Genomic DNA, 72089 nt, shown 5'->3' with positions numbered 1-72089 from the left:
TTAAAAAAACATAAGTTAAATTAAAAACAATACTGAGTCTACGGCACATAAGAGCCTATAAAATGCAAGCAGATTTTGTGTGAGTGTGAGGGTGCGCACAGTCCATGTCCAAGGTGTGTGTGAGTATGTGTGTGTGTAAAGTGGTGTCACCTGCTCCTACATTACTGCTTATTCTGTAGTGATATGGCGTGAGGAACGTCATATCTTACAGTTTGGCACAAGTCTGCACATGAACACACTGTAACGACTAAAGCCAACGGCCAGCAGCACGTACATTTTGCACCTGCATGAAGGGAAATAACTCCATAGCAGCAGACGGCAATCGTATGTACGTGTCATTAAAAAAGGAAAACTGAACAACTATCATCAGCAAGTTAGCACATTAACAACACAATCCAATGTTGAAAGAACAAAGTACATTTACCGTGCGCCACTGAACAACAACACAAACCAACAGGAAACGTTTCTGCTGAAGAGCGCAGTGGCTTAAGAAAACCGGTCTTTCATTACATAACAAATTTGTTTCCATCTCACTTGGTCTGGACTTGAGTTTTGTTTGCTCTCCTTCGTTATATTTTTTCTTTCATGCTAAACAGCCAATCAGAGTGATTTCATTCACCGACGGGCTCTGTAGTCTCCAACACCATTTCAACATGCAAAAGCGGCTGAAAGAAGGGCCACTCCACAGCACCTAGGGCTACAGACACTCGCCAACAGCCCGACATTGACAGCTGACCGTCGGCTTGACATGGTAGGGCCTATACATGGTGATGCTTCACAGACAGCCTATCACTCAAAGTGACCATGCCCTTCATTACGCCTAAATTTAAGCCTTAATATAATTCAAACAGATAAATTATGTTAAAAGACCAAATTATTTTCTGTAACAGGCTGTAAAACTGTTTATTTCTGCTGTGAAGTTGGGCATTTTAACAAGGGTGTCTATGAGGACTGGCTGGCTTCCGGACCCACCCCCAAGTTGCCATTAGAAAAACTGCAGTTTTTTTACACTACACGTTGCCTGGCAACCTCACAGTGACGACAAGCCTCCTGCCACATTTATGGGCACAGCACGCAGACCTAAACAATGTTCATTAATTATTCATTGATTAAATTTCTTCTTTATTGCTGGTTGGATGCAGCTACCCAAACAGGGAGTGTAGCCTTTATGGTTTTGGAATAAAAATCTTTAGCTTTTTACCCCACTGTTAGGTTGTTGTACACCAATAACAGTTGAGTTCACATAGATTACAAATAAATATTGGACATAGCCACCTGTTTGTAGACGCTCATTGTGAAGCCTCAAATTTGCCATTTAGGCCATTAACATCTTGGAGTTTTGGAGCCGGAAGGGACCCAAGGTGACCATGTTTGGACAAGAGGTTGGAGCTGTGGACCTAAAATATAGACTGTAGTGATGCCTCGCAGACTTGTGGCAACGGCCACGCCCTTAATTATGCATAACTTTAAGTCTTAGTTAAAAGTAAACAGGTGAGTTATTTAAACATTCACCCCCCGTACACTTGTCACAAATTTTAAAATGAGCTATAGAGACAATTTTTTGAACCAGGCTGCAAACACGTTTCTTTTTGCTGTTAAGTTGTGTTGTTTTGTGCCTATGGGTATTGACTGCCTTCTGGAGCCAGCTTCAAGTGGCTCATTTAAGGAACTGCAGGTTTTGGCACGTCTGCATTGGCACTGGCTTTCTCAGCCCCAGAGGTTGCTGCTTGGTTCACATTCAACATTGTTTCCTTAAAACCTCAAATATGCTCAATTATATGGAATGCATTTCTTATCACAATAAAGATTAACTGCAATATTCCTTAATCTGTTTAAATCTGTCTGCAGTGTTTTTCTTCTCCTCATTTTTTTGTTCATTATATGGCATATTACCACAGATATATTAATATGCATGAGTGCCATCTCCAGTCAGTAGAGATGTGTAGTGCATGTGCATGCTGATGCATTAGTTTAGTACCCAATATAACACAGGGACTTCATAAAACACATTAATTTACAATGACATAATGTGGTCAAAAATGTAATGCAAGACAACAGTGCATTAATGTGTTTAACAATTAATATCATACTTCATGCCCACAGTAATGTAATTTGTTAGATAGACTGTGTCTGAATAAAAGATTAAGAGCCAATTCTGAATTGTAGATAGAGTATTTTGTAGCATCGTGGTTAAAGGAAAGCAAATATACTGCCCCAGGAACAAGTCCTACAACGAGTTTCAGCATTTCAGCACCTCCGAGTCAATGTCAAAGGATTTTCTGAATGATTTTTGGTTGGATACCTTAAAAAGTTTTTGCAGTTAACACAAGTGAATTCTACGGCGTAAAATATGTCAGCAAATATTCCACCCACAAACTTTAAAGCTTTTATGTGTCTTAAAAAAAGGAGGTTGCTAACAAGGGGCTAAATGAGACTACAGAATATCATCACACCAAACACGACATTACAGCCTCATTTGGTGGTTAGGTTAAATCATGCAACCATACAATAGTTTGCTTATAGCCAAACATTAGCTTTTTACTTCTGACAATTGCATTTAGGCTTCAAAGATTATAAAAGTACTGTTCATTTGAGGGGATAATCTTGCTGAACAAAAGGTGAAAGCATCATAAATGTCTGTTTGCCACAGAGCTTATTTTCTGCAGTAATCCAAAATCCAATAGTAAAATCCCATTTTTTTTTAGAGATTTTTAAACAAAGTAACCAGGTCAATGCTAACTTCCACATCTGTCACAGAAAAACATCCCTTGGGCACTTCATAATAATGTTCATGTGATCATGTTATGCAGTCTATATTCAGATTCGGAAATATATGTTGCTAAAACTGTTGAAACTGAGTAAACAATCATATAACTACAGCTATTGGGATTCAATTTCCTTCTTTAATAAAAAAGATTAGGTTTTGTACACAATTCGATATGTGGTAAAGTAATCTAAATCCTGTCTATAAAATCGACTGTATATATTTGTAAAGGATTGTGTCACATACTTATGCTGCTCCAGAAAATCCTTGCACATTCAGGACAGAACCAGCTCCCACCATCTAGACATGAGGAGAAATCAACCTTTCTCAGCCAAATCAGATTTTTTTTTTTTTTACCAATGAAAGAATTTCACAGTAAAAAAAAAAAGAGAAAAAAGAAAAAAGTTTTTCATTGGGCTTACAGAAATCAGTTCTGCTGCTCAGTCAAAACCTCTCTGACTCTAACAAGCTGCAGTAATTGCAAACTAATGCCTCTTGGTGAAATTAAGCACATTTTACAGCAACACACAGATTAGTGTTTAAAGACGATTTTAGCATGACCAATTTCATTTATTTTGAACTGTGACATTACAGAAATCACACTTCACAAGCAACTGCTGAATGTTTTCCTCAAGCTCTTTTCGAAGCAGCCAGTACGTACTTCCACTGTGGAAAAATGAATCATGCTCTGCCATTACTGCTGCTCCACTGTACACCTTTATCAGCTGTGGCATTTGAATGAATGGAGAAATGGCAGTTACTATACTGAAGGCTGCTTAAGGAGACAATAATTGAGGCCAAATGACATGTTTTTCAAAGAACTATCTTTCTGAAGGAAATTACATAGCAGCTTAATGGTAGGATTTTTTTTTTATTACATGCACATAGACTCGCATCAGCAGTGATTTTTGACTTTTTTCCACTTCTGCCAGATACACACTGGGCTTGGCAGCATGTAATACTTCATACCTCTATACCTTCCTGAAATTTCACTGGTATTAATGGTATTTGACGGTGCAAGTGTGCAGTGAGTGTGCTACTTACTTTCAGCTTTTCAGACGAATGAATACTTATTGGAAACCCACAAAACGATAAGAAAAGTTATATTCTCGCACCTATTTTCATTATTAAATAGAGAAATAGATCCGTACACCATTCGATATTCAACTTTCTGTCAGTCACAGAGGACTGACGAGGCTTAACTAGAATATAAACTCATTGTAAATCACACTTCAATTCAACTCGACAGAAACAAAATAAAACTCATCCTAACCGTCTTGGTTACTCTTGTTGGTAATCTAGTTAGTAAGTCTACTGTTCCAACAATCAACATCTCCGGTTTGGTCAAAATTAACGATTAATTCACCAAATTAGATGTAAAAACATGCTATTACTCCCCATGGTCTCTCTCTGCTCTTGCTGTCTGCCGGCTGTTAACAGTCTTGTAACTTATCCTTCCACCACTAGGTGTTGCTGTGTCTTTCAGTAGACCTCCCTGTTCCACCAGTAGAGACCAGAGGCTGAGCTCTGGTGGTGCGTGCTGTGCACTTTATACAGTGTGTTTAATAGAAAGAGGAGCACTCGTATTTATGACAGTATTGAAAAATATTCCTTCGGGATTTCTAAATACTGTGGTTTAGGGGTAGACCGATATTGCTCTTTCAGGGTTGCTACAGATACTAACTGTTATTAGTTAATGAGACTGATAACCAATATTTGGAACTGACAATGCACTGATAATAAAACTGAAAAAAAGTCTGTCAATAATCAGAATTTGCCTGTAGCAAATATTTGATCAATAAAACACAGATACAGATAATCTGCAACATGCCGAATATCATCCCCGATAATTGGCCAGGTTGATAATCTGTCAACCCCTATTCTGGTAATGCGTAATATTGTGATACTGAAAAAGTCTAGGACACACATTGAAATATAAAATCCCATACCATGATCTTGTTAAGCAGATTACCAAAGATGACCAACGCTTTTTTATAATACAGGATATCATATGGGTTTATCATAGGATTACTGTCAACACTACACACCTTGTGGGATATCTTGATGCCACCCTAATGAAAGAACACGAACACAGAGTGGAGGAGATGAAAGCTTCTTCAGAAAACTCCAATTAAAATATGTATGTCTTTGAAACTATGTGCTTGCCTTTCATCACATCTGATTCATTAAAACGACGTATGTGCTCGCTTCTGGACTCGCTTCCTTTCAACCTCAGCCCAATTATACAGCGTTCCTCTCCCTTACACCCTGTTCCCTCCTAATTTTTTTAACCGATGTATATTAAAGGGATGGCACTTTTCCCAGTGGAATCATGCTATAGGTTAAATCTCAGTTTTTAGAAATGGATATCAATGTTACGAAATGTATTTCAAAGTTCTCGTCTTGGTGAGGCTCTGTGATCCTCTTTGATGCTTTGATTTCGGTTCAAGGCAGTTTTTCTCTGATTGCCATGGAAATGCTTCGGTGACCTGATAAAACCAGATTCATTTCAGGCCCAGAGATTTGAAACATTTCAAGCACACCAACCCCCCTCCAATTTCCAGCGCAGCTTCCATCAGCTGTATCAAATTTCAAAACCCCGCAGTCCAGGTCTTTGGAAAGATTCAATAATGTTTAATATCTGCTGCTCAGTCACTCAGACACACTGGAATCTGAGCCGAAGAGCTCCACTGCTGCTTATATTGAAGCAGTTCAGGATTTGTTCATTGACTCTGCCCATTGTCGCCTGTTGATAAGAAATAAGGGAAATACTCCTTGTATTTTTTCCCCCTCAGTCGGCTTCATTTCCCTCCTGATGTGTTTTTCCGTGGGGATAAGAGGCCATGAATATACGCTAAGTATCCTTGAGGAAATGTGGGCAGAAAGCATGCAGTCGATCCAGTTAAGCATGAGTGGTTACTGTCGCGACTCTGCTGTGTGTGAGTGGTGTTGAAAATGAGGCACGAAACAATGAGAATAAAAAGAAAATAAAACTTTATACCTACTCGAGGTCAGTCATCACAAGCTCTTAGGATGAGGGACGCTTACTGACAGACATTTCTAGGAGGGAAAATCATGACAACATTGCACAATAGTGTTTTGTCTGTGCCATTTAGACTTGACAAAGTCAGTCACCCTACACTATAGAGATGGAAAATAAATGAATCCATTATTCTGACATGAATAGATAATGCTCTATGAAAGCATTCAAATTTTTGCAGTAATATTCATCCATTAACAGAGCTTGACTGATGTTGCACATTTATTATTTTTTACCTCATGATCTGTGAGCATTCACAGCAGACGAGCTAAAGCTAAGGACTCAAAAGTACGTGCAAAACCACCATGAGAGCTCTTCAGATTTTAGTCCATAATGTTTTGTTTTTTTTTCTTTGACATAGCCTATGTTTGGTCAGACTGCAACCACACTTTTCTTTGCAAGTCGTCAGGTTGAATTTGTGCCTAGGCTTCACTAACCTATCTGCGTGGACTGCAGTAGTGACAATGTAGACATCTATAACTACGTAGCAATACTGATAAAATGACTTTCCAATGCAGAAGCAAAAGAAATGAAGGTCCCTCTTTTTACTCACCAAACAAGACAACCACTGTCAACTCATGGGACAGAGCCAGCCTATTGTCATTCCGAACTTGTAAAGTACCGCTGCTTTTACAATGCTTTTGGTGTAAGATCGTGACAACAAAAGCTACCTGTCACGTCCAACATGACGCTGACAGCCTCAGGAGAAACATGGCTGGACAGAACCAATCATGGTGTTGTTATAATCCGGCGGACAGCACCTGCCGTGTCCGCATCGCAAACAATCGCACTGTCACAGTACAGAACTCCACCATGGGACCAGAAAAAAACTGAGCGCCAGAGCAGGCTGGTATACATTCTGCTCGGCACTTTGTTACTTTGGGCCAAAGACTGTATGTAAAGATGGACAACATGAAAGCTCTCCCCCTGCAAAGTTTGGTTTTAACTAGTTATTTGATGCAATAAGAGAGGCTTTGATGCCATCATGTGTAAGTGATAAATGGTGCTGCTTGCACTTGGTTGGACAAGTGATCACCGTGGCTGAGATCGGGTACTGCGCAGATTCCGTCTTCAAATGACATCACCAGCCCCAGATGGCAACACCCATATCCACGATATTTTGGGACATCTTCATAAAGTGGGGGCAAATGGAGAGGCGTCTACCATCTTTATATGCAGTCTATGCTCTGGATTTAATGGCAGTGTTGTTTCTTGCGTTAGGGTTGACGCAAAAGACGCTGATTTGAGCGGCCAGAGTGCCTGCACTGAGACTGCATAAATTCCATTGGAATTGCATTTCAAGCCACCTTTATATGTGTTTGAATCCAATTTGTAAAAAATAGCACTTGAAGTGTTTTTGTGCCCTGTGTATTGTTATGAGACTATGACGGGTGTAAGAATGGGGAAAGGAAGTGGCTGCGTACAAGCTTTGTTGACGGAAATATGAACCCGGACATTTTTGTGAAACCAACAGATACACATAATAGTTTTATGTTACAGATATTTGGTAGAATCCAGAATTTGTGTAACTGGAGGTGAAGCATTATTTTCAAAGCTGTATGTTATTCCAGAGCAGAATGACAAAAGACAGCTAAGATCCATTCACACAACTTCCCTTAATTCATCAGCTAAGCTATGGCGTCACACAAAACAATCATGTTTTCAAATCTGCACTCGTCTAAGATGTGTAGGTGGCTCTGCCTGACCTCACCAAGCCTCTCCTGGCCTTGATATAAAGACTAGCTATTGGCAGAAAATATGTTAGCAAACATTATTCTTTGGGGAATTTCCATGCAGCTTTTTCTACTATTAAACTGTTCCAAAATATTCAAGCCTTGTAGGAGGATGTAGAAATGAAAAAAAAAAAAAAAAAGATGACAAACACATGGCTAAAAATGCATTTCCTTTAACACGAGCATTTACTATGTTGAACTAGATTTTAATCCTTCATGGGGAGTTCACAAAACAAGCTCTCCATTTGCCAGCTGAACACTTAGCGAGATTAAAAAACCTCCCCTAACAGCCTTGTTGTGAGTCAGCCCTGCCTGTATTAATGTCTTTGTAGATTAGGCACAGTGAGGGGGCACGCTAGGGGTCAGTGCTAGAGGCAGGTAGTACAAGCAGATTTTTGCCCCCGCCCGCTACTGGCCAACAGCTGGCTTTCCAGCACGCCGCTGGCCCTGCTGATTAGATGAAGTACCTCAGTTTATCCCATCTACTCCCTCAACCCTGACCAAGAAGCTCAGCGAGCATGTTTATGCTCCTGCCAAAACACATACTGCAGTGAATAAAGACACGACTGCAGACGCACCTCGCCCACCCCCTCCAGGTGACAACTCACACTTTCCAGTTCATCTAAGGATATATGAGCGAGAGAAAGAGAAAAGGATAGAAAACAGGAACAAAAGAGCGCAACAAAGACCAAGACAGAGACTAAACGACAAAGAGGTACAATGTATGGGGTCGTTGCTGCCATTCTCCATGTGTTGCCCCCAGGCTTGATGTTTCAGAAATGTTGCATTCAAACCAAACAGGGATAACTAATTGTACATTTCAGATGCAAAGCCTGCCTACAGGGTAGTTTGGCAGGATTGCGTGTAAAAGGATTTATACGTGTCTGCTGCACAGAGAGAGGCCAGCGCATGTGCATGCCAAACTGCATGCCTCTTCCGAGTTCGACAGAGAGAGCAAAAACAAAACAAACAGGGAAGCATTACACTCTCCTCTCAAAAGGCATCGCACGGCTTGACGGGGGCTAAGTGGTGCCGCTGTGAGCATCAAGCTCACATTAAGGAATCTCCATAATTCTAAAGATGTCACGGCCGAGAACGTCAAATCTGAGCGTCATGATGGGACATCAATCCTCCAAAGACTGCTCCTCAGATGCACGACCAAAATAGAACAGAGGAAATGATGCATGATGTAATCTATCCTGTGATGTGTGTTGGGGTGTTTTTACCATGTGCTGTGTTCATGACACTATTTGTCTTTTTTTTTTTTTTTTTAACTTGGAGCGTAATTACCCTTTCTCGTCAGATCCACACCAAGCAAAGTCCTGAACAATAACACTGTGATTTTGTTTCATTTTAAAGTTGTGAATTAAGCTTTTCAGACTTTTTGACTGATAAATAAATAAATAAATAAATAAATAAAAGAAAAAAAAAATACCTTAAAATTAGCAAAACAAAAATGAAGCAACAACAACAGGGAAGTAAAAAAATAACGAGAAAATAATAACAATAATTATTTCTTGGAAAAAAATCTTAATAGCAATAATTCTATATATAACTATGATAATTATAAATATAGGTTTTTATGGACTCTTTTCCACAGCTAATTCTTTTTTAAATAATTTTTGACAGTTTGCAGAACATGCCTTGCCAAGTTGCCCGTGCCTTTTTTCCCCATGTTTTCCAAGGAGTTTTAAACCAGTTTGCCCCAGATTTAAAAAAAGAAAGAAGAAACAAAAATATGTTTATTTCTGGTGTAAAGCTGAGCATTTTAACATGGGGGTGTATGGGGAAAATATGGATATATTTATATGTACAGTTATATGTACTGTAAATACAGTATATATAACTTCAGCATAAGGTTGCAGCTGCAACACTTCTGATTTGCAAGAGGATTGTGTCATTTTCTTCTTTCAAAAGCTACACGTTCTCTTTAAACCTGCGTTCATTATTTATTTTATTTTATTTTATTTTATCTTTTTTGCCAAGGAGAGTGCAGAGGCATAAAAAAAACAACTTAAAAGATGCTAAAACACTTTGTAGACTTGAGAGAAGCTGCAGCAACAGGTGATAATTCTCTATGGGTTCTTCCCTTCGAACAACACACTTTACATCACACATTATCATAAGATCCATTATTAATGCAAAAACATTGATTAGAGCAGCTTAAAAGACTGGGAAATATCTTTTTTTCCTTTTTCTTTTTTGTATTAAATTCACCTCAGCCCCTGATATACTTTCGTCATTGTGAGCAATTTGAATGAATAATTCCATGTAATGAGCAGATTTTGCTCAAATATTCAGAACATAACTGATGCTATGTTCTGTACAGGACAGAGCTGAGTAAAAACGCTGACTGTTTTCCAACTGCACCAGAATCTAAGACAGAAAAAGAGACTGAGAATGAGAGAAAAAGAACAAAGAGAGAGGGATTAGAGTATATGTTCTCTTTGAGGACGAAAGAAATTCATTCTATGAGCTCCCGCAGATTTCAAACAGAGAACGGCATTTCAAAGCCAGTGGAAATTGATTAATGTATTCTCTTTGAAGGGTGGTAACCTGGCCAATTTGTGCCATGGTTTATTTTCAGATTCAAACCCCGTACTATAATCGCATCATCATGCTAACTGAGTGAGCAAGGACCTGCTTAGCACATGTATGCAATGATATCAAATTGCCTCGAGGGCAAGCAAGAAGCATATGTGCATGTGCCTTATATGAGCTAAAAATACCCTCATAAAAAGCACAGAAGTGTAAAGTTAAGGAATGCGTATCATAATGTATGAAAAAAGCAGATGGTGAATGTTTCTGGTTTTAATTAGGACCCCTTAAGGCTATTATCAGTGATTAGATGTCAGATACATATGTGGAGGCAGTACTCAAATATGGTATACTACGTAGGAACTGTTGGCCACTGTAGTAGTTTCGAAAGGTACCATTATCAACTGACCCCACCCATTAATGTATCACACAGCTGCAAAAGGTGGCTATTGGCGTCGGTGTCTGGCACAACAATCACTAATCAAGCGGCAGTATTTCATGACTTGGGAAGTAAAACAGGCTGTATGTGTAGACACAGAGGCACTCCCTTCTATAATCCATGATACATTTTTGCTACAATGAGCCTCATTATTGCACCCTAGGATCGCTATGTAGGCCTGCATATTTTGAACCACATAAATAAAATCAAGAGAATGTGGTAAAATGTTATGCAAAAGTTATGGAAAAGTTTTGAAAATACATTGGTAAAATGTGTAGGAACCCTGTATAGGGTTCTTGTGGGTAAAACATGGCTCTCAGTTAAGGTATTTAGGTTTATTGCTAAAACGTGTCAAACTGAGCAAGAGGAAAGGTTCTCATGGTGACATGGGGAGCTTTGGTTATGCTGAGAAATCTTGAATAGTTTCTGTCTAAGTTAGACCAGCAGAAGAAATTAAAAACCTGAATTTCCACAGTAAATAAGTAATTTATTACAATATTACAAGCTAAGGGCTGACGTGTCCTCGCACCACTTCCTCTTCACTTCCCTCTGTGATTTCAAATTTAAAATTCTGTCTTCAGCTCTGTGTCAATTACACAACAGGTTCGGCAGAGAAGCCCCTCAGTGTGTCTCCATCTTCAAGTGCACACAGCAGTCCACAGTGATGCGGTACACAGATGATGATCACCACTCTTCACTGCATGTTATGCACATCTCTCCCACTGCTAGGAAACAGAAGCAAATATTGCCAATCATATGGCCTTGTAGACCGCCCTCTCTCTTTTTCTTTTGTTTCCCTGCCAGTCCAATGCACCTCTTGCCATTTATGCACGAGAACTGCCAATTTCATGTGTCTCCTGCGCAGTACACTAGAGTTCTTGTAAAGCATGTGAGAAAATGACCCCCTAATTCTGATGTTTTGTAAGGGAAATTGGTGCTAACACGACCCAATTCATGCACGAGGGAATCTGATAAATAACAGCATGGCCTGAACCTGGCACGTGGGTTTGGGCAGAGAATCAAAAGTTCTACTGGCAAGTTAAAAATGAGCTCTTTTAGTGTGGTGTTTCTTTTGAATGTGTCCTCAATCTATTAATAACTCTGCAAACACAGCATCTTTCTGCCAAACAATAGTCATTAACTTCACAACTTCACTTACATCACAGGTAAACAGCCACATCATCAACATACAATATTGTTCTTGTCCCCACCCAGTGCTGAATGTATTATAGTGAAAGCATGTAAACTGTGTGCAGCAATACCAGACAGGGCAGTTAACTATACATACTATATGCCCTCAGGGTGATGACACACTGTCTGTAGTAACCTCATTTCCTCACACTGTAGCAATCTAATTAAATGGCTTTTTTCTGACTCTGTATAACCTGTTATATAAACATGAGACATTTTTACCACACATCTTGTCTAAGTGCCATTGTCTTATCTGATTATATTGAGCTCTAGCGACCTCAGAAGTACCACCAAATGAATGGGCATTCTTAGTTTAGCCAAAAAAGACACCTGAAATGTTTTTCGCTATATTTTCTACATCAAAATTGTGCCATGGATGTATTAAGAGACATAGATACAGTGTACACTCCTATGAAAGTTTCCTCAGTGGAGCATGAAGCCAAAAAGTTAAATTTCCATGTCATTCATTTAACCATTGTTTACTCAGGGAAGACTGACTGTGCATTAAGCTCTTGCACAGCAATGGTTTGGATTCACATTCAGTGGGCTAAAATATAGATATAGCTATAGATATAGAACATATGGCAGCTAAAATTTTAATAAAAACAGATAACAAGCAGCAATGGCTGTTAAAAGTTATAAATAAATCAGTAAGATTATGAAATTACCAAGATAATCGCTGCCACTTTTCCATCACTACTTCCAGTTTAGCACTCTGCTAACTTGACAAAAGTTAGAAGATGGAATTATATGATCGTGCAGTTCCTCTAGACTTTCAAATGTTATCTGACTGAATGGAATAAATCCTGGTACAATTGAGTCATTTTCAGTCGTTACGACCCTAAAAAAAATACATCCACTAATTTTAAGACGTATCTTTCCCAATGAAAGTCCATGAAAAAATGTGGGCAACAATTTGTGCACTGTAAAAACTAGATGCAAAAATATAAAAACATTGGTGAATGCCAAAAATAAATGGGTGGTAACTAAATAAGAACAAATATTGGAATCAAGCAAAAATAAGAGAAATTTTGTTTGTATATAATTTCTTGCATGAGGACCATTGCCTTTGTTGCTTGGATTGGTTAGATTTAAGCAAGAGAAGAAGGACTGGTAAGGGTTAAGGTAAAATGTCAGGGTAAGCCAATCAGACACAGAGTAAGGCAGAATAAGGCAGAATAAGGCAGAGTAAGGAAGGCCATTCCTTTGTTATCCTAGGACTCACAAACTGGCTTCTTGGGGGCCTGCATTAGACCACATAAACCTTCTGGCATGTATGAACTATGCTATAAATATCATGCTTTTCTCAGAAAATGCATAACTGTTATAATATAAGACAACTAGATGGGTTGTTTGGATCGCCAAAATGACTTGACAGCAAAAAAGTAAATTATTCAAACTTAGTATCTGAGTGCCCTGGTGACTGTGGTGTGCCAGCAGTGTAATATCAAAGTGATTAAAGTCTAATCATCTTCACAGTGAATTATTATGTAACACTGGTGAATGGAGCTGTTTTTCAAAATGAACAACACTGAATTTTTTGCACAGTTCTTTTCTTAAAAATGATTACATCCTTTGCAAATATCACGTCTAGACTCTCAATAACGGAGGAAAACTGATTGAAAAGGTGTCGCCTACATTGAGTCAGCAACATAATAAATGGGCTCATGACTGATACTGCCAGACACATTTACTCGAACTGTCAATGAAAGAAAAATGTCATTTTCTTTGCACTACACACTAAATAGCAGCTATTGGGAGCTTTGAACACCTATTACGTTTCATCAGCTCTTTTTTTTCCCTGCCAATTGAAAGCATCGACCAATCCTCATCTATCCTTGGCAGGCGCTCAGCAGCAAATTTTTAAAAAACACCTTTTCTTCTGTTCTCAGGCTGGAAATCCCCCCCCCCCCCCCCTTTCTCTAAAGCTCGTAAGGAATACAGTCAGTGATTTGGCACCAGTCATGAGATAAGATCATAAGGTGATCACAAATATGCAACTTTCTATTTTGTGCCCTATTACCTTCCAATTAAAAAAAAAAGACCTTCAATCCTATTTGTCCGTGGCCAGGGTTATTTCATAGTGGCTGAGTGTACGATGAGGCAGCCAGGGCTGCTCATGTGTGAATACACCCCTGACAGTAGTCACAATTCAGGCACTTTTGAAAACCGCCCATAAACAACGACGGAAGGCAAAAGATGCTTACAGAGGCAGTAAGCGTAGTCGAAGTAAAGCGCAAGTGTTGGTGGAGGAGGCAGCGGTCCATTCAGGAGAGTCCCAGGCTTTATGTTGATTCATTACTCTATTAGGCCTCATGACAGAGATAAGGACCAGCATGTTTCAAAGTGATAGCTGACCTCTGCGTTTTACCCATCCCACCGCCAACACATCCACAGCGGCCGCCGTTTTTCAAACACACACAGGAGGGCAAACACGGATAGAGTAACTCTCATACTGAACTACGCGTGTGCACAAAAAAAGGAAAAAACCTGAAAAGAATCCGCTGACGGAGACACCCACACGAGAATCAACACGGTACGTTTGAGCACGCTTCTGCACATTAACACACACACAAAACGGACATGGGCTATCACACACATCTGTGCTTGTGTGTGTGAAGACAGAAGCAGCCCACATACGTTAAAGACACATTTTCCACCACATCAGTTAAACTCAAATCTAATTTTTTATGGCTGTTTATCAGCAGGCAAATATTTAGAAGGATATGGCAAAAAGAAATAATATTAGACATGACATAGATCACAGGGAGTGCCATCTTTGTCCCCAGATAACTCACAATCAAAAGGATATTTTTCACCATCTCTATATTTAGGGTACGTCAGAGGAGGGTGAAGTTTACTGGCGATAAAATGTGATAAAATGCCATGAAGTTATTCTAACTCCCAAATAATTCAAATTCAAAATGCTATCTCACGCTTCCAACTGGGCTCACCAAAGTGCAGAGTTTCCTCATGCTGCTTTGACAGTTATAATGAAGGACTAACTTAATCAAAGCTGTATCATCTTTCCACTGAAGAAGGGAAGGGGAGATAAAGTTCCCGGCAAAATATCACAAACAAGTTCTGGGGTTGTGATATGAATTAATAATAAATGCTTTGGTGGCTGCATGCGAAGAATATGAGAAATCATGCATCCTGGGTAAGACAACAGCAGTCTGAATGTCCTTTGAGCAACTTTATTTATGGAGTAAACCACCTCAAAACCTCAAGGAACAGGAAAACCAAAACAGTTGTCTATGAAGCAATCAAACAGGATATTTTTCCATTAAAATTGGAACAAGATCCTCACTTTGCTTTTGTACAAATTCACATTCAACCACACAATGGCATCAAGTGAGATGATTTGGCGGTTCTGTATTAAATTTGGTCTATCCAGCTTTCATTTCATTCTCCTGCAAACAATATGAGGCCCATCAGGGTGGTACACACCATTTCTTGAAGCTGTCATTATCACGTTTAGAAGTGAATCATGTTGTACACCTCAAAATCAAGTTAGAAAAAGCTTCCCCCAGCTATGGGGCTGAAAAAAGACAGGATCTTGGTCTCCTTCAGCGATAGCATCAATCTTTAGCTCTGAAAAAGCTCCCCTGAAACCAGCAGGACTGACACAAATGCAACTACTTATGTATCATTTTGAAGTTTTTGACAGTACCTGGCACCGCACACTCAATTTTCTGTAACAGTCTTTATTCTGGGAGGTTGTAAACTTAGCAAGGATGAAAAGAGTACTGGAATATTGTACCCAGGTACTGCCACTAAAATACAGTCAGTTGTAAAATAAATGTTACTGTGTTACATTTAGGGGTAAAGGGAGACGGGCTATGGTGATGAAATCAAGAAATCAAGCCCATTTGCTGAGGTTTTAAAGGGTTAAGAGTAGTACTCTTAACCCTTTAAAACCTCAGCAAATGGGCTTGATTTCTTTCAAAAACATGGGAGGAGGGTAAAGAGCAATGTATGACACAAGCATTTGCAAGAAATTAGTAAAAAGTGAAATAAAATTACTTTAAAAGGAGTAAAATTAATAAAATCTTTTTTTAAAATAAAGGAAACAATTTTGTAACATTATTTTCAATATGTAATTATGATATTTAGAAAAAATGTTTTTCCTAACATTTTTTTCTTTTTTCCCCTATAAATGTTTCTTTTGCATTTTGGAAAATAATTTTACTAATTACTAATCTAATCTACTAATTTCTTGCAACTTCTGAACCATTTTGAACTTCTCCATGTTTTGGAAAGGAAACACACCAATCTGCTCAACCTCCAAATGTTTACATGGCAGTGAAAGGCATCTGAGAGCAGCACAAGAAAGCTCAAGGTTTCAAAGGGTTAAATAAAACGCCTTAGGGCTACAAAATAAATTACATTCCATGTCAACATGCACATTAGTGGGACAACATCAACAATAAATCCCATTTCTAAAGCTGGCGCTTTGCAGCCTGACCAGACAACTGATTATCACTTCAGCGTAGCTTTACTTGAACCATCCAGAAAATGGCCAATACTCTAGAAAACTTTAAAGAGGACCAAAAAAAATAAAGTCTATATGATCACAGCTGTGGATGCAACATGCATTATTCAGCCACATACATTAAATAACCCAACACTCCTTTTAGAGTCAAGAGCAGAATAAAACATCACCAAAGCAGAACACATGCATATGTAACGCTATAAGCAACATACACTTCACAGCAGCTGCAGCCACAAACACACATATCATAAAAAAGAAAGCTGCACAGTTTTTACACACAGCGGAGGGCACACACAAAAACAGCAGTGCTGATGAGTGTGTTGGTCTTCCTACCTGTGTGAATGGCCTTCTGCGAGTCTCCTACAGCAAAAACTCCTCTACAGTCTGCTCCAGGTTCAACATCTAAGAAAAAGAAGAGAAGAAGAAGACGAAGAATGTTTTATTATCACTTGTACAGTACAGCAAAATTTGTCCTCTGCATTTAACCTATCCTCATTGGAGCATGACCAACTTCAGATCCTCGGCCAGTGTCTTGGTCTGGAGCACCGACAGGAGTATTAACCTAACATATGATACATATTTTTGATGGTGGATGCAAACTCCACAGAAAGGACCTGGGACGGCCGAGACTCGAACCCAGGACCTTCGCGCTGTATTGAAACGCTGAAGCCCATAAAAAATTGGTTCAATTTTTTTAAACAATTTGGGGAAAAAGGCAATGAGCAACTTGTTAAAAAAATGTTCCACAAATTGCAAGAAAGAAGTAGATTTTGAAAATTATTTTCAAAAAGCTCTCGGGGGGAAAGAAGAAATCAAGCTAGGGAGCATTATTATAATCGTTTGAAATTATGTTACCGAAAACTTTTATTTTTAAGCACTTTTCTTTCAGGTTATACCCTATGTTTTTGTTTTTTGTTGGGTTTTTTTTTTACTCTAATTTTCGGGAAAGTTTTCTGTATTAATTCCTTGTTAATTATTGGGTCATTTATTACATTTCTCATTGACTTCTTCCAATGTTTTTGAAAGAAATTAAGTCAAAAAAAACCCAGACAAAAAATAAATAAATAAAACAGGCACACAATAATCACTTAATTGTTAAAGATGACCTTTTTGGCTTGTGGCCCCTTTCAAAAGCACAACGTCAAATTGGGGCCCCATATCCTATGTTTCAGATGTTTATGACATTTGTTTCACCGAAGAGACATCTTCTAAAAGTGAATTCAGATTCATGTAGCAGAACTTTGTTTTTTGTTTTTTTATTGTTTGTTTTGGTTTTTTTTGTGTCTTATCTGCCACATTAATCATCTCATGCGTTCCCAGATTTATCTTGCTTCAAGGGCTGGGTATTAGTACTCAAAACCTTAAGGCATCATCATCACAAAAATAAATCAATACCATATTGAAACCTCACTAGTTGGACAATACCTCCAATCAACCCTTTTTGTACACATATCTAGAAAACAAAGACTATTTGTATGGTTTTGCTCACAGCATTTCATGTGTGATTGGCCCACGATTAGCAGCTACAGCCTCTGCAGTCTTTGGTGGGGTGAAGTTGATCGGAGATTATTTGAAAGAGTTCACCAAATGAATGGCGGTGGCATTTTATGCAGCTGAATGCTTCCATTCAGATGATGGTTATCAAATTAACGAGAAAAAAAAGGTATCAAAAGTAGTACTGTATGAGTATCAGTATCAATGTAAGAGTCTAATATTGATGCTGGTATCATACATTTTTAAATGATACCCAGACCTCCTTGTCACACTTTGACATTTAATTTTCTTTTAACTTCATAATACAACTTTAGCATCTACGGCAATCACTGACTGTCAGTTTAGCTAAATTACCAAAACAGAAACAAATGTATTTTCTCAAGTGGTATCATGCAAATAGTTTGGGTTTTATATGCCAATGTTTTGAGCCAAAACATTGTTGCCCCCTAAGGACAATAGAGGCATTTCATTTGCAATAGTAAAGTGAAAAACACAGCTGTATTCAGTCCCAGAGCAGTGTGTCTTTCCAATATCACAATTCCTCTAGATAATCCACAGACCTCTCTGTAAACAGGTTTTATTGGAAGTGCTTTCCCCTTAAAAAGAGGCCCGAATAGTCCATAAAAACTGTTGACAGTAGGATCTGTGGGTTGTATCGAGCAATGGAGAGACTGCTCAGCACATAAAACCAAAACTATCTTCATGGCTAGATAGGGTATGTTTATATTTGTGTGAATTGGGTCAACTGACCCTTTAAGCCTGATTATTTTCACCAGTTTAAACTAAATATTCTTCCACATAATATTCTACCAGTAACCCTTAAAAAATGCAGTTTTTAACAATTTTACCATTATGTTTTATGCAATATGGAGATATGTTAAGAATACTTGACAGTTACATTTAGACAGACATTTTGGAATCTAAAAGACTAAAGCAGCGTTTGAGCTACGTCCAGTTTCAGTAGTGCTTACATTATCAGAGATATACAGGTGCACGGTGCATCTTTCTGGATGCTTCCATCTCCACCATACCTGAAGATCTAGAGTCTATCTCTCCAAACCAGCCCTGCTCTGTCAGCTGAACACCACCTGCCAATATGGACGTTCTGGCAGAATTTCAATTTTACAGAATGACCCCACCAGAAAACCCAGTCGTTAATCTCTTATATGTCTGGTGTCTGTTAATGTACACAGTAGGCAGTTTGTCAACTTTTTGGAAGCAAGTGCAAACATTATTAAATCAATTAGAGTAAAAACTCTCTATCAAAATTCAATAATTTCATGGTTATTGTTCTGGGTCTGGATAGGACAGGAATGACTGTGGGGATGAATGGTTATTAAAGTTGCCTCTATTTTGGTCATTTTGCTAATAAGGGCGATGAACTTTGGGACTGTGGTCAAACTGTCAAACTAGGTAACGCTGATCAAATATGAATCAAGATTCTGTTACTGTTTTGCCTACCTCTCGCTTCAAATGATTTTTATGGACATTTTAGAGTACTGGTGTAAAATGAGATATATGAGACCCAGCTGTCATATTAGATACAGTCAACTAACTTAACAAGCACTGCCCACCTGCAAACTCTCATTTCACAGCTAAACAGTACACTGAAATTTGTTTCTGAGAACATTTCAGGTGAGAAAAAAGCAATGCAGAAACGGAATCTTCAAGAAGCACTGCCTAGTTTAACAGTATGACTGCAATTCACAAGCAGAGATTGACAGGATTAGTTGTTTTGTTTGTCACCAAATCCTCAAGGTAAAATTTGACTCTATTGCTGCTAAATGTTTTGTTACTCTGTGTGTTGGACAGGTACAATGGGGTTTGAAAACAGCTATTCTTTGGCCACCCATTCTTCGACACTCCCTGCTCTCGATGTGTTTACTCAGACTAATTACTAGGCTTTTAATAAAAAGGCAGCCTAATGCAATTTGTTATAATGCTTCAAAAAGGAAAAGTACCAGGCTATTATTTCAATGTTGTTGATAGTTATAATCCGTCTTATTGTCATTTATGGGCTGGGCATTTAACTAATTAGTACTTCTTGAAGGGATTGCACAATCATCTCATGACAAAAAACTACCATGCTTAAACAACACACAGTTACTAAACCACACATATGAAAAGAAATAAATGCCGTTTATGAAGAAAATTTTCATGGTAGCCCATGACAGTTTTATGTACTCTTTCTCAGGGAGGTCAGAGGTCATCTTACAGCAGCTGGTATGTACTCAGTCCCTTGGCTGAGGAGTGTGGTGGTCAGGTGTCTGATGGCCCACACACAGCCTTGAGGCTGAGTTGGTGGTTGATGGACAGCCTCTTCAACTGCTCCACCTTCCTGCCTTCCTCCTACACACTACATCTCTTTAAAGCACATTAATGTTCAACTAATTGGATAATGTTATGGCACATATAATAATCTAAAGGATTAAATCGCTATCCATTAGTAGGAGTCAGTTAAGCATGTATATATGTGTGGTTAATGTGTTAGATATGTTCTGATGTCATATTTAGCTTTGTATAGGGAATTGTAGCTGAACTGTTCTAAATAGCATTTTTCTTTTCTTGTGTGGTAGAATACAGATACATCATTTTAACAAGGCTTTCAATAATAATAATAATAATAATAATAATACCAACACCTAGCTGGTGGCCTTCGGTGTCAGAGTTGGACGCACCCTTTAGTCATAGTAAGAGATGCACCACATGGCAGCAATTATGATGCTCTAAGTAAATGCTGTTAAATAAAAAACAAAACAGGTCATAGGAGGCGGGCCGGAGGGGAGGTGGATGGGTCAAATATTACTCTGGACTTTCACCGGGTAGACGGCTGTCTGTGTCCTGTGTGAAAACAGTAGTCAGCCAAGTTATTTGAGTAAGAACATTGTGTGCTAGTAGGTGTAGCATCCTACGCTAACAATGTATGTCATGTGACATTACATTACATTGATAACAAACATAAATCTTACTAAATGCTTTTGTTGATTAAGGAAGTATACCTAAGAACTTTTTTAAAAAGTTTTTTTTACATATGTTATAAGTTGATTTTGAAAAGACACAATGCATGTAATGAGCGTAAACTGTCATGCCGTCCCTGTACATCCAAAACTAATGATGGATGGGGAGAGCATTGTAGTTAGACGTGGAAGGCCATCGACCAAGTATCAATATTTGACAATTTAGGTGTGGAAATATATTATTCAATTAGGATAGGTTCAGAAAGTGAATCATGGTTTGAGTTAAAATAAATACCTTTATTATGTAACTTATTTAACTTAACACAACGTAATGGCATGTTAAGGATGTAACGCGAGTTAAAATAACTCGACATTGACTTTTGGCTTTTGCTGGGTCAAAGTCCTGTGTTTGTTTGACCATCCACCATGACCATCTCCTTATGCAGACTTTTTATACTGTCACCTGACTTAGCTGCTTATTGAAACTTTCAACAAGGACAGTCTGTATTATTCATATTACAAAGAAATTAGGATTTTAGGAATTTTTGGGGGGAATAAGAGTCAAAACTAAGACATCCCTTTGCAGATTAAGTGACCTTGAGACTATTCCTTTAAAAAAGTTTTGTTTTCTTATTTTATTCAACAGCAGCCCTGGTTCCCATACACACACACATACACACACACACACACATATATAAATATATATATATATAAACACTTCATTTCTTCATAATCTGTTTGGCTTCATCAAACAGATTGTCATGATTGGACTTTTGAGATTTTGAGATGTTGTTGACAAAGTCAACAACGTCCCCGTATTGTGTTTTCCCTGCTTTCCTTCTTCCTACTTTATTTCACTTGTATGTTCACTGAGTGTTAAATTAAAATTAGTGCAAGTGCCAGAACATAAATCATTATTTTTTGTTTTTTTATGACCAGTTCCCATGAAACCGCTGTTTTATCACATTTAAACCGCTGTCCATGTCAATGGCTTACTGCAGCTTTTTGTGATGTCAGTATGGTTATTGATGTTTGATTGATCATGAGATGATTTTGCAGTATTCTCTTGCCCTAAAAGGCATGTAATGCATCCCTCGTAACTGTCCACACAACTTCCTGCTTTCACCTCTCGCTCTTCTTGTTTACATTACTCATTTGTTCATTGTGGCTGGATCTCAGCCTGTCTGACCACATCTATATCTGGCAGTGACGCTCGTACAGCTCTGGCATTCCTAAGCCCCAGCTATAACAAGTATGTCCAGGCGTGTGTGGATACACTTCAGATGGATTTACGCATGGAATTAAAATGTGTTGCCTGCATACAGACTGAAATCAGATTTCTCTTTCTTGTGAGCGACACAGACAACCGTGCACGTGTGCTTGGCTCTTATTATTCTCTCTCTATATATTGACAGTAAATGCGGCTCCGCTTTTTGCCCATCTGCAAGAATCCAGACAATTCATTTTGACAGGCATGCTATACCCAAACTGCCGGCCAACTGTTTGAATTGCATGCATTTTCTGATTGGACCTGCTCATAAAATTGCATTTCCATGAGGATCTGACATGCATTACGTTTGTCATTAATGTAGTCAGACGCATCTCTTGAGAGCATTTTCTATGACTCCATACTCCTGTGCCATGCAGTTTGTGCGACTCATGCAATTTTTTTTTTAATTAATCAACATGTGCACACACATAATTAAAAATGTGTTGACTGCAGGTGCAAAGGTAGTCGCTATCAGCAAATTGTTTTCCCACCCGTTAGTCAATGCGCCCTGTTATGATTTGAATGATAAGAGTCACATTTAAACCTGTGCAATTTTACGCCATAATTAGCTCCCAAGATAGTATGAAATTAGGTGAATTAATGCTTCATGCTTTAGAAGATGCCTTGTGCTATAACAGATCTGACCCCCGATTTCCATGCACTGAACGGAGGCATAAATCTGAGCGAAGGCAAAGATATTCACAGAGACATCCCTGCCTGCACTTTAGGCTCTGCCACAGGATATTGCGACTGCACTCTTTAAGAGAAGCAATAACAGCTCACATGTCATCTGAGACTGCATTTCTTAAAAGGCGTAGCGTCAAGATAACCAACCTTTCCTTCCTCCTGCAGTGTCTCAGAGAAAAAGAGGCAGTAAAGTACAGAACAAGCTGAGGAAAATGTGCTTTAGAAAGAATTAGAACAAAGAAAAAAAAACTAAAATGGGTAAGCTCCCAGTGCGAATAGGTAGATATAACTGCATTATTTGCCATGTCAGTTAGCATTTCTTTGCAGAACTTTCCAATATGGCGAACTGACCATGACTGAAAGCATAGAAATTAGAAATTATTCAAATGTGAAAGGGTTTTCAGGTTGCTATGTATGCAAATGTGGGCTCATTTGAGTTTGAACATATTGCTTTACATAGAAAAGAAACCGGGACTCATACTTTGTAGAAGTGTTGAAACAAAACACAAAAAAATACAATAAAGAAATGTGGTCTCCGTTTTTATTTGCTTCTCCACACTTGTCCCTTCTTGCGAGTAGCACCTTACTTCCTGCCAAAGCACGCACATGCTTTTATTGACTTTTCACTTCAAGGCACGGGTGTTTAAATTTTCGCGAGATAAAAGCAGATCACATTACAGGAGCTGTAATCTGCTTAATAAAAAAATGACTGCAGAGGCGTCAGTGAGACATTCAAGGAAAGTAATAAAGAAGGGGGTTGTGTGTGTGAGGACATCTGTGTATATGTGTTGTGTGCAGGGGACTTTGTGTCTCTGAGTTACAGCAGGAGAGGCAGACGTGCTGTTCCTAGATACTCCCCAAGCTGCAGCAATTAATGATGACAATTTAAATTTTGATTCGCTGGTCTTTGCAGAGGCAGCCGGGCCAGGCGAGTTGAGGAAGTCACCTATCTAATAGATGCCACATGATATTAATGTACAGAGGCGCGCCGCCTCTAACCTGGCAGCCTCAGGAAATCAATCACCACCCCGGCATTACTTTCTTTTGACAAATACGCTCTCACCGGCCAGGTAGCCGAGCTAATGGCCTCCAAAGTATATCTGTCAAAGACACAGCTCCTATTAATTATTCAGTCACCTGTGCTGCTATGCTGTGGTGCTACCGTACAATATTTACAGTGCTGCAAGAGGCCGCTCTCCCACCGGCTCGCCGTCCCTGAAGTGGCGAGCTACCTTTTTTTTTTACATGAGCCTTAATTCCATCTGCTCCACTTCTACTGAGAGAGGGAAAGAGACAAGCTGCTTTCATCGCTTATCAAGAAACACGGCGGTCTCTGGAGTTGCATGAGTGTAAACATGACTGAAGGCTGATGAAGGGTTCCCATTGTGCTTAAGTCATTAATGAGACAGGTAGGGTTTCATAATCACGCTGTAGTGGAGGGAGGGAGTCAGCGCTGTCAAGGACCTCGAGTGTTGTCGTGTTTTGTTTTTTTTTTTGTTAGTGTAGATGTGAAAGCATGCTAAATATAGTTGGTAATCGTGTGTGAATAATGATGCATTGCTAATGTGACAAACAGGGCTAAAATGTGTTTGAAAGAGGCGCTGTCCAGAGAGAAACATCGCAGGCAGGGTTAAACAAAGAGCACAATGGTGGCAAATCCAGCTGTTACCAGACAACCACTGGCCACCGTGTTTTTATGGAGGAGTTAAATCCCCTTTTTTTCCGCCCACAGAGGGGGAGCAGGGGGATTGGCTTGAAGGAGGGGGAGAGGAGGGAGGGGAGAGAGTGATGCTGCATTTATGTGAACGTGGGAAAAGTGGGAGGAATGAGTTTCCTATGTGGAAATACCATTCATTTTTAGGTGGAAGACATTACTTTCAAATTTTCTATTTTTCTCCAAAATAGACCTTGATAGCTCTTCTATTGTTCTAAATTCTGACAGGATCATCCCTTATCTACAGTCGAATGTTTGAGATCATAAACTCCTCTACATATTTTCATCACATTCCAACTTACAATAAGTAAGTCCATGGATGAGGACCTGCTCCCTCTGTAAACGGCTCATTCTAAGCTAACAAAAATACAACAATTCTTATTTTCAGGTGATTGCACTTGAAAATAATTTTGATACTATATTCCATTATATATATATATATCTCCCTTCTTCCTATGCACTGGACCTTCAACGTGACAGTTAACCATCAAGTATAAATTAGTTATCAATACTGACAGACAGTTTCATTAATTATAACTGACTAAAGTATGTTGCTACATCACACACATATGTGACTGTTGAACATACTACAAGCTTTAAGATGCTGCTATTCTTCAAAGAAAGCTTTCCAGCAGAGTTTGGAAACTGCTGCAGAGATTTGCTCCCATTCAGCCACAAGTGCATTAGTGAGGTCGTCCGCTGATGTTGGGCGATAAGGTGGGACTTGCAGTCAAGGTTTTAGATCATCCCAAAGGTTCACGCTGGCCAAGTTGTTCCATACCAAACTTTATGGCCTTGGCTTTGTGCATGGGGGCAATGTCATGTTGGAACAGGATACCGTCTTCCTGGAACTGTTGCCAGAAAGTAGGAAGGACACTATTGTCTAAACAAAATCACCGCTTGCTGTAGCAGTGAGATTTTCCTTCATTAATAGCCCCGACCATGAAAAACAGCTTTAGACCAAAACTACTTAAAGGTTTGTAGACAAGGGTGTCCGTGTGGCTAAATGTACAGTATAAAATGGTAAAACTCTGCTTAGTTTTCTAGTCAAAAGGCAACTTGTTGTGATTAAAATTATGTACAGCCATGGTCCAGGCTTTCTGAATGTGTATCCTTGACATTCTTGTTGTGTTCATGTTTATCTAAAACCCTTTTTTTTTTTTTTTTAAAGTTAAATAGGGAGAAAGAAAATTCCTCTGAGAAATTTCATGGTGGATTTTCGTGATCTTAATACAATTATGGACATACCAACACTTTAATAGGTGAGTTTTGTGTTATGGAACTCAAATAAGCAAAATTACTGTGTCTGTCACAAAACTATGGAAGCTGAGAATGGCTGTGCTTGCATTTATTTATTTATTAAGCTGTTATCTTGAAACTGTTTGTTTGTTTTCTCCAATCAATTTATGTTGTTTCTGAAGAAAAAAAGGCCACTTTAATAAAATAATGTAGCATGAGAAAACAATTTTTGTTTCTCCTTGAGATCATGGGATAGTCTACTTATGGAGAGCTCAAAATTGAGTGTCTTGCTCATTTCATCAAACTGGATTTCAGCCTTCAAGATCACATTAATGACTGCTGGGGAGGATTTCTAAGTGAACTGTTAGACCTTAACTGAACCACACTGGAACCTGCAAAGTTGATTTTACTTTTAGAAATCTAGGAAATCGACTGCTTTGTAATGTAAAATGTAAGGAAATATAACTAGGCTTAATATATGCTTACATTATATCTAATTGTTAAGTTTACTTAAAATTTAGTAGTAGTTGTATACTTTTTTGAAGTTATTACAGGATAAAAATGACAAATTTAATTAAAGAAATCTTTCCAAGTTTTAGCAACCTCAGCAGACTAAGTTTACTGCTCCATATATCTGTCAATTCTGCTGGCTGCAAACTAGTCAATTGTATTTGTATTTTCTTAAACATGTTAACAAAACAGAACTTGCAGATCTCTTAACTCAATCATCTTCTTTGTCATGATCAAGTTAGGTGAGACTAACCTGGTTTACAGAGGATGCTAGAACGTACAAAGAACAAGGTCATTTCGATTGTCATTTTTAAGTTGCAACAACTTTACAAAATTAAGTAAATATAGTTGAATTTTAAGTAAACTTAGTTACATATAAAGTAAACATAGATTAAGATTAATCGTTACATTTCATTTAATTTGTAAAGACAATCAGTTTCCAAGATTATTTTAAGTAAAATCAACTTGTCAGATTTTACAGTGCAATAATGGGTACACCTTGATCTGACATTTTCAGCTTAAATCAGCTGCTTAAGTTGTCATCTTGTCCCCATCTATATGCACACTGACATGACACTGCTGATTTCTAATGGACACAGCAAAAGTATTAAGGGGAAATGACTCTTTGCTTGTGATAACGTGTTCATTATCTTGTTATCTTGAGACAAAAGTTGCAGGGAAAATAGCATCTAAAAAAAATAATTGCAAGTGTGGCTGTTCTTGGCTTCCATACAAAACACAGTGCATTAGGAAACATAACATTTGAAAAATGTTATGTTTCCTAATGCACTGTGACTGTGACTGTGACTAATGCACTGTGACTGTATCTATGGATATTTGTACAATACGATAAAAAATATATTGTATATTTTGTATTGCCCTTTCCAAAAATAATAACTGCCATTTAATGTAATAACTCTCAAGCTTTAATAGAATGTTTGTCCAAATAGGTACTATAATAATAGCCTGGAACAAGTAATATCTATAATTATGCGGGCTGTACCTTTAGTAAGTTTTAATTGTAACAGTATGTGTTGGAACACATTTGGAGCTGGGGCGTGCGAATGTGTGTGTGTGTGTGTGTGTGTGTGTGTGTGTGTGTTTTGAGGAGGGGGGGCTTTCACCCACACCCCTTGAACGCAGCATGAGCGTCTAACGGGGTCACGTGAGATGCTCCGCTAATAATGCAGTGACGTGGTAGAGTTCCGTCAGAAGAGCGGTGTCTGACAGCCTGCCTGCCCGGGCCAGCAGCTCCCTTGCCCGGCTGGGAGATCCTACAGGGCTCGGTCCGAGACGTTGCCAAAAAGATCCGGGGAAGAAGAAAAACAATTAAAAGGAGCGGGCTGAGGAGGCGAAAGTAGACACTAGTTGTTTTTTGTTTTTTCCTCAGGACTCGGGGAACATGTTTTGCCAGTGACTGGACTCAAAGGTGGGAGAGGATATAATTTTTTGTTCTGTTTTTCTCCGTCGCTTTTACTGTACATGAGCTTGCGGAGCTTCGCGAGGGACCAGCCGCACTCCCGCTGCTCTGCCGCCGCTGCTGCTCTTTCCTCCTCGGGCTTCGGATGGTGGATGCTGTGATGTGTTTCTGCTACATGTTTACATTAAATAAAACCCCCGGAGAGGGAGATAAACTAGGATAAGATCTGGAAACAACAGTGAGGGGAAGCAAAAAAATATTTAAGTAGTGAGGCAAGAGGGAGGCTGTGGTGTATAACGGACACAAGGAGCAGGACAGAGGAGGAGTCGCAGCAGGAGGAGAACCAAAAACCTGCAGGTTTGTTGGAGCCTGTGGGAATGAGGACGAGGAGGGACCATCCAAGGTGTCAGTGTGATTAGAGGAGCGGGGGGAGCTGAGGAAGAGGAGAGGCGTTAAAGCGCAGGTTGTTTCCCAGCAGAGGAGGCGCTGATGGCGGGTGAAGGCACCGGGGTTCACACACTCCGTCAGCCGACCGCAGCCCTGTCAGCAGCCGCAGCAGCAGCATGAGGAGGAGGAGGTACGCAGCGCTGCACGTCTCATCAGTCCTCCACATCCTCATTATTCATTTAGCCTTCCCCGCCCTCCTCTCCCCTCCATTACATCCAGCCATTCACCCCTTCCCCAGCCTGCCTTGACTAGTATCCATCAATACATTCATCCGTCTATGTCCCAGCATCCTGCATGTCCTCTCCAGATCAGGCACTTTTTGCACCTCCAGTGGCTCCCTTAAATGTTGCACTGACCCTTGATCAGTGACTCGAGGCAGGTGCACAACTGGAAAATTAAGAGTGCTTTGATTTTTTATAATTACTTCGCCCCCTAAGGATGGATTTTGCTGATTTCATTCATCCTTGCCCAAAGCAGATCAGAGGTACAATCACTGGCATCAAACAGGGGTCAGTGCTGTATTCCTTTCCATAGATTCAAGTTTAGGAAACTCCTCCTTGGACCTGCCAAGAAGGCGAGGCCAGGGAGTTCCCATTGATCCAGTTCAATTAACAGCGCTTTTTATCCACTTCATCACGTCCAGCTGCCTGAGCTATTTGGCACTGAGAGCCTGTGAATGCTAACTGCTGAGATGGACGTTAAAATAGAAGGAAAAAAAACAGCAGCTAAGCTTACCATCTGGGTATTCATTCTGCCCACTAGACTATGAAATTTTAATGGGGTCTAATTTTCAAACCATCTCATAATTTATTGCTGTGGCGTCTGAACCGACATCCCCCCGAAAAAGAGTCGAAGCGAGGAGGAATGCGGCCGAGGCTTTTTTAACAAAGTAAAACAGAAATACTGGTGGAATTAAAATCCAGTGGTAAAAGTTGGGAGCAGAACAATGACAAAGGTTAGATATCACTCTCACAGAGAAAATCTCTGTCATATAATATTTACTACAGCTACAGCGGCTCAGAGCTTCCCAAGCTTTATTTCCCAGTGGGCTCTTGTATTTTTGAGGCCATTTTTAAGAGGTGGCTTGACTCTTTGTTAGGGCCTTTTTGAAAGGACAAATTAATCTAAATGTTGCACGATACGTCTACGTAGTATGGCTTTGGCTTGAGTGTTAAAGGGTCAGTGCACAACAAACATTTTCTCAATATAGTTTTGGCCTTATCTGGTTAAGTTTTGAGATGTACACTTGAGATTTCTGCCTCGGTTTACATTTTTAGAGGCTAACAACATGAAAAAGTGACTTGGAAAATTACATTAAGTAATGTTATTTTCATTGTTGACTATTCTGCCTTATTTTTTCTATAACTCAATTTATTGTTTCGTCTCATAGAAATGCCCAAAAACAAAAACAATGGCTATTACAGTGTCCAAAACCCAAGTTGGCACTTTGAAAAAGCTTTTTTGTCCAACCAACAGTGGTGGAGGACGTATTCAGATACTTGTAAGTATGTAAGTAAAAGCATTAACACCACACTGTGAAAATACTTTGTCACAACAGAAACCTTGAAAAAATTACTTAAGTAAAAATAAGTATTACCAGTAACATGACCTTAAAATATTAAAGTACCAAATACATAAAAAAATATATTAAAAAAAAACAACTAAAAAACAATTTAAGTCAAATTAGAAAGCAACTTTAATGTTGATCAAATCTGAACTAATTAATTCTCAGTCAGTCTGCAAACTGATTAACTGTCTAATCATATCAGCTGTACTATAAACTGTAGGGTATCCTAATTACAAATTATCATTTTATTTTATAAACTCTTCTTACTATTTTGTTTGTTTGTTTTGTAATGCTAAAATCTTAATTTGTAAAATAACTAAATATTTCAGATTAATGAAACAAAGAAAACTATAAATCCTCTTAATACAGATGTAGAAACAGGGGGATGTTTGGCATTTTTGCTTGGAAAATGACCTTAAAGCTTATCAAAATAGTCACAGATTGAACATCTGTTGATCAGTTAATTGATTATTGGACTTATGGTTTCAGATCTTAAAAAAAGAACAGCAAAAAGATCACTAACTAACAAAGAAAACTGCTGTTTTTCTTGATTAATACACAGACCTCAAAAGGAGTTTTGATCAAAACCAAATACCTCCCCCTATAGCACTGTGGTGGAGGCAGAGACGGTCTGAATGGGGACTAATAAAACAGCATGGTTTAATAACACCAGAGAGAGAGTGACAGAGGTACAAAGGAATATATGGGGGCTGGGTCATTTGGGCGAACTGATCCTTTAATGATTAGACGTAGTCATGTTTTGTGATGGGGTACTCCAGTGGCCTGGCCCAGATCTGACCAGTCTCTAGTGAAGGTTGAGGAAAAAAAAAAAAAACACAGCTGGCCATCCAGTGTCACTCATCTGCTCTGCAACACTTAGAGAGAAGGCAACCCTCCCTCTCCCAGCGGTCCTACCCTAGTTGAGTCCAATATACACCAAACATTTTCACAAGGGTGAGTTCACTCAAATACCTCCCAAAACATTGTATTTATTTCTTACTTTTTTTTTCATTATTTCTTGAATGGAATTTTTGTTCTCATGAAAACTTCACACAGGAAAGTCTGTGGATTATCCAGTCTGTTTTGTTTTGTTTTGGGGTTTTTTTTGGAAGGAGAATTGTTGAATTTTTAAAAATGTAATTTTAATGCTTTGAGTAAAACAACTTCAATACACATCCATTGTAGTTTGGCTGTGGCCTAAATCCAAGAGTTGAATCTTTCATAACTTTAGCAGATAAGACTGAAACTATTTGCATGACTAATAAGGAGTTTTTGAGTGAACTCATGTAGGTATGCTGTATGGACAAAGGAAAACAAAAAATAAATTAATTAAGGAACAACAATTGAAAACCCTGACAAATGCAATGCAGTTAAAACATGTTGGTTCAGAAAAAATAAATAAATGATTTACTCTGGCAAAGGCTCATGGCTTGAATGTAGCCATTAATTTATGTATTCATCCAGTTTATCTCTCTCATACCACTATTTTCCAAACATGGCTACTTCTATATTTGCCATTGGTTAAAGGAACGATTGGGAATTAGCTCCACTAAATAAAAATAAATTTTAAAAAAGTAAGTAAAATGAGTAAGGGCTGACACAAATGCTGCGTCTATAAACTGCCCGGAAAATGCGAGATCGGGAGCTAAGTGCTGTGCCAACTCTCAAGAGTGCAGAGGCAGGTTGCATCTGAGGTTGCTAAGCGATCACAACCAGCATCATGTCATTGTCTACTTTTCAAAAATCCAAAATGCAGAGTTGATCTTTTAGCCGCACATTGATTATGAGATAGATGTAAAGCTCAGCCTTGCACCTAAACTATCAACTTCGCCCAATTAACCACAAACCGATATATGCGGAAGAAGGGGGAGATGTCTGCCGCCTGTGGTTGGTTGTTTCCAAGCGGTGACCTCAGAGACTGGAAAATGAATCCAATGTGAAAGTGCCAAAAACGTTCATCAAATGTCCACATGAGCCTGGCTCCAAAATAGAGTAAATCTCCATAGACTCCCATGTTAAAATGCCTAATTTTACAGCAGAAAAAACATGTTTACAGCCTGGTCCAAAAAAATGGTTTTGAGTTTCTGTGGCTAATTTCAACATTCATGACAACTGTACATTTTTTTTATAACTCACCTGCTTACATTTTGTTAAGGTCTAGAGTTGTGCATATTTTCGGGCAGGGTTGCTTGATTGAAAGGCTGTCTGCGAGGCCTCACCACAGTCTGTGAATCAGATCAGAGATCTTTGGTCATATCCAATCCTCACTACTCCAACCTCTCATCTAAATATGGTCACTTCTGGCTACATAAAACCAAGACGGCAACTTCCGAAATGACAAATGTCAAGGCATCAATACGACCATCCACAAACCAGCGGCTGACATCATGTTGGCTCTATATATTACTCATAGTCTATGGTTGTTCCTCATCACATGACAGGCTGTCGCTCTGCCTTTGAGCGCACCTTCCATGCGTCTACGATTAAAGCAATGGATTATGGATTTTAGTGTGCAAAAAACATGGCATGTGTACAACCCATAGTAACAGATGAATACTGATTAAGACAGACAGAGTGATTTTAGTTAGCAGTTAGCTTAAAGTAATAGATAAATGGTTCAAGTATGTAGATGGTAATAAATATAATTCAAGTAGTTAGCTGGAGTTGAACTATTTAGCTACAAATGCTGGATGAATTTCAGGGCAGCAACTAACCTATTCTTTTTTTTTTTTTGTTACGGCTGATCAATCTGTCAATTATTTTCTCATTTACTCAATCAGTGTTCCGGTTTCCAAAATTTAAGAAAATGTTGAAAAATGTCAATCAGTGTTTTCCAAAGCCTAGGATTGCGTTCTTAATGTCTTGATATTCACTTTACTGTCATAAAGGAGAAGAGAAACCAGAAAAAAAGTACATTTAAGAAGCTGGAGTTAGCAAAGTTTGGCTTAAACTATCTGATCGATTATCAAAATACTTGGCAATTCATTTAATATTTGAAAACTAATTAATTAATCATTGCAAAACCTAAAAAAATAGTTGGAATAGTTATCTTAAGGTATAAATAAACAGTGAGCGGTTAACTAAAAGTGATGGATGAACCGTAATTTGAAAAGTAAATTAAAAGTATGCGATAAATGGTTGAAAAAAACTGAACTTCTGCCACTTAGTCATGCATGAATTTATCAATAGCGTGAACACAAATGCAACCTTGACCAAATCAACCTAAGCACTCACAACTTAATAACAATATTGTCATAATGCATACTTCTACATAGTTAAAAGTGTTAACATCCAGTTTAAAATCATTTCTAAATGAACACATTTGGAACATGTCAGGCGGTGCATCATGAATCTATGTGCTAGCTTATGCAGGAAAAAAATGTAGCTTTTTTTTTTTTGCTCAATATTTTAAAAAATAAAATAAACTTATAGTATGCCCTGCGGACAACTGGGACTACCAGTTTGTCAAATAACTCACACAGAAAGTTAGGAAGAGCAACAACAACACCCTTCACCTCTATTTCACTTGTTTTGTTGGCAGTGAACTCTTCTCTGCAATCAGATAGTAAACAACAGCCAGAAAATGACAGATTCTTGAGGAAGAGGGCAGTTGAATATGGGAGGAAAGTGACCAGGACAAGGAGGGGTTAAGATGAAACCACAGCAGCACTGAAGGGAGAGGTGGGGGCTCGATTGCAGTCACTACCCTCAAGTGACTGTTCTGAATAAAACCAGAAACTGAATTTCCCAGAACATTCTTTTTAAAGTTTGCCCAGAGAGAACAAAAGCAAATATGAAATTCTTAAAACTCATTGCTTTGCAGACCAAACCACAATGGCCGTGCGACAACAAAGTTGTTGTCCATAGACATTCCAAGACATTTCTTAAGACTCAGGTTTAGGGTCAGGTATCAGTTTTATCTATTCTGATTCTGCCTATCGTTTTGGTTCTTATCGAGTCACTTTTTATTCCCATATTTCTTGAGAAAGAAAAGAACAAACATTTCAAGAACAAAAACTAATCCACCTATATTCGTAAGGGGCTGAATGTCTGCAAAGTAAACAACTAAACAATCTCAGTGGTGACCCCCTTAATTGCTGTTAGTCAAGCTTGACAAAAAGAGCAAGTTTCATGTAGCCAGGTGCCAGTGCGTATTAGTTTCTGGGTGAAAGGCAATGGCTTCAAGAAGCTGACAGGAGGACTACAGACGGGTATCGTTAAGATATGATACTGCTTAGCGATCTGACATTGTAACGGTGCTCTTACCAGTTCGTACTGGGGGGGGGTTCAAGAGGAAAAGATGAAATAAATCAAGAGCAGAATCAGCATTGCAGTATTTTCTATGTATGTAAGTACAGTATACAAATTAACAGACTGCAGAAGCATTACTTAAACAATTCACAAGGGATGCACGATAATATAAGTACGTCATCAGCCAATATTGGCTTTTAAATGAGATATTGCAATTGGCAAGTATATTGATTTTTGCTGATATTACAAATAAATGTGTGTGTGTGTACACAAACACACACACACACACATATATATATACATATAAAAACATATGTGTAGTAGATAGATAGATAGATAAACAGGAAACATGCGCTTATATTAGCTCTAAGTTGAAGTATTTTTCTTATTCTAACACAATGAATGAATATTACATACACTGAAAAGCATTGTTTTTTATGTCTCCATCTGCTGGTGGGCTATCACAATAAGACCATGCATAATGTGATGTTAATTCCACTACAGAAGACATTTGATGATCACTAAAATTAGTTGGGGAAAAATATGGATATATTGATATCAGTATCGGTTTTCGGCCTAATGAGTTGTTACACAGCGCATCAGACATCCAATCCAAATCCAATATCATGTATCCTTGCAAATCACTGTCAAAGATAACATACAAGAGGTGGATGGAGTAATGCAACGGGTTAGATTAACTAACAGCTGTCGCCTGTATGTGATGCACTTTTGCCAGATGTTTTGAAATATTGCTCATGTTTCTGCCCTTACATACAAAACAGTTGTTGCACTTGTGGCAAGAACAGTGTTGGCATCATCTCTTGTTACAAACAGACGTTGGAGCGTTTTGCTCTCTCCATCATTGTCACTGAAAACAGGGCTCCTGTGTATGTGAGACAGAAAAAAGGAGAAAGCAAATATGACTGACAGTGATCCGACATTAGGCTGACTCTCCCTGAACTCTCACTTGCTTGTTAGCAAAAATTTTGCTAAAATTAGTAATCTTGTCCACGAATATATTCCCCGCTGCAAATGTATAGGCCGAACATCATGTCCTAACAGCATGCAAGTGCCTGCCTGTCAACATTGAGTATGTTAAATATGCACTCCTGGAATGTCAAGTACACAAACCACTGTACTGATCAGCTATGCGCTCATGTAAACAAACCACAGAGGTTATCAGCTGTGCACTCGCAATCATATCTAAGTTTTAACTACTTAAAGGATAGTTGAGTACTTGCTGCCTTCCTACATTTGTGGGTTTACTAAACAGGAAACACACATTTATGTTGAGACATTTACTAGAAATTCCATACAATATAGCCAACAGTAAGCAGATTGTTATTAGCTACAGTCACTGCCAGAAACATTTAGCTACACTTTGCGGGTCGGGTTAAGGCCATTGATTAAGGCATGTTTATGGGTCATGCAGGGCGGATTGGCTCTTATATCAGTACAGTTTGTTGTAGGTTTTAAAAAACCCTGACCTGTGCATCACTACAATCTGTCTTTTTCCAAATATCTCTACCAAAAAAGGTTGAAGCAGCTTTGTGTTTAAATTATATAAAAAAAGGTAATTGTAAGGCATTTGTAAAAGAAGTGTTACGATGTAAAAATATTTAATTATGAGAAAATGTCTTAAAAAGTTAAAAGGTACAAGGTAATTTTATCTCTATTTTTTCTGAAACACAGTTTAAGAAGAAATAAAATTTAAGGTGATCCTAAATACCTATTTACCTACATCTACATAAAGGTCATGAATGAACTGAACTTAAATGATCAAAAGTACTCATTATACAGTAAAATCTGTGAGTGTATTATATATTATATAATTAGAATAATTATTACCGATGATATAGTTTGTCAAGGGTGACCTACTTCTAACTATTTTATATACTTTAGGGTAGTATATGTATATGTTATGTAGCAATTCACTGAATTTATGTTCATATTGAGTTGATCTTTGACATTAATATATTAATGTAAATGAAACAGTGAAATAAATGAAGTTGAGTATTATCCACCCAATTCAGTGTAGTTGAATAGTGTTACTTAAAGCAACTACAGCTGATTATTTGTCTATAGATAGAAAATTATTCAGCAGATATATTTATAATTATTAACTGATAGTCAATTGCTACTTTCATCCTAAAGTAAAGTATGAAAATTTGCTACTTTCTCCTTCTCATTTATGACAGTAAACTAAATGTATCAAGGTCATAGACTGTCAGGGATTGTTCGTTATTAACGAGAGGAGAGGAGAGGGGTGGAAAAGCATGCAATGAAAAGTTTGTTTTTGTTTTAATTTTTTAAAAAAAGTTATTATTCACATATATTAACATTGGCTGAATAAATTGGTTGACAGCCTGAACTTTATACAAAAAATGAGTGAAGGCTCCTGGAGGCCTCTTTTACCCCAAAAAGCACAGAATTCTTTAGCGTGCTGCTGCACTAAGATTCATTTCTAAATGCAGCGAGAGCCGAGTGAGTGACAGCTTATGCTGCTGGAGCACCAACATACACTGTCATGTCTTTCCCAGAGAAAGGGGAGTCTGGGTTCCAAATGAGAAAAGAAAGAGAAAGAAAGGAAAGGAAAAGAAGGCAAACTGTTGTGAGAGAAACACTGATTTAGAGAGTGAAGGCAAGAGCTGACAGAAACTGCAATGCCAAGGGCATAGAATTTGGTGCTACACCCCTGGTGGCAATCCTAAAAGGAAATTCTCTTTTTTCAACAATAAAAATCAGCATTTCTTTGTTAAAGTAGTGTTTCAACATACTGTTTAATTGGTATTTGTTTCTAAAATGTAAAATCGACAAACAAAAAAAAGCTTAAAAAAATAACAATTATTGAAACGGATGGTAAACTATACACATGAAAATTAATAAATTCTAACAATTAACAAAAAAGATATTACATGTTTAAAACGTTGTAGGAGAAAGTATAAACTTATTATTTCAGATCCCTTCTAAATACACTCACATAATTGCACTCACACCTACACATATACGAGCACACACACACACACACACACACACACACTTGATGCATATACATACAATTTAAGCATATAATGCAGGCATACACATGAGCAGCAGGTGACTGTGTCAATAGACAAAGGCTTAACTGCAGTCAGTCTGTAAAATTTGTAAAATAATGAAAAACACACTTGTGTACAAACACAAGATTTCTTTAAGTTAAGCTTTCCTCGTGGCCTTCATCTAGGAATTTCTCTTAAGAGCTCAGACCTTTCTTTACCCTGATGAGGGCTATGCACCCTCCTTTAACATTAAAAATAAATCATAAATGTAGTGGTTGAATGAGGATTGTTGCTTGAAGGCAGTGAACCTCAGTCAGCCACATAATCAGCCAGGCCTGTTTCAATAAAGCAGAATTTAACCTCTAACATCAGCTCTAAACAGCTCACAAATGGGGGGTTGTATTTGTCTGGAGGAAAATGTGTCACTATCACAAAGAAGCGCTGCTTTACTGAATGAAGGTCATATCCTCATCGACATCGGGGAAGCTTGTTTTGCATGCATTACACACGATGTGGAAGCAAAGAGCGGGCTAGGCTGTTTATACAGGCGTGGAAACAAAGACGGTGGAGGATGGCATTCACACCTCGCTGTAGACGGTTTCTCCTTCTTTCAATTTGTTTTTTTATCTCTTGGTTTGTAGATGATGTGACAGAGAAAACACTACAATGCATGCCTGGTACCGGCATTGTCACTCCCCCTGCCTTCGTTCTGATTATTGACCGCTGCAGAATCGCTGGGGCTTTAATTAGCGCTAGTGTAACTAATTGGCTTGCATAAAAGTGACATTGATGGGAGGCAAGAAAATGAATTAATGAGGAGAGGCATTGCCAGATTAAATGGAACGGCTAAAAAGTAAAAATGGCCTCCCAGTGAAATTGGCATTTACACCGAAAACAAAAAAAGTCACACGCACTATTCACGGTCGTTTGTATGTGGCTGTGTGGGCCTCCATTACGTGTGTGTTTACATGTGTATTTATGTGTGCCACTTCGTGTGCGCACACTTCATCAGAGCTCATGTAACTAGATGTTCATTTAGTTGACAGGGGGAATCTCTCAAGCGTTGGATATGCTTCGATGTAAAGTATGTTAACCTTTAAAACAAAGCCAGCCCTGGCCCCTCTCATTCTCCTGTAATTGCCTGCGCTGGGTAAGCACACTCGCCTGAAAAGGTTATCGTGTTCCTTGCCAGTTGTCATGATGAATGAGCAAACATAGCAGGAAAAGAAAATTGGAAGTTTAGAAAATCTGCCTCACACTGAGCTGGCGTGTAGCATTGGCAAAAAATAATAAATGCTCTGTTGTTTGGTAGCATCGAATTATTAAAAAAAAAAAAAAAAAAAGCAAGCAAACAAATAAACAAAAAGGCAACGCAGGCAGTCAGTAAATTAACACTCAGGAAGGGAGGATGGATTCAAGACTTGCACTGCTGCCACATTAATATTCACTAGAGTCTAGTACACCCTGCAAGTTTCTGCTGGCATATTGTGTTTTCCCTGGTGATGTGTGACTTCACATGCACAGAAATGATGATGCATGTGTCTATTGTGGATATAATTATTTGCAATGTGTCTTTTGTGTGGGGCTATAGCAACAAAATGTCTTTGTTGTGCATGTCGTTAAGTCCGCTCCGCATTAGATTTTGTGTTAGTGGGTCTGTGAATACATAAAAAACATGATTATGTGTGCAGTGTGATGTGCATATTATTATGTGCGATGCACAGTAAATTTTGTGCTTGTGCAAACTGATTGTTTGCCTTCGTGAGTTGGAGAATCAGTGTGCGCATATGTGATCGCCTTCCCTTGGTGCAGAACTCCCTCTGGGGCAGATGCAATCATTCACATTTAGCCTGCGTTGTTTGCATGTTTGTGTGATTGCGTGTGTATATTTATGTCCTGTATTTATTGCAGTAAGATCGAGCTGTCTGGGCGTTTTCAGCGAGACTGTAGGCAGCATTGATAAGCCGAAGGTGGAAGGTGAATGGCGGGTGAAGGCTGTTATCGCCAGGGGCTGGCTTAGGCTTCAGCACCACTGCCTGCTGGACCCTGAAAACTCGTTTTGACAGATGCATCTCCTCCCTAGCTGTCGACGCACGGTGGGGGGCTGATGACACTCGTTCACCCAAGCGGCTCAGTGTAGCGTTAGCCGGCATCACGTTGAGCAAACCTGCAATTTATACTTCTGCCCCAGGCATTAAGCTGAATAATGACATGCAAGAGGCAACCACGATCTCACCGTGCCCACCACCAGACAGCCAGCTCATAGTTCCATGAACAGTGTTTTCTATTCTTCACTATTTTTAGAGTCTTAACTGTGAGACAAGTTCCTGATGATGCAGGAAGAGCTCTTCTTTTCTGTCACTGTGGAGTGACAGGACATTGTGCTCAGTTGTGTTTATTGTGAGACTGATTTTACATTTATGCTGTATTTCAGCAACTAGGTACAGATCTGGATTCCTTTTTTTCCCCAAACATGCAGATGCACAGTCATTTTTACAGCAGCAATCTTCCCTTCTGTTACTGACCTGCTTGCAATAGTATGCTCTAAATCTCCAAATTTCTTTCCACACAAAGCCACATCCCCAGAGCCTTCTGTGTTCCACGTCCCTGTCCAATCAAAGATGCTACAACGCTGTCGTATTGATTCAGCTTCTCCCTTTCAAAATGTTAAGTCAGCTTACCCAAAGTGCCATTTACCATAGTGGGCACTGCATCCACAGAAAGCTCTAATTGGGGCTTTTGCATCTGGAAGAAATTAATTCAGAATTACCCTGAGTGTGTCAAAACAAGCCATAAATAAAAATGATTATGAAATAGGCTCGCTTCTTCCCACAAGTGAAATAAAAAAACACATCAGCAACTCAGACAATTGACATGTGGATCAGTGCCAGTGAATGGGAGGTGCTTTTTGGACCATTGCCCACACCGATTTCTCTCTCCTTTTTTTCTCTTTGCAGATTACAGAGAGCACACACAGAGGAGGTGACCCTTATCATTTCCTGAAGGAGACAAGACACAGAGCATGACCTTGTGTTTGTCTACAGTGCCAAAGAATAGCCACGGAGAAGCCTCCATGCCCAGAGAATCATCGCCTTCCCAGCTCCATCAGGAGCCCTTTTAACCCTGCTGCAAGCTGCACTGGGGGGCTCAAACGTTCCCCTGACTGTACCAGGAGGCTCACTCCAACCCATCTGCCAGCTCAGATAAACCTCTGACTGTTGGCAACCACATGTTTGAGGTGACTGTGTGTGACCGCCGCCCATTCTCCAGCAGCAGCAGCTTCCTGCGACCCCGATCTGCACCATGCAGTGGAGACGGCGGCACTGCTGTCCCATCAAGATGACCTGGACCGTCAAGCGTACGCTCTTCCGGACCCACGTGGCCGGTCTCCTCTCGCTGGCTCTGCTCTTCACAGTTTTCTTATTTTTCAGCCACCAGGACTGGCTGCCAGGACGCAGCGGGCCCCGGGAAAACCCGCTGGCCTACGCTGTCAGGGGCTTCCGCAGCCCCAAGGGGGAAGCCAACCAGAGCAGCTCCCTAAGAAGCCTGTGGAGGGAGACGGGGTATATAGCACCAAAGCCTCTGCTCAACCTTAGCTCTCAGCAGGTGGATGGGGCAGCGGGGGAAGCAGTGGGAGGGGGAGGAGGAGCCAGGATGGGTGTGATGGGGCTCGGAGACTCAATGAGCACTAACAACAGTTTACAGAAGGAGATGGGCGTGGGCGGGAGGCTCAGCGCTCAGCCCTACCGCTACATCCTGAACGAGCCCTTCAAGTGCAGCGACAGCATGCCTTTCCTCATCCTCCTCATAGCTGCAGAACCGGGCCAAGTCGATGCCCGCAACGCCATCCGCCAAACATGGGGGAACGAGAGTGTAGCGATGGGCTTAGGGTTTGTCCGCATTTTCATGCTCGGCACAAGAAAGAGCTCAGACACCTACCTCCAGAGCAGCATAGAGGAGGAGAGTCGCATTTACCACGACATCATCCAACAGGACTATCAGGACACTTACCACAATCTGACTATCAAAACCCTGATGGGCATGAACTGGGTGGCTACCTATTGCCCAGGCGTCTCCTATGTGATGAAGACGGACAGCGACATGTTTGTCAATACCAAATATCTCATCCAAAAGCTGCTGAAGCCTGAGCTGCCGCCAAAGCAGAATTATTTCACTGGTTACCTGATGAGGGGTGAATCACCACAACGAAAGAAAGACAACAAGTGGTACATGCCACCAGAGATGTACCCGAGTGAGCGCTACCCGATATTCTGCTCAGGCACGGGGTACGTGTTCTCAGGGGACATGGCTGAGCTGATCTACCAGGCCTCTCTCAGCATACGCACGCTGTACCTGGCGTACGTGGGGATCTGCCTGGCGAAGCTGCGCATTAACCCAACGCCACCACCCAACGAGTTCCTCTTCAACCACTGGCGGGTGTCTTACTCCAGCTGTAAGTATAGCCACCTGATCACATCCCATCAGTTCCAGCCCAATGAACTTATCAAGTACTGGAACCACTTGCAGAGCAACAAGCACAACGCCTGTATCAACATGGCCAAGGAAAAGAACGGCAGGTACAGACACCGAAAGTTTCATGGAGAGAGGCCTCCTTGATGCATCCTGTGACTACCACCTGCCTCAAAAAAGGGAGATGGGCACACTGTAACTACAGCTGGTGGAGGGCATATTGAACTCAGCACTATACACTATATGGGGAAAAGCACATTGTTTTTGGTATTGTGTACAGTCGATGATCCAAACTATTTTTTTAATTTGAGAAAAAAATGTTATGTATTGTAAACCTGTTGAGCTATTTCTAAATTGAAGTGTGATGACGAGCATGCACAAAAAAAGTGCTTCTGCTCAAGAGCGATGTTTATGATAATTCAGGTGCCAACAGAAAGGTGGTCATTCATGCTACAGTTAATGTGAGGGCTCTCCTCTAAAGGGTAGTACAGTACGTCGCACTCTACAGATCAAAAAAATAAAAAGAGACACAATTGTGTTTTCACAGACTAAGGGAAATGCACATGTATTCTGTCGAAAGTTACACTACCTAAATATGAATGAAAGTATCTTTGACGTTGACCAGTTATGCTGCCCTGTTTCTCAGTGTTTACTTTACAGATTTAATAAAGAACACAATTCTAAAGAGAAGGTTTATCCGTCATATACTGTATTTTATTTTGAAAAAATCGACATGAAAGCACTCACGTCACGTCAGAGATGACTGAGATTGTATTTTTTAAAAGCTTTACATTGAGTATGACTCTGCACTTGAACAAATGTGCAATTAAGTAATTAAAATTAAATGTACTGAACTCATATACTTTGCAGTTGTGTGTGTGATTTATCTGGGACCCTTGTATACATTCAAGCACATTCAGTATTATTTGTACTGTCTATACAAGCCTTGCTCAGTAAATAGGACTGGGACATGATTCAAGATTAACAATTAGCAATTGAATTTGCACTGAACATCAATCAAAAACACTTTTTTTCTATATTGTGATACTCTTTTGAACTCCCAGCCTTTGCTGCAAAAAATAGTTTCGAAGTATGGAAGCAGCTGCAGCAGCTAAAATTAAACCTAGCTTACAAGAAACCAGGGTCTATATTCACAAAGATACCAACGTAAAAAGACTTGCTCCTAGTGACAAAATTCTAAGATACTTTTCAGAATCATGACGTTTTCAAAGAATTTACCCTTAAAGTTAAGACCAAGTCCTGGTTCACAAAACATCTTAGCCCTTAAGAGAGGTCCTAAAGTGAAAAACTGTTAGAAGTTTGAAGGAGGACTTTTAAAGCTTCCTGCAGACTGCAGAGATTTTTGCAATCTTATAGGTTCAGTGCAAGCTACACTGAGATGGATCTAATAAACTTGGGTACAACATCAAGTTTGGTATATGCACACTTCATCAAATCACCTAATAAATTGCAGGCTAAGACCTACGTCCACTGACGTCAATACGTAAGAATACAACTACGTCGGTGTGCACCATCCATCTACACCGCGGTAGTGGTAAGAGCAAAATGTAAACAAACGAGGAAACATATGTGAGGGTTCACAAGCTACAGTGGGGGTTATGAATAAAAAAAATAAATGAATGAATTTATCGTTTATGTGTATAGGTGCCACTTGCACATTTAAGGAGTTTATTACTTAAACAAAGGACACATGCCTAAGAGACAGACTGCATTATATTCTATAACGGCCCATTTTTATATTTTTTCAAGGTACAAGGTAAACTTAAAATAAAAATCAGTCCCTAAATCCTGCAACATCTTTTGGCATTGAAGGAGGAGTTTAGAATCATCACCTATTACCTGAATTTTGTGTTTTCCTTTATGTAAAAAAAGACATTTCCACAATAAATTGGTGCATATTTAAGTGAAACCTATGCCACTGATGTGTTGTATAGATCGTTACAGGTGGCACATCCAGTTTCTCTTATGCACACCTACTGTGTTTTGGGTTTTTTTTCTGGCTATGCTAGTCCTCTATTTATATCTCTGTATACCTGTGAAGGATCACAACACCCTGACGAAGGCCACTGTGCTGAAACACATCACCTTTTTCCTGCCCTTCTTTCCTTAACTTACTTTTCTGAATGATACAAGAGTGGCTACGACCTCTTCAAAAGACCACCATGTTATAGGTAAGCTTGCTTTTTGTGTCTGTTAAATGTTAAAGATTAATGGAAAAAGACAGGTAGCAGTGATGAACCGCTCAGGGTTTTTAAAAAAAAAAAAAAAACAGGCCCAATATGAAAGCCAATCCGCCCTCCGCGACCCAAAACGATGCCTTAATTAATGTCCCGACCCGCAAAGTAGAGCTGAATGTTAGTGGTAGTGGCTGTATGGTATGTCATTCTGTTTTAAAAATAAGACCAAAAAATGTAGGAAGACAACAAGTATTCAACCATGATGATTAATTAAAAATGGATGATAATACAAGACTGAAAGAATAGATTCTAAAAACGCACAAAAAAATAACTTTCACATATGAAAAGGAGTAGAAGGAAGTATAAACATATAATTCCCTACACCCTTCTCAGTTACACCTCAATCAATCCATGAACCTCATCTGTTACATTTATATATACATACATACATACACTTACATAATTACACTAGCACAATTACATACACACACACACACACAGCCATGTATACATGCAACAGATGACTTAGTAAATCAATAGACAAAGACTTAACTACAGTCACAGTCTTTCCTCATTCTTATACCTTTGTAAAATAATGTTTTGGGTTGGGTTTTTTGCATATTCTCTGAGTGATGTTTATGCTGCGCTTGAGTTCCTCATCCAACTCATTCTACAGTTTTACTACAGACTTTTTTTTACCCTGAGGAGGGTTGTGCACACACCTTTCACTATTTTTAGTCTTAACTGGGAGACAAAAAACGTATGATCCAGAAAGAGTTCTCTTTTCTGTCATTGTCCGCAGTGTTTATTTTGTCTACTATTTTAGATTTAGTATTAGTCTTAGTCTTGAGACAAAAATGCGTAGTAGTTTTAGTCACATTTTAGTCATTGTTGTCCTTCATAGTTTTAGTCTATTTTTTTTTTTATGAAAACTCAGAATGTTGTGGAGTCCTGCGGGGAACAGATGTGACGAGAGCCTGATGCCAGTGGCTGCTCTGTTGTTCACCAGCTAATAAGCAGAGCTAATGTTAACTAATAACGGCCTGCTACGCCCAACAAAGTCCATCCAAATCCATCAACAGCTCCACCATGCACAGTGAGACACACACGGCTTCTTATTTTAACTACAGCCACAACCTTATACCAACAGTTGATTCTGCTCCATTGCTTTGCAGGCTTGCAAAACATCCTGGTGCCAACTATTTACTGGAGTTCACAGCAAGTCAGCGCTCTAATCTCATACTGTTGCTTATACAGCATTAGAAACTAATTGCACACACAGCCATTGTTAGCCATACTGTTTTCCCTCTCCTTTCATCTCATTTTGAATGTCAGCTGCTGAAATGTTCGCCTGTTCCGATCCTGTCATCGAAAATGAAATGCAGAGTCCATCATAATTTTCATTATAATTTTTTTATTTACACCTTGACATCATCTCAGTTTGGTCATGGAAAAAAATATTGTTTTTGTCAACAAAGTTCAGTTGTAGATTTTTTTAGACTAACTGAAAGTTTTGCTGTATTCCAGCAACTAGGCCCACATCTAAATGCCTTTTTTCCAAATGTGCTGATGCACATTCATTTTTACAGCAGCAATCTTCTCTTCTGTAACTGACCTACTCACAACAGTATGCTCTAATTCCCCCAATTTCCTTCCTCAGAAAGAACCCCGCAACCCCGATCTGCATCATGCAGTGGAGATGGCGGCTCTGCTTTCCCATCAAGATGAGGCTCTTCCAGACCCAGATGGCCGGTCTCCTCTCGCTGGCTCTGCTCTTCACCGTTTTCTTACTTTTCAGCCACCAGGACTGGCTGCCAGGACAAAGCCTGCCCACGGGAAAACCCGCTGGCCTACGCTGTCAGGGGCTTCCTCAATCCCATGGGGGAAACCAACCAGAGTAGCTCCCTGAGGAGGTATATAACTGGGAGGTATCTCAAGCCAAAGCCTCTGCTCAAACTTAGCTCTCAGCAGGTGGATGGGGTAGCGGGGGAGGCAGCCAGGATGGGTGTGATGAGGCTCGGGGACTCAATGAGCATTAACAACAGTTTACAGAAGGAGACGGGCGTGGGCGGGAGGCTCAGCGCTCAGCCCTACCGCTACATCCTGAACGAGCCCTTCAAGTGCAGTGACAGCATGCCTTTCCTCATCCTCCTCATAGCAGCAGAACCGGGTCAAGTCGAAACCCACAACACCATCCGCCAAACATGGGGGAACGAGAGTGTTGCAATCGGTGTGGGGCTTCTCCGTCTTTTCATGCTCGGCACAAGAAAGAGCTCAGACACCTACCTCCAGAGCAGCATAGAGGAGGAGAGTCGCATTTACCACGACATCATCCAACAGGACTATCAGGACACTTACCACAATCTGACTATCAAAACCCTGATGGGCATGAACTGGGTGGCTACCTATTGCCCAGGCGTCTCCTATGTGATGAAGACGGACAGCGACATGTTTGTCAATACCAAATATCTCATCCAAAAGCTGCTGAAGCCTGAGCTGCCGCCAAAGCAGAATTATTTCACTGGTTACCTGATGAGGGGTGAATCACCACAACGAAAGAAGGACAACAAGTGGTACATGCCACCAGAGATGTACCCGAGTGAGCGCTACCCGATATTCTGCTCAGGCACGGGGTACGTGTTCTCAGGGGACATGGCTGAGCTGATCTACCAGGCCTCTCTCAGCATACGCAGGCTGTACCTGGAGGACGTTTACGTGGGGATCTGCCTGGCGAAGCTGCGCATTGACCCAACGCCACCACCCAACGAGTTCCTCTTCAACCACTGGCGGGTGTCTTACTCCAGCTGTAAGTATAGCCACCTGATCACATCCCATCAGTTCCAGCCCAATGAACTTATCAAGTACTGGAACCACTTGCAGAGCAACAAGCACAACGCCTGTATCAACATGGCCAAGGAAAAGAACGGCAGGTACAGACACCGAAAGTTTCATGGAGAGAGGCCTCCTTGATGCATCCTGTGACTACCACCTGCCTCAAAAAAGGGAGATGGGCACACTGTAACTACAGCTGGTGGAGGGCATACTGAACTCAGCACTATACACTATATGGGGAAAAGCACATTGTTTTTGGTATTGTGTACAGTTGATGATCCAAACCATTTGAAGAAAAAATGTTACATATTGTAAACCTGTTGAGATATTCCCAAAAGGAAATGTGATGATGAGCATGCACAAAATACCACCTTGTTTTTTAGTGTTCACGTTACAGATTTATTGAAGAACAGGAGTCTAAACAGAAGGTTTATCAGTTCATTCATTCATTTTCTGAAACCGCTTGTCCTCGTAAGGGTCACGGGGGGTGCTGGAGCCTACCCCAGCTGTCATCGGGCGGAAGGTGGTAGCGGGTATTGTGGCCCATTCTTCCATGCAGATCTTCTCTAGAGCTGTGATGTTTTGGGGCTGTCGCTGGGCAACACGGACTTTCAACTCCCTCCACAGATTTTCTTTCGGGTTGAGGCCTGGAGACAGGACCTTGAAATGCTGCTTACGGAGCCACTCCTTCATTGCCCGGGCGGTGTGTTTGGGATCATTGTCATGCTGGAAGACCCAGCCACATTTCATCTTCAATGCTCTCACTGATGGAAGGAGGTTTTTGCCCAAAATCTCACGATACATGGCCCCATTCATCCTTTCCTTAAAACGGATCAGTTGTCCTGTCCCCTTTGAAGAAAAGCAGCCCCAAAACATAATGTTCCCACCCCCATGCTTCACTGTGGGTATGGTGTTCTTAGGATGCAACTCAGCATTCTTCCTACTCCATACACGGCGAGTGGAGTTATTTCCAAAAAGTTCTATTTTGGTCTCATCAGACCACATGACATTCTCCGAATCCTCCTCTGGATCATCCAGATGGTCACTGACAAACTTTAGACGGGCCTGAACATGTGCTGGCTTAAGCAGGGGGACCTTTCGGGCACTGCAGGATTTTAATCCATGACGACGTAGTGTGTTACTAATAGTAACCTTTGTTACTGTGGTCCCAGCTCTCTTCAGGTCATTGACCAGGTCCCCCCGTGTAGTTCTGGGCTGATTCCTCACCGTTCTCAAGATCACTTGTACCCCACGAGGTGAGATCTTGCATGGAGCTCCAGGTCGAGGGAGATTGTCAGTGATCTTGTATTTCTTCCATTTTCTAATTATTGCTCCAGCAGTTGATCTCTTCTCACCAAGCTGCTTGCCTATTATAGACTGGCTCATCCCAGCCTTGTGCAGGTCTACAATTTTGTCCCTGGTGTTTTTAGACAGCTCTCTGGTCTTGGCCATGGTGGCGGTTGGACTCTGACTGTTTGAAGGTGTGGACAGGTGTCTTTTATACAGATCACGAGTTCAAACAGGTGCCATTAATACAGGTAACAAGTGGAGGATAGAGAAGCTTCTTAAAGAAGAAGTAAAAGGTCTGTGAGAGCCAGAATTCTTGCTTGTTTGTAGGTGCCAAATACTTGTTTTGCGCAAGAATTTACAAATACATTGTTTAAAAATCATACAATTTGATTTCCTGGATTTTTTTTCCATTCTGTCTCACACAGTGTACCTATGATGTGTTGAAGTGTACCTATGATGAAAATTACAGACCTCTCTCATCTTTTTAAGTGGGACAACTTGCACAATCGGTGGCTGCCAAATACTTTTACTACTACTACTGCTACTAGTACTACTACTACTACTTTTTTGTCCCACTGTATTTTATTTTGAAAAAATCATCATGAAAGCAATCCTGTCATGTCAGAGATGACTGAGACAGTATGTTTTTAGATGTTTACATTGAGTATGACTAAGCAAATGTGCAATTAAGTATTTGACAATTAAATGTAATGAACTCATACTTTGCAGTTGTGCGTGTGACCCTTTATTCATTCAAGCAGCTTTAGTGTTAGTCTTACTGTGTATACAAGCTTTGGCCAACAAATAAAGCGGTGACATGATTTAATATTATCCTGACTTTCATCTGACTCACATTGTGATTATTTTATACCTGTTGTCAAAAACCATGATTTTGAGCACACTGTAATCATAAACAAAGAAAAGTTCAAGAAGTTTTTGTTTTACATGTGTGAAGACATGAATTGGTAGCAGTGGACTCCAACGGACAACAATTTAATTTGCACTAAACATCAATCACAGCCACGTCTTTCTTTACTTGGATCATAACTCCCAGCCTTTGCTGCAAATAAAAATTTAAAAAATAAAATAAAAGACTAGTTTTGAAGCTAGGAAGCAGTTGCAGCAGCTAATTAATTAAGCTTACATGTAGCCAGGGGCAGTATTCACGAAGCTCCCAGGTACAAAGAGTTGCTCCTTGTGACATAATTCTAAGATACTTTTAATAATCATGAAGTTTTCTAAGAATTGCCCATTAAAGTTAAGACTAGGTCCTGGTTCAGAAAGCACCTTAGCCCTTAAGAAAGCTCCTAAAGCGTAACAACTTTTAGGAGTTGGAAGGAGGACCTCTAAGAGGCTTAAGAGTTTCTTAAGCAGTGAAGAAACAGCAAAAAGACAAAGAGGTCAGAGAAATTTTCAAACTTTGGTTATTCAGATATTCATGTACTTTTATTCTGTGTCAACTTATTAACGTCATGTAAGATGTTTTTGTTTTTTGTTTTTTTAAGTTGTATGCATTTTTGGACTTTTTAAATTTAGAAAATAAAGGGGTTCATATCATTTTTGCTACTTGGAATGGAAAAAAATGAAGCTCAAGCCCTCAAAATTGCTCAGAACGCAGACAGAACCTTATAATTCTGAGGTGTCTTAATGTCGGTGCTCGATCTCAGACATGCACTGACATCTCCCACTCCACACAACAATAATATAACACCAGAAATAAAGTGATCGCTAAGATAATTTTAACTGGAGAAATGTTACAATGCAGCAGTGTGATCACACTAGCTGAGTTCTCACAGTCTCATTTTTTCATGCAGTTAAAACGGTGGCGCCAGATGTTGTAAACATACAGGGCTAAGCCAAAGCCTACTGCCGTCCAGTTTGGTTTTTTTCATTTATAGCAGCCATATGCACTATTTTTCAAACCATTTGATATAATAGAATTATGAAAGATCTACACATTTTCTGAGACAATGATCAATAATCCTGTAGAGCCTACATCTTATTTTGTATGTAATTGTTCACCAAATGTCTTTATTATTCTGACATTTTATCAAAACAAATGTTGAGGATGACTAATTGTCACTCCTGCCAACTAAAAAGAAGCAAACATTGTCTGATGTTACTATATTTAACTTATCGAACATAGGTAGGATAGGAATTTGGAATAAACAACATGACTAATCTTCAAACCTATTTATGTTATTCCATCCTGGAGTTCAGAGACTGAATGTTTTAGCTGACAAATACGCTACATTTAGTTGTATAATAACGATCTCAGCTGCTTTAATTGGAAATTAAGGAGCCCCAAAATGCCAAGTAAAACAAGGTCTTCAATACAAGGTTCCCACATATTTTTAAGGACAAAATTTCAAAAATGACCTTGAAAGTGACCTTTCAAATGTGACCTTTGTAAAAGTGACCTTTGTAAAAGTGACCTTTGTCATTTTTTCTGTGATTTTTTTCTCCTTGCCCGACTTGCCTGATGTTTCTTAAATTGCAACATAATTTAAGCTAGTGTAAAAAAAGAGGAAACGTAAACATAAACAACAAAGGGTAAACAAAATGTAGCACATTTATGCCTATTAGGGCTATGTTAGATTGCCAGCTACAGGAAATAAATTTGCCATCATGCTGCATTATGTGGAAGGTTATCCTAGCTTCAAGTTAGCATAATTGGATATTTCCCTTTCATTGTAAACTGAACTCTGAAATGCATATTCCTCCACATGATAAAACAAAGTTAGCCTACAAGTAACACAAAGGATTGGCATCACATTTAATATACTGCTTGGCCTCCTCCCATTATTGTAGCAACTATGTGACAGCTTGTGTTGCTACAGTGACTTCCTGTTTAGCCTACAAAATTCACAGATTTTGATTTGACGGTGCTTAATATGTTCCCTAACAGCCAATTTACACAAAAGTGCTAAATTTGAATTTTGTGACACAAATTTATGATAGTTATACATATTTTTTTGTTTGTTTTGTTTGTTTGTTTGTTTTTTTGGGGGGGTGTCCCCTCGCCTTTTTCCCCCAGACAACTTTTTGCCTTTTCCCCCCATATTTTTAATAGAAACTGCATCGAGTTTAAAGATTTATATACTTGTGATAGGCATCTAATAGCAGCACAAAAAAGCGATATTGCTTCAGGTCTCAAAGCAATAGCTACTGCAACCCAGGACATTGTCCTTTACATGCTATTCAATTGGGACAGATGTGATCAAATGAATTCATCCATCACATCCCCTCTTATTATGAGTGCCCAGATTCATCTCCTCACCTCTTTATTTCACTGTTTTTCCCATTATAACTACCAGTGTCTGCATTGCTACTAAACAACCATGCCATCTTAAATATATTCCAAGAGAACCAGGCAAATAATGTGTTTTTTCCCACAAACACAACCCCCAATGGTTAATAAAAGGTAATATTGCATTCAGCAGACCTTGGAGAAATGCATTAACTTCCAAATAGAAAAGTAAAGTGTTTGCAGAAGTTTAGGTCAGGTAGAAACAATGAGAAGACAATCAGGCTGAGTGATGAGAAATGAATTAAACATTGTCACCCGGGGAACATAAAATATTCTGCTGCAAAACACCTAAGTTTAGATTTTAATTAACAATGAATGCATATGATTTTGAAAGGCTGCCAGTGTTACTCCAGATGGAACTGTGTGTGTGTGTGTGTGTGTGTGTGCGTGTGTGTGTGTGTGTTAGGATGGAGGGAGGCAATGAATGAATACACACTCCAGTGCTCAGGGCCACCAAAAAAAAAGAGCATATATAATTGGGCGATGATTTGGAAATAGCCCATATCAGATTAAGGTAATCTAAATAAACTAATGGGAGAGCGGGGGCTGTTGCACTTTTTCCACTACACATCTGTCAGTCTCGTTTTAATCACCTATACGTTTGAGTGATTCTGTCTCAGGAGCTGTAAAATGTGTAAAGTTCACACAATGGCATATTTTAAGCCGCTAATCAATAAACAGAAGGGTCTTAAGGGAGAAGGCAGCTGAGAGGTAAAGACAGCAAAGGGAGAGAATATCAAGATGTTCATCTCAGATAAAGTGCACAGCACAAAGAGTCATTTGATGCTGGAGCCACAGGCAAAGACACACCAGCTTTGTTTGTTACTTCATGTGCAGTCATGTTAGAGATTATGCCATTGTTTCAACCTCAGTTCAACAGTTATCTACAGTTTAGGTAGAGTTTTAGGGTCACATTGCAATATTCAAACTATCAGCTGTATCTGTTGAGTGTGAGGTAGGCATGTAATCCTTCAATTTTAACCCTCTGAAACCTGAGCAAATGGCTTGATTTTGTGAAAGACATGGAAAGAAGGCACAAGCAACAAAAGAGGAAATGACCCAAACATCAAAAGAGAATTCTGTACAAAAAAAACATTAAGTACAAGATAATTAGCAGAAAAGTAGTTAAAAAAAGAAAAAAAACCATAAAGAAAAAATACAATACCAACAAAAAATACAAAACAAAAAAGAAAAAAGTGAACAAACATATACTGCAGTAAATATACTGTATATTAAGTATATATAGAAGTATATATATATATATTAAATTACTGTTGTTGTTATTATTGTTATTGTTGTTGTTATTATTGTTATTATTATTATTTATTTGTTGTTTTTTTAAATAATTTTCTAAACTTATAAATTCCTTGCAAATTGCGGGATACTTTTTTTTTTAAGATTATTTTTTAGCATTTTAGTCTTTATTAGACAGGACAGATCACTAGCGTGAAAGGGGAGAGAGAGGGATCAACATGCAGCAAAGGGCCAAGCGCGGGAGTCGAACCCAAGGCCTCTGCAGCAAAGACACTGCCTTCATTCATGGGGTTGGGACTCACACCGGACACACCAAACACCAGACGCCCCAAACTGTGGGATATTTCTTCCCAAGTTTCTCATTGTCTTCTTTCACATGGTCTTAACACGCCAATTTGCTCAAGGTTGAAAGGTGTAAATACTTGTGAAAGGCATCTGAAAGCAGCGCAAGAAAAGTGATTTTGCTCCAGGTTTCAAACTATGGAAGTATGGAAATATTCATCAATACTCATACATGTCAATCCAAGAGACAAAAACTACTGTGGAGGACTGCTTCAGAATTCATTGAGCTGGCTGCTGTTGATTTGGTGGTATTCATCTATGACAGAGTTTGTTTAGAGTGAAAGTAAAAGAGCCACATCATGTGACGTAGACAGCAGATGGCGCTACACTGCATTCAGAACACTAATTTTTACTGCACCACAACTCCTGTATAATCCACAAAATGGTGAAGTTGCAAGTTAGGGTGGTGGATGGGTCAAAAAGCACAGGACTTTAACCCAGGAGACCAGTGTTCAGAAATGTGTGAAACCCAGTGACCTTTGAGTTATTTTAAAGTATATCATCACCATGTTTCATTCCCTAAACCTAGTCTCTGCAATTTACGTTCAGTGCGTAGCATTATTTGAGGAGCACTAATTTTTTGTATGTCACAACCCCCTGTATGAGGCTACATTGCTCTACAAGCCCCACCAGGCTTTCATCTAACCCCAATATAAACCCATCCATGGTAATATTTGACACTGAAAACAACAGATGTAGTATAAACACACTTTTAACACGGAGACAGTTGTTTGTGCTGCATGTGAAACGAAGTAGCCTTGTTTTAATGTAACATTATATAACTTGCATAGGTAAAAATGAAATACGATTAGACGTAAATATGGAGTGTTTTATATTGAAAATTAACCCGATGTTTTAATGTTTTATCGCTGTCTGATTTCCTGTCTGCTCTGTGTTAAATTCGTCTGAGTTTATGCGAAGTGATCCAGCATCCGGCAAAAACAGGAGGCTTGCGCATCTGATCCGTAAGCCTCCGGACTGCTGGAGCTGGGATGAAGTCGATCCACAGCGGAGCCGGTGGAAATTGACACATAGACTATAGTGCAATCTATTTGCTCCGTCTGCCGTGACGAAGCGGACCCATGTAATCAAGAAGGATGCGATCATGTGAGTAAAAAAAGACTTAAAGTCTGTATAAGGAGGCAGATCGTAATGGTGGATGGGTCAAACAATACGGAACTGTCCCCCTGGAGACTGATGTTCAGAACAGTGTGAATACAAGTCACATTTGAGTTTTTGTTAAAGTATGTTGCCATGTTTCTTTTTCTAAACGTATAATCTTATATTAAGTACATAACGCCATTTGTGGACCACTAATTCATTTGCTATGATGTGAACCACTGAATGAAGCTTCGTTGCTCCGTGAGAGAGATGCATGGAACTTTCAACTATCTATAATATCAACACATCAAAGGGAATATTAGTATTTTGTCATTCTGGCTTTTTGAGACCTAAGTAATACTATGAAAACTTTGGTGTTATTAAAAGAAAACAAGCGGCAAGATTGCCAACAATAAAGTGACTGAGAGGCGTTAAAAAAAACATCTGATCCTATCTTACTGACCTTTGACAGAGTAGTTTTATAATATAATGCTAATTTAATCAAGTAAATAGGCCTTAAAATAAGACTTATTGTGTCCAAGATGTAACTAATTCACTGTCTCCTTTCATTGTGGTGTTAAAATTTACCTCGCAACACAGTAGGTAGGAGAACCTTTCAGTCGTGTGCTAATCCCCTGACTCTCAAACACAGCCTCCCACAAAGGCTGAGAGATCGGCCTCTGTTTTGGCCACAGCGGTGGTGGAGAGCTTCGCCAAACTGTGAGCTCTTATAGCTGTGGCTCATGCTGTTTTACTGATGTGACTGTGGTATCAACTGAGAGGCAACAGTGCAGCGGTAGTTCTGTAGTAAATAATAAAAAATATTCACGTATCTGTAACAATGCACAGACCAGCCTTTAGGTCTTATATTTGACCAAAACTCACCACACAAGAAAACAAGGACATCCAATTTCCTTCCCAAAGCCGCTGTCATTCCAGCACAGTGCAATTCATGAAACACTCAACTGGTCCCAGGTATTCATCACCCTCCATTAGTAATGATTAAAGTCATGACTCAAAGCAAGAGGATATTGGGAACGAGGTTTGGTATCATTCATGCATGTCCTATGCAATCAGAACGGCAGATTACCAGCATCCGGCCGCACTCAGCCCTTCAACAAATGATGAAAACCAGAGAGGGCGGGGGGAGGTAGGGTGAGAGAGGAGGGACGTCTAAAAGAGGTGAGAGGGAAAAAACTGAGGCAGAGATAGATAGACTGGTCTGCCACTGCAGAAGTACAAGTAAAAGAGAAAAGGATGAGGAGGAAAGAGAAAAATAGCGGGAAGGAGGGAGTGATGAATGAAGGGGAAAGGAGCAGTGACTGATCAGTATTGAAAACCTGTGCCGCTGTAAACGTGGTATAAAAGGCTAACAGTGGAAACGGATTGAGATGTCTGCTATGATGGAGTGGAGGCTGAGGCCCGGCTTTAACATCACAGCTCACTGTTCCTCAGAAACCAGAGGAGAGAAAATACACTTGAGGAAGAGACAAATCTCCTGACCTTTCCATAACAGCTAGGCCTGGAACCTGACTAATACCTCTCTGTGGGCATGACGGATGAATCCTAATGGAAGTTCTAGGGAAGGAATAGCTGAATATGACAAAGAAAATGGTAAATGTCACCTACTGCAAGTGACAAACCAATAGATAATTTCTACCACAGGGAAAGAAACATTTTAAAGAGCAGAAAATTCTTTTGCAATTAATGCTAGCTTGCAGAGCCAAAATGCAACATTTGGAGCTCTCCCACATGAAAGTCCAGGGTTAGTTTGACCCAAACCACCCCTCCAGTGCACCCTTGTGCTCCTATTACATTGTTACAGGCACCATTTCAACCTGACGCTATCCTACTGCGTATCATGCTGACGCAATAGGTACCATCCAGCCATCTGCCACACATAACACCACGGACGGTTCTGTCCAGCCACATTCTCACCTGACACCATTCAGTTGTGTTTCATCCACATACAAAAGGTGGTTTTTGGCATTGCAAAGTTACACCAAAGGCACTGTGAAAGCGGCTGTATTTTTATGATTTCGGAATAAGAACAGGCTGGTTTTTAATGACAATCGGGCTGAATTTGAGTTACTACAGTTGTTAAAGAGAAACTTTACCTGATTTTCACTGTGGTGGCAGGGGGGAAGGCCAAAAACTGTTCACATGCACACAATGCAATGACAGAGCTGATTGAAAATTGGCAAAATGTTCTTTTCCAAGCTTCTAGCTGTCTTATTTTGTGGAGACAGACATTCAATGGCTGCCGCAACTCAAAATCAGTATTTTGAAATCCAAGGGCTATGGGTGTGATCCTCGGACTGCTTCCTGCTGGATGAGTAAACTTTGCAGCTTAGTCCACTCTGAGATACTGGAAGTGAGGGCAAGGGACTGCAGATTGGGCTCGCTGGCTCATAGTAGGTTGGCAAGTCTGGCCTTAAAGTCTTGCAGCCTGCTTTTGTGGAGATATTCTTTCTTATTGACAATATATAATTACTCTACAATTTAATATGAGAAGTATATTTAAAAGATAATAAATACAAAGATAGTTTTCCTAAAAATGATATAAATGATTCAAAATCTATATCATCTGGCATAGTTTGTCAAACCTAAAACCAAACTTCAAACTCAACTTCAGTAGTTACTGCTCTCTTCCTTTGTAGGGCAAAATATCCACATCTACCAATGTACAGTAAAATAACCTCCACACAAATCCCTTACAGTCATTTCTTCAGGAAGCAGGCAACATCCGCCCTTTCCTATCAGCCAAGGAAGAACTCCCTAACGCTTTTAGACAGATGGCAGATTACAGCCAGGACTCCAGGACTCAACGATGGGGTGGTGCCAACATTGAGCCAAAATCTATTTATAAATGTAATTTGACAGTGACACTCCACATTGAAGGAGAACTGCTGGACATCTAACCTGCCAGGGCCCACATAAACAAATCCAACCCTGTTAGCACTTTGAAGAGCCCTCTGAAGACGTGTGGTGCTGTTTGTTCGGCACTCTGGCCATTAGCCACGCAGAGCAGTTACAAGGGATGCCAGCCATTGTTATATAATGGGCAACCTGCACATAGGAAGCAAGGGTCAGGAGGAGCAGAGTAGTTCATGACAGGAAATATGGTCAGTTATAATACCTCCAGTGTTGAGTGGACAAAACCACACACAGACATCAATTTTAGTTCAGGTCCATTATCAAGGCTATGAACTGCAATGTTTCACAAAAATAACTGCCAGGTGTGCAACTACCACTGACATACAGTGCAGTAGAGATAGGTATCAGGGCATTGACACATTTTCCATGGTTTTGGCTCTGTACTTGAGCACAATGACTTTGGTTAAAGTGCTCAGCTATAAGGACTCCAATACGCTTTTTATAACAATGCAGCAAATGAACCTGCACATACTGAAAGATTTTTTTTTTTTTTTTTTTTTTATGATACACTGGAAATTTCCCAACTGGCCAAGTTATTCACCTGTTCTAAATTCAACAGATCATGCACTTCTAAAAACCAAAAGAAAACAAGCAGGAAGTAAAGATGGCTCCAGCAAATGATCACCAGGGACAATGCTGAGTTCCAGCTCACGTCTTTGAGTTGTTGACCCGAGATAGTCACTTACCTCAAAGGATCTGACACCTAATGTTAGGCCTGAATCAAAGTCTTTATTTGAAGCCACATTATTTAGTCATTTGTTGTAATGACTTTATTTTGCTTGCTAAAGTATCCTAACAGCAGGCACCTACCTGTCCAACAGAAAACAGGCCATCTCTGCATAGCTTTTCATCCTCTCCTTCAATGTTTGCCAGTGAAGGAGGAAGTGAAAGTCAGATTCACTATTATTTTCGAAATTAGCTTCACCATTTTTTGCCATGCCGTATTTGCATTTTTTCCGTGTTATGCACACAATTTCCATCGCTTCCTCTTTATGGATGCTGCTACTATCTGGCTGCTACTTTTTTATCAAGTCCCCAAGTTCCCTGCGTGCAGTTTTTGGCTACATGCCCTGTGACATTAGGAGCGCAGAAAAATATGTTGCGTGGCAGTCCAACGGTTATATACAATGGAGGAGACTTGGCTGTGTCCATTTTTGTGGAAGTGTCCATTGTCATGCTTGTTCACTGTATATTCTTTTGTATGTGCCTCTCCAGGTGCCACCCGCCCTTCCTCCCCTGCTGAAAACAACAGCTTGACCACCTTTAGATTGTTAAGCTGGTTGACCAGCTTATTTTACCAGCTTAAGGTGTGTTTTTGCATAATTTTTGATGGTTTAGCTGGTCATACCAGCTTGTGATGGCCAATCTAGCTGGTTTATCAATTGAAGTTCCTGTAAAATTTAAACCAAGTAAGTGTCCCAGAGTTTGGAGAAAGGGGGGAGTATGAAAAGTAAAGGGCATAAATCAGTTAAGTCTATGGTCATGGACTATGCATAAAGATAAATGTGTGCAAGTTGATAGGCTGGACACACCACCATGTCCAGCTAAACTGTCAAAGACCAGCGAGAACTGGGTCAGGACCATCTTCAACCAGTGAAGACCAACTAAAACCAGCTATCAGCATAAGCTGCTTTTTAGCTTTTTTTTTGTTTGTTTGTTTTTTGTTTTTTCTTTCCTCATGAAGAGAGTGTTTCTGCTGATTATCAGCATGCAGTTTAGGACTGGAGAAGCCAAATGTCGGAGCTTGTGGGCCAGTGTGGCAGCACGGTTGCTTTATGTTGGCTTGAGGACGGCACCGGGATCAGTCATTTTTACTACCGTTTTGGAGGAAGGGTGGTGTTTATTCATTTAATCATTTAATTGTTAATTTAGTGTTGTTTCTTTGTTGTTTTGTTGCTGTTTTTTAAGAAACTATTTTTTCTCTTTTTTTACATTTTGGAGTACCATTTCTTTGTATACTTTTATTGCCTTCATTTTTGTGAATATATCACAGCTTTTGTTTGTACACTTAGTCTACTTGTTGATTTCTTTTTACCTCAGTTATTTATTTATTGTAACTCCCCTCATTCCCTGAGCCTAATCGGAGAACATAGCAATTTTGGGGCTCGTCCAGGAGATGAATGCGGAACCTCTCACTTAATTTTTTGTTTTCCAGAAGGCGGGACCAACAGGCACAGACCAAAATGCCTCTGGACAAAAAAAGATAGACTTACCACCAATTCAAAGTAACAAAACTGTGTGTGATACATGTAAGTTGAGGCAGTGCTTGGACCATCTTCGAAAAGAAAAAAATGGCATCCTGATCACAAACAATCTTAAATTACAGCTAAACAGTACACTAAAAGGTGTTTCTGAAAACATGAAGCAAGAAATGAGCAATAAAGTAACAGAATCTTGATTTATATTTGATAAGCGCTGCCTAGTTTGAAAACCTAATCTGAGTTTCGTGAGTCTGCTGCGTTGTGCTGGACTGAGCAGAGCCTGGTGACACTGCTCTGTCAAATATTATATCAAATCCAAACCATATTAGATAAATGGTTGCGATTAGCCTACTGAGGATCAGAGTGGGACCAGACGCATCTGCCACAGAAAATAAAACCCAGGCTACAAAACAAAGTAAGATAGAAAAAAATACAAATGGGTTATGGGTTATGTTTGAGGGGGTTAAATATTGTTTGAATCAATCATTGTTTTTTATTTTGTTTTGTTTTGTTTTTGTTTTGTTTTTTTTAGGAAAATACTGTTAAGTATATCTTCAAAGTTATGTTCAGATTTTTTTTAAAAATTCCATTAACCCCAACGTCCCCAGGTTTTATTCGTATAGAAGAAAGAAGGAAATGGGTATCGGTGTACATTTTTTGTTTTATTTTTATATCTATATTATTTATACAGTTTGTAGTCATTTTCAAATGTTGAAAATAAAGCCTTTAAGTCGGTTCTGTTCAATTACTTTTGATCCTTTAAAATAACCTACAGGTCTTACATTGATTATCTAATTTTGGTGTTGAAAACTCAAGTTAGAGATGAACCACAGTCATCGGTTCATTTTAAATCTAATATTCTGGCGTGCCGCCAGAACAACAACAAAAACAAACCAAAAAAAAGTATTATTTGTCCAGCACAGACTTGATCCATCTATTGACAGCTGCCTGGTATGTCCCATAGATTTGTGAATAATTCTGCAGTGTGAGTTGTCTGTTTACCATTTATTCGGAGTAAACAGACACCACAGCAGGAAAGGCACATCAGCTGCAAAGAGAAAAACTCCCACAACTGGTGTTGAAAATTAGCACGTGTGCTATACACACCTAAGCATTGACATCTGGTCTGTCCACTAGGACAGTCTCAATGTACTTGTGATGTCCATATCAAATAAAATAAACTTAACTTAACTTAACTTAACAGAGAAAATCCAAAGATGGTGACGTCACAGCAGCATCCACACTGATTGACAGGTGATCTCTGACTGCCAGGAGCGGTGCAGAAACACCACAGCAATGAGCGATTCGCACCACAGATGGTGAGAACAGAAAAAAGGATCTCAAGTACTCTATTACCATGACAAGACCATACAGACTCATCAATTTACGTATGGGCTTAAATTCACATCTGAAAAATTGAGTGACAACGTTCTTTATTAAATCAATGTAGCAAATCCTGTTTTTCTGCTATTGGAAAATACATCTTTTACTATTTGATGCCAGACATTTATCCTTGAACAACTTGAAACAGTGTGCAATTACCAGCAAGTAAAAATAGAATCAAGGCAGGTTTAAAAACTACATTAATCTACAGAAATCAATGAGGGGGGTAGTAATTATCTCTCCTCAGGCCTGTCCGCCCTCTCCCTGATGGGAGGTTGTGGAGGGCAGCAGGCAATGCAGCGCCTCCACCTCTGGCAAGCTCATGTTTCAGCACGGTGTTTACCCTCGCACTTTCTGCGATGACAAACGAGAACAAATCACAGGCCAAGAGTGCATTAGTAGGGTTATTGGGTTATGTGCCGGTAAAATATAAGCCTGACAAAATGCTTTTTCCTGGAGAATCTCTGAGGTGTCATCCGGTAAAGTGGAAAACAGAGCTCCTGCTATGTAACAATCCTTCTTAGTGCTCCAGGCAAATGTCTGATGATACACGTTTGGGAGCTGTGGTATGGTACCCATTTTAATTAGGGGAATCTGACAGTGTAGCTCTCTAAGCCTTTTCATTTTGGGACCAAAACTCTGAACTGTTTCCCAATTCAATACTATACACTCAAAATCTGGTCAGAGTAATATTTCAGTAAGCTTTTTAAATTTGCCATATTGACTATGATGGACATAATTGTCCCAAAATGAACTGCACAAAAATTATGTAATTGTACAGGGTTAGGTCAGGTCCAGGAACATTTTGGAAAACAAACTAACAAATTAAATATGGTGATCAAACATCAACATGCACATCCTATATGAAGAAGTATGGCAGTCGGCACTCTTCTCTGCAAATGAAGATTAATATATAGTGCATATTTTATGGGATGTAACTGGGACACAGCTGTAGCATCACCGGGGGATCCAATGTCAAAAAAAAAAAGTATTAGGGCTATAGTGGGTCAATTCATCACTTGCAGTGACCTACCACTCAGATTAACAATCTAATGTTGCAATTCCTTTGTTCTAGTGTATTTCATCAACTGACATAACTAAGCCTCTCCCAAAGGATCAATTCTGTGCAGCAGGCCAGAGATGTCCTAAAAAATGTAGTCTGTTTCTCTATAGACTTTAGACTAAACTTGCTGACCCTTTACAAGTTTCTTTTCTATTCAACAGATAACACTGACTATGTGCATGCATAAAATATGCCCTTATTCTGAAAAAGACAATATTCCTACTAAGCTGTTTATATGGCTAATGAAAATGAATATTCCACTAATCTCTTCTTTACATGTTGTTATCTTGTCAAAAAATGGAAAAGTGAAACGGCTGAAGCCGCATGTCATTTGCTTCTTTGCATCAAAATAGGACTTTGTCAGTGTTTTCCATCGCTGGTGGACTTGTTCAACTGTGTGTCGCTCTAGGTATCCTTCTGCAGCTGCTCTTTACATACCAGGATGCTGCTACCGTGATGTCAACAAAAGCACCTGTTAGAAAACACCATTGTTATGTTTAGACAACAACAGGGCATGGCAACCAATGCCGGGATGTCAACAACTGCACTATAGGCACCCTTGTGCCCCTTATATTGCATCATTACCAGCAGTGTTTTAACCTGAAGGTGTCCTGCCACATTTCGAAGAGATGTGACGGGTTCCATCTCACCGTTATAAAGTGATATGGCATGAGTCGTCCGGCCTTCCTACAGTGTGTAATAATCACAAATCGGTTCTGTTCGGTCACATTCTCACCTGACACCATCCAACAGCAATTCATGCAGACACAAAAGGTGGCTGTTGGCGTGGCAATGTTACACCAAAAGCACTGTCAAGCATTGTTATTTTACGAGTTAGGAATAAGTATGAGTTGGTACACAGCTTCCCTCTTTCATTCCTTTAACCACCAGCTTGAAAGTGTCAACGTGGCAATATTTGCGCATTTCAAAACCCTGTTGACATCCTTTCACAACGTTTCAGAAAAGAAATGAGGGGTTTTCTTTTGACCATGTATCTCCACCACAGCCTTGCAAACTGTTGACTAGTCTGTTTGTGTTCAATGTATCCATGACAATGCACAGAACTGACTGTCAACAGGCAAAAGGCTGTGTGTCATGAACTGCTTTTTAAATTTCTCACACTTAATTCAGAATATTGTCATATCCACAATAATAGATGAATGTTGGTGGGCATTTAAACATATTCAGTCACATGATATCAGAGAGGTGTTAAACTAATGTCTTTGAAATAAAACCAGCTGAAACTGGGAGGACATTTGGAGAGTGCAGACCCCTGCAAAGGCCAAATGACCTATCTCGCAGTATTAAACAGTCATCGTCAAGTAAAAAATAATTTGTGTATCCACGATGTGAGCCGGATCTGCTCCAAAATTTAATTGGTTCTTCCTTGGCCCATGCTTCACCCTTGCAACTAGTTTAATTAAAATCAGGTCTTTAGTTTTTTTTGGTGACACTGCTGTGAGACAAACAAACTTCCTTTCTTGTTAGGGCCAGCAAGTCCTCGAATTTTTTATGAAGTAATAGTAGAAATACACAATTACAAATAAAAGCAAAAGCACTTTTACAAATATTTTACTTAAACCTGTATTAACTTGACTTTTTGGTTACTTTTGGGAAGTGGAAAAAAACTATAAACACAACATTGTCCTAATATCACTTTATCATCAGCAAACAGCTGCCAAGAGTTGCAGTTTGGAGCAACATTAGCATTAATTTAGAGCCGTGTTTGTGGCCACCTGGCTGATGTAAGTCCAATCACTCTTCTTTTAGCTCTGTTTTGTTCTCCAATTCTTTAGGAGAATATCTGGCCATTCTGCTGCTAAAAGCTCCACTGTGTTCAGGAGTAAACTCTTCTGCCATTTGGTCCCTAAAAATCTATAATACAGTGTTTCTTTACAATAACAAAAAAAAAAAAAAAAAAAAAGCGCAGGTATGTCAAAAGCCTCTTTAGTGCTAAAGAGCACTAAAGAATGAGATGATTACTCATTAGATCAATGGTCAGTATTTAAGAATATTGATTCTAGAGCACATTTTGGTCATTTATCTGTAAAATGCTACTCAAGGATTTAAACAAATATAAACACTGACTGCATTTACATGCAGAGAATATATTATGGTTTAGCCCTTATTACCAAAAAGACAATATTCCCACTAAGCTGTTGGCTACTGAAAATTATATATGCATGCATAATTACTTGATTATATATTAATATTTGCACACATCCAAAACCCTATTGCTTTCTATGTCTTTTATAATGTTTACCTACGTGTGTCTTCTCTGGACCAGAAATGTGGGCTTTTCCAACGCTTTCTCATCCCAAGTCATCACATATTGACACTTATGCATCCACATATTACACTCTAGGTATCCTGCGTCAGTTCTTTATATTCTGGGATGCGCCTACCGTGATGTCAAAAAATGCACATGGTGGGATTACGCTGTACGTGGGTATGTTTAGGCAACAAACACACATGCTGCCATGGATTATTAGGGTTAGGCAACCAGGGCACAGATGGTTAGGAATAGAGGAAGGAGGCACATGGTAATGTATAGAAAAAAAAAACATCATATTCACATGGGAAGTGAACACCAGACTCGCGCATGAAAGTCGAGGGTTTGTTGGACCCATCCACCACCCCTCACACCCGCCTTGTGGGCACCCTGGCGCTCCTTATATTATGTTGGTACCGGCTGTCCTGCTGTGTATCATGTGTACAAATCGGGTTCTGTGTTATCAAGGGACGTCGCTTGCGTGTATCATGCGCAGCAGGTGATCTCCAGCAATCCAATGGCATATAATACCATCATCACTGGTTCTGTCCAGCATTCTCACCTGATGCCATATAGCTATGTATCATGCGGTCACGAAAGGTTGCTTTTGGCTTTGGAATCTTACACCAAAAGCTCTGTCAAAGCGGTGGTATTTGATGACTTCAGAATGACAACAGGCTGTTTTTTTTTTTCTTTTGGGCACCTCTACCTCAGCCTTGCAAAATGGTGGCAAGTTGGTTTGTGTATCACGTATCCGTGACATTGCACAGAGCTGACCGTAAACAGTTAACAGGCGGCGTGTTGTAAGATTGCAGTAAAGAGACGCATATTCCAAAGGCACTGTATACATGTCCAAAAAGCCTATATAATAATGGCATACCCCACATGTCCTATTGAAACAAAGCTACATTCACAATAAGACCTAATTCAAGATCTCTAAACAAATGCTGTTTAGAAGACCTGTATCAAATTTGGAATATGGTCATATTCAGAATAATAGTATAATATAAGTGTGCATGTGAATGTACTCAATGTGTCTTTGTGGCCTTAGATTCAAATTCAACAGAAAAAACTGTAATTGTCAGCAAGGAATTGAATGATTGCATTTCCACCAAATGTTGAAGTGCTTCTTTAAACCATGTCTAAACATGTGCATATAATTCAACATGAATCAAAAATATGTCACCTAAACATTTATGACACGATACACCTTATTTGTGTCAAATGATCCAGTGATCAGATGAGTTGGCAGCCAACACTGCCAATACAGTAGCTGCCAGATTAAGTCCTATAACGCTGACATCAGCTTGGCAGCGGTTCCTTCCTCTCTTTCAACACACACACACACGAGATTACACAGACACACACCTCAATCCTTCCTTTTTCTCACACTTTTCTATCATGGACACCAGTGTAAAACTGCCGCTTGCTCCTTCAGGAAACCTTCAGGAGACCTTGTTGGTGGATACCGGCAGCTGGAAGTAGCACAGAAGAGGACGCAGCCATTTGCAGAGGGGGCAGATATATGACAGAGAGAAGAGATTGTGACAAGGCTCGTTGCAGATGGCAGACAGGTCTGACAATTTTACATTGTGCTCATCCCCTCAATCTGCTCGACGGCCTCAGTTAGCAGTAACAAAAGAGAAAGGGAAGAAAACGGCAAAGACGTGTGGGGTGCTGAGAGAAAAATTGCGACAGAAATTACAATGACAACATCCAGACAGAGGCATTTAGCACCTCCAGCATTTGCAACAGTGTATAGACTAAAAAGTAACAAATATATGCAAGATGACTGAATATAGGACACCAAAATGTAGAGCATCATCAACATCATCAGTTCACTTCATTTTAAAGGAACCTCTTTGCAGCCCACACGCACAAACACAGGAATAAAGGATGTACACATTATAACCAAAGCTCCCTCTTGCCTAATTGAGGTGATTGATGCTGCGCACTAACTTGTAACATCCAGAGTTTCATTAAAACAAAATGCAGGAATCAAGATAACAGCACAGGGGGCCTAAATAAAAGTGGCAGCCTTGAAATTGGAGCAGATATAAGTCCCAGTTCCTGCTTCATTCCTAAATCGGACAATTGGAGACAAACCATAAATTCAAGGCTTCTCTCACTTTGTTTTTAATTAGTTTGGCTCCATCAGTGATGGAGGACAGGTCGCAGTCATGATCGTGGCCACATGCTTTTAATTGGAAGATAGGGTCGAATGAATGACTGTTTGTATTGGATTCAAACATGACCATCGGAATAATAAGGTCGATTTTTTTGCTGACAGAATACAGCTCTTCTCTCCGACATCAGCGATGATATGTACATCCAATACGTTTTTTGAGGACATATTAGCAGTCACACCTTTAAACCTGCAATCACTACTGATGTGCATATGCAGTTCACAACCTAGTGGCCAGGATCCTCCAAGGATCTTTTTTTTTCATCTATTAATCTTCACCTATAATTTCAAAGTTAACAATGTAAGAAGCAAGGTCTTTGTTTGCATCAAAATTTCATGCATGCTCATCATCCACCCTGGCCTACACACTCCACTCCCTGTCTGCCTTGCTATATACACAGAGGGGTAAACACTGCATTATGCATTGGCACTGAATTCTGCCAATGGACGTATAGCACGAGCTGCAGCATTGTCCAATACTGATATAATTCCCAGAGATACAAAGATGTCTGTCTGAGAAAGAAAAAGCAGTTGATACAGCACTCCGTGTCCGTCTGTTCCTCAAGTCAAGCTTATATCGCCCCAAATCAAGCTCAGAGCGCTGAAATCCAGGGAATCGAGACATGCAATAGATGTATACAGAGCACACAGAAGTAGCAGCAGTGGAATTACAAGACAAACACAGAATTTCAATAGTCCTATGTAACCAGGAACTAAAAATTGACAAAGGCACAAAGTCCATCAGAATTAAAAAAAAATCAACCAAAGACTTCATGCATAACTGCTTTCACTCCTGTTATGTGTCCGAGCAGTTGGCACATTTGTGTGGACTTTAGACGTTAAGGCTGATCCTTGCGGTGAATCCCTACCTGTCTCACTAAGTTGTCTAACAAAGGTTGCATGCACACTCTCTAATATCCTCCTTTGATTCCAGTTGTAATGCTGTTCAAACATTTGTCATTGAGGAGTCATGCCAAGTCTCAAATATCTTAACAACTATTTGATGGATTGGCATGAAATTTAGTACACAGATTCATGCCCATTCCCCAGGAAGAATTGTAAAATCTTTGATGATCTTCTGATCCTTCGATCTAAAGCCACCATCAGGTCAACATCATTAAATGTCCAATTGTTTGATTTATGACCAAATACCTGCAAACAAATAACATGTCCACCTGTGTCAGCTGAATACATTCTTAAAGAGACAGCTCAACCCAAAGTCTACAGCATCTACTGCTAGCTCACCGAGCACCACTGAGCTAGTTAATGTCACAGTTAAGTAGAGGAGGAAGCATCTAATATTTATATCTCATGCCATCACAAGCACAAAACCTCTCATCCATGAGTAGATGCACTTTCTTTCTGCACAGTGATACAGTTGGTGGGTGTACTTAATAATAGATTTTATTTGTAATTGACTTTACATTTGGAACAAACCTCAAAGTGCTAAAGTTAAGTAGAAAGAAAATGGTTTCTACTGCTATCAACAAGCTCTCTGGGTTATCTGGACTAATAGGGTCATGATTCTCATGGTAATGTTTGTCCAAACATTTTTTTTTCCTTTTTTTCGGCACTGACAGAACCACAAGCTGAGTGCCATCTAGTTCCATTTAATTAGAGAGAAGCCAGTTATACGACCTATATCTCCAACTCTCAGCAACTCACACCAAAATGGTCTAGACGGATAGACAGCATTACAGGTAAAAGGAAAGGTGTGTAATTTTTATTTCAGGGTGAACTGCTCCCTTGACATCAGCCTGTTAGCATTGTCATTGTGAGTACAGCATGCTGATGTTAGTGCAAAGCACAGCTGTGAGGTAGACTGTAGCCTGCAACAGGCTGTTAACTAGTCAATAGATTGAGAGAAATGGTGCATTGCATACAGCTATGGAATGATCATACTATATATTAAAGTATCCTAAATAGTAAAAAAAAAAAAAATCTTACATAAAAATATCCTTTATCTCTGGACATAAAGGCATATCAAGATACGATAAGTTGCAAAAAGCTGTCACAAATTTGGAATTGTATAGAATTTACCTGCACTTTAGGGCGTACAGTTTCTTTCATATCCTTTCAACTGCATGGTGAATGAAAGAATAATTACTGTAACTTCTTTGAAATGCTATTGTTAGTCTATAGTCAGGTGCCGCTTGCAAACTTGACCATAATATCTCTTCCATAATATTTATCTAAGTGGAAATGCCGGAAAATGGCAGTGAAAAGAATAGATCTGTGTGGACCAATGTGGGGGGAAAAAAATTGATGGCATTTGATTACATTCGATTTTTCAAACTGACTGGTGCCTTTTTAATTTGCTATTTCATCTTATACCCTCCTTCCTCTTCTTCTGCAATGGTTTAATGGCATCAAACTGGAGAATTAGTGCCGCCAACTGTTTATCTCAATGCCCCCAACGCCGAGTATTTATATCATAATAGTAGATGAAAATGTGCATTCATTTGCAGTTTTTTTTGTACATATTCTGGAAATAATGTTCAAATGTGCCCAACATTTGGATGGAAATTTAGCCATAGACAAGGCTTGGAACACCATTATTGCCATTATTTCCTACACCTGAGTTTGACAATGTCTGCAGCGAGAGAGGTCTAGTCTCGTCTGAGCGAGTCTTAACGATAGTGAGGGAAACGTCTCAGGAGATAATCAAGCTTGATTAAGCTCAATCTAGGGCAGATTGAGGTCAGAACACACACAAACAAAAAAAAATTAAAAATGTCAGGGGACTGCAGCATGTAAATAAATGTGAAACCCGGCTAATACCACTGTGTATCGAGTAAATAAACACACATGTTTGAACAAGCTGTTAGATTAGTCAATCTCATAGGGCCTGTTGGGAGAGAGGAAGTGGTTCTTGTGCATTCAAATGGTTTTAAATGCATGAACAAACACTGATTGTACCAAAAAGAGCTAAATGAAAAACCAGCTGAAAGGGGGTTGATAAATGTGGAAAAGCCTATAAACAAATCACTTCTCTGCATTGTTACTTTTGTGAAAGCTGCGTTGGGTTTCCACCAGCCCTCAGCTAAAATTGAGTCAACCCTGTTATGGCTATAAACTGGATACATTTCATTATTTTGCTGTATTACTGCTGTTTTTGCCTTTTTCTGAAATCCCACAAGGACGTCTCTCCCTCTTGTCAAAGACCTGATAATAAAAGGAAAAGTCAACATTCTCATTATTCATGGCAGCGGCACTGAGTCTGGGCTTTCTTTCCACAACATCCTTCAAATTTATACATGAAAAACGCAACATGAGGAACGGCGCCCGTACTGAACATAATGCCTGGGGCCAAACTCTAGTTGCCGTTGCGATGCTCAGCCCACTGTGCTGCTGACTCTCAAACTTGACACAGGCTTGTAGGCCTGAGTTTTTCCCTTGATAAGCATGCTGTCTCCGAAACAAACCCACCTGCACATTGTATGGGTGCTCTTAAGAATGTTTTTCTGTTTATCTCATGGGAGTGGTCACAAAATACGGTGAGCTGAACTGAGAACTGTAAAAGATGCAAAGTGCTCAGTTCTACAGAACAAAGACTTGTGTGACACAGAGATGGTGATCATAAATGAAAAGAGCCCCAACAGCTGTACTTTGCAATACTGTTGCAGCAAAGTTAAAAACCTCCAAAGCAAAGGGCAGTGTTAGTTTATGTGTTAGAACTCCGATAATTGGAACTTGCTCTAATAGCCACTATAAAAGTTTCTGCATCAATGAGATAAATGGCAGACATTATTAGGCCTTTGCCGTGTCAGTTTTCCATTAAAGCTTAAATCAACATCAGAATTTTAACTTTATGTTTCTATCATAAAAAGCACCTGTGACAATAAAAGCAACTGTGACTGAGAAAATTACTAAAATGTTTATTGATCCCACAACAATCTCTGTGATAGAACATCCGTCAGTGGTCAAATCAATGAAAACACAACAAATTTAAAAGATGGAACATCATAAAGAGATTGTGATATATATGAGAGGATTTCCTCTGAAAATCTGTTGATTGTTAGCAGCACTCTCATAGACTTTGTCAAGGACTCATTGTCCTCGGCCGGCCAGCAGGGAGCTTTCCTGCCTGTTTTCCATGGAAACTCATGCAAATGCACTTTCAACAGCGTCATTCATGCTGAATCACTGACTCAGACACACTTGCTCTATGAGTGTTTACAATATTTGTATTTTCATTATTTTCATGGTATTTATTAATCAAATTCACTGTTCAACAGCTAACAAATCTGAATGGATGGCAGTAAGAAAGGCCCAACTGTACTGCTACACATGAAGCACAAGTGGCAGAAAAAACTGTTGGCATTGTGTGCTTTGTCAACCACAGACATGTTACTTTTGTACATTTATTACATATCATATCAACATTTCTTAAGTGGCATGGTTCAGATTACATGTTAATGAGCTGAGTTATTCATCAGAAAGAGAAGATGGTGTTTCTGGTGACAACACCTGGGTGTTTTTAAGGAAACGTCAGCACATTTCCAGCATTTTGATGTTATTTTGAATCTTCATCAGGTCAAAACATTGTCTTGAATAAACTTGTGCGGTGGTTGTGGTATTTTAAGCCAAAACATGATCAAAATATATAAGTTTTAATTTATCTGCTACATATTTAACATACAAATGCAACATAATCTCATTAAAAATTTTGAGCATCTGGATATGTCTGCTGTAAGTCCTGCTGTGCAAGCCCAGTGCAAGCCTCAGTTTTTGCTGTACTGTGTAATTCCTTCCTCCACTCTCTCTGCCATTTCCCCGTGTATGCTCACATCAAATTCAAAACCCTGGTGCTAATGGAAGCATAACTTTGTATTGTGCAGGTTTCAGTCGAGCCTGACACACCGGCCCTCTTCCCTATGTCATAACTGGCAGCTCTCCCTTCCAAACATATTCTACCTGGTCGAGTGACCTTCCTACTCCAGACCAGACTCTGAAAGTCACTCGCTGTTTTCCATGCTATGAAAAAACTGAGGCAAAGAGAGAACCACTTGACTAATTAGGACAATGCACATTAGCCGGTTCTGAGCACAGACACGGCAGGAAAATGCCTCCTCTGACAGCAAATGATTGAATGAAACAACTCCTCAGCTGTGATGTAAGAGCACTCCACTTGAAGAAAGAGGGATTCACAACATTGGATCTTTCTGTAATCATGTTTATGTTGTCCTTTATCATCAAGAATCACGGACCAGCTGCATTGATAATTATCTGTGTGCAGCGTGCAGTTTACTGACATCACCTCACATCATTTCTGGTTAATGAGGATGAAAATGTCTTAACAGCTTCTTCTTGATGCTATTTTGCAATGCAAATTGCCCTGTCCGGCTATAAACTTTCATTTCATGAAAGACTGCAAACTACCTCTCACTATTGTGCCGTTTTCTTGTTGACTTGTTGAAAGGGATTAATGGTTAATGACATTTAGTTTTTTTCTATTTCGTTTCAGATTTTATCCACATATTTATTTATATTCCCCACAATAACAGTGTTTACATTCTCTCATTCACTTTGTTAAATATAGTGATGGTGGGCTATGTCATCATCATAGATCAGAATGCGTAAATCATTCTTTATATGTAGTAAGGGCAATTTACTGCAATTTTCCTACTGCTGGTTGATGGTTTAACATTGTAGATTTAACCCTTTGAAACCTGGGTTGACATCACTTTTCTTGTGCTGCTTTCAGACGACTGTGACAGGTATTAAAACCTTTGAATCCTGAATAAATTCATTTCTTTCAAAAAGACGGGAGTAAAGGCAAATTGCAACCTTCCAAAACATGTCCCAAAAATATTGAGAAATTAGTAGAAGGTGAAAAGAAAATGCCCTGAATATTAAAAAGGGGAGGATTAAAAAATAATAAGAAAAATTGTCCAGAAACTATATCTATAATTATTATAATTACATATTTAAATTATGTTACTTAAAACTGTATAAATAATTTTTTGTAACTTTTTATTAATTTCTTGCTATTTTTTGGGCCATTTCTTTTAAGTTGCTCATCACGTTCTTCCTACATTTTTTAAAAGAAATCACATCAATTTGCTCTGGTTTTAAAGGGTTAAAACAGTGATATATCATTGAAGTCATTTTTTGAACAATAGTACCCAACAATTCTCTGGCTACAGCGAATAGTTGGGTAAAACTAGGCCATCTATACAAACCGCTTTGTGCAAGAAGTGAGGTTTTCTTGATATCATTTCTTTGAATTGAATATTCTCGGGTTTTGGACACAGAATTAGGAGCACAAAAAAAAAAAAGTATTAGGGGCCATAATTTTTGACATGGTATATACGCAATTAACCAATTATTTACAAAGAAAACACATATATTCTAAACTACAGCCCTTATTTAGGAAACTGTGCTCCTACAAAATACGACCAAATAAATAGTATAAGCAGAAATTATGACCCATATCTATGTTTATTGTTAGGCA

The 72089-nt window shown here is 39.4% G+C and overlaps 1 protein-coding gene and 1 pseudogene across 3 annotated transcripts; both read left to right on the top strand.

The window, feature by feature from the left end:
• The first annotated feature begins 27300 nt into the window (after nt 1–27300).
• b3galt2 (UDP-Gal:betaGlcNAc beta 1,3-galactosyltransferase, polypeptide 2) lies at nt 27301–42124 on the top strand. 3 transcript variants are annotated; one of them, XM_042483879.1, is made up of 2 exons: nt 27301–27500; nt 39752–42124. In XM_042483879.1, exon 2 carries the CDS (start codon nt 40098–40100, stop codon nt 41409–41411), a length of 1314 nt encoding a protein of 437 aa, XP_042339813.1. In that variant the 5' UTR covers nt 27301–27500; nt 39752–40097; the 3' UTR covers nt 41412–42124. The 3 variants fall into 3 exon arrangements, with proteins under 3 accessions (XP_042339813.1, XP_042339812.1, XP_042339814.1); XM_042483878.1 differs by having other exon boundaries at nt 27301–28068; XM_042483880.1 differs by lacking the exon at nt 27301–27500 and adding an exon at nt 29253–29439.
• A 3026-nt stretch (nt 42125–45150) lies between these two features.
• LOC121941156 lies at nt 45151–46555 on the top strand (annotated as a pseudogene).
• Nucleotides 46556–72089: the final 25534 nt, after the last annotated feature.

The sequence above is a fragment of the Plectropomus leopardus genome, chromosome 3 (assembly GCF_008729295.1).
Source record: "Plectropomus leopardus isolate mb chromosome 3, YSFRI_Pleo_2.0, whole genome shotgun sequence".
Lineage (NCBI taxonomy): Eukaryota > Metazoa > Chordata > Actinopteri > Perciformes > Serranidae > Plectropomus > Plectropomus leopardus.
This window is presented reverse-complemented; position numbering and strand designations above follow the sequence as displayed.

Bases quoted from the DNA above. Each gene is read 5' to 3' on its own strand.
- b3galt2 (XM_042483879.1), top strand. From the start codon at position 40,098: ATGCAGTGGAGACGGCGGCACTGCTGTCCCATCAAGATGACCTGGACC.